Source organism: Sinohyriopsis cumingii, chromosome 12, assembly GCF_028554795.1.
Source record: "Sinohyriopsis cumingii isolate HCF-2022 chromosome 12, ASM2855479v2, whole genome shotgun sequence".
NCBI lineage: Eukaryota > Metazoa > Mollusca > Bivalvia > Unionida > Unionidae > Sinohyriopsis > Sinohyriopsis cumingii.
The window spans coordinates 108445911-108517999 of NC_142972.1; the positions used below are offsets into that span (position 1 = coordinate 108445911).

The 72089-nt window shown below is 40.7% G+C and overlaps 2 protein-coding genes and 1 long non-coding RNA gene across 3 annotated transcripts; 2 read left to right on the plus strand and 1 right to left on the minus strand.

The window, feature by feature from the left end:
* Nucleotides 1-17103: 17103 nt before the first annotated feature.
* LOC149787224 (uncharacterized) lies at nucleotides 17104-21702 on the plus strand. Its single transcript, XR_016425129.1, has 2 exons — nucleotides 17104-17700; nucleotides 17785-21702. It is a non-coding gene; the product is annotated as an uncharacterized LOC149787224 (long non-coding RNA).
* A 1833-nt stretch (nucleotides 21703-23535) lies between these two features.
* LOC149787225 (uncharacterized) lies at nucleotides 23536-31278 on the plus strand. The gene is made up of 3 exons (XM_089978358.1): nucleotides 23536-23691; nucleotides 26942-27332; nucleotides 27587-31278. Exons 2-3 carry the CDS (start codon nucleotides 27020-27022, stop codon nucleotides 28027-28029), a joined length of 756 nt encoding a protein of 251 aa, XP_089834484.1. The 5' UTR covers nucleotides 23536-23691; nucleotides 26942-27019; the 3' UTR covers nucleotides 28030-31278.
* Nucleotides 31279-59350: 28072 nt separating this feature from the next.
* On the minus strand, nucleotides 59351-61954 carry LOC149787226 (uncharacterized). The gene has a single exon (XM_089977723.1). It carries the CDS (start codon nucleotides 61476-61478, stop codon nucleotides 60213-60215), a length of 1266 nt encoding a protein of 421 aa, XP_089833849.1. The 5' UTR covers nucleotides 61479-61954; the 3' UTR covers nucleotides 59351-60212.
* Between the last annotated feature and the right edge of the window lie 10135 nt (nucleotides 61955-72089).

Here is a 72089-nt window from a genome sequence, read left to right on the forward strand (position 1 = left end):
AAGGTCGGGTACACAAGGTCTTGCCATCGCGACTGACTTCGATTTTGGACACGCCAAAGTGTTGAAAGTAGAAAGGATTTTTTTCGGCATCTCCGTTGAAGGCTGTATTCTCGACGATACCAACGATCAAACGTTTGGGTAACTGTCCTTGGAACAGATGATCTTCGATCATGGATCGCTGTCCCTTGGGAATGGTGAAGGTTTTCACTTCCACGCGTCGTATGGGATACTTGGCGGTCGTTCTGCTCAACGTCTGACTGATGTCGTTTCCCACTTTAGGTAACACTTCCACACGGCGTACGTAGAGTCTGGCTTCTTGGATTTTGGTTTTGTAACCGTCACTATCAGCCAATAAATGGAAAGCGGTACTGCTCCGATTCAGTCTCAGGCGGACATCCACCCCGTTCAGCAAATACTTTTCTTGCAACCACATGTCCAAATGCAAACGATCCATCAGTTCTAAACTTGTGTTGACTCCCGTGATTCTCTTTCTTCGTTCTAGAAATCCATCATTGTTGTCTTTCTTTTCATCAGTTTCCAATATTTCAAACTTGGTAGGTTCGTCAGCTTCCCATACCACACAGGCATTGAGATGAGTGTTCTTGGCATCTATTCCGTACGTCAAGAGATTTTCCAGGTAGGCACGATAAGAGTAAGTATCCATGCTGCTACTGACCAGTTTGTTATTCAAGTACAAGTCCACTCCACTGAACAAGGAATGCATGAAATTGTTGACGGGAGCTACTGCTTCATCGTCTATAGCACCTCCAGTCTTATCTAGAATTTTGACTTTCAGGTACAAGTAACTGCTATTCAGATCGATGTAATCTTCGGGCTGTCCTTTGATTTCAAACTCGATGGGAGCGGAATCGGTCAGTGAGGAGACGGGGTGAAATTCCACCCACTGGGATTCTTGCATCGTCATCATCGTGGGGGGCATGGCAAACAGGTCCAGTTCCGTCTTGGAACAAGCGCAAGATTCTCGGTGCATCATTTTTTTTGTGTCTCTTTTCTCAATAATCGAAAACGTCTAAGTCTCGAACGGTTCTTCTTTTCTTGGCCTTTCTCGCTTGAAGTCTGGTGAAAGGGTGTTTTCTTCGTCGTCTCTTTCTGCCTTGTCCTTGCTGAATGCCTGACTCAGTAGCGTGCAGGGCATTTATAGGTGTCTCTCGGTGACCCAAAATGTCTTTGCCCGTTTGCAGCAAGACATTTTTGCCTGCCCTCATGAAGGCTTCTTTAGGGTTTTGTTTGTCGATGATGACATTTTGGAGAAATTCTTTGCCTGGCGTCAGTGCCGCATCTTTCAAGGCGTGCAATCCGCGTGTCACCATCGGTTTCAACACCGGGGCCACCGAACGAAAGGCCGATTCTAACATGTCTCCTAAGCCGTGTCCTCGCTGTCGAGCAACCCCTCGATACACTGGATACATGACTTACTTACGAGTCGTGAGAGAACCGTTTTCGAAAATGGAGTTTCACCGTGACTTTTCCTTTGGTGAATGGAATATTTTGTCCCAGATCTCCTTTTATAGCAATGTTGACCGTGTCCAAATACGACTTACTGACAGGCAAATAGTGAGGATGTACAAATTCGCGGTGGACGTGGTAAGTGTTTCCACCTTCCTCGTCAGTGTTCGTGGCAGAATCCACTTTGAAAGGAATGACACGCAGTAACGGTACGGAGGTGTGTCCCACCACGTTGTACTCCACTACATCGGAATACACGAACATCAAATTCAGTCCTTGGTTCAGTTCTACCGGGGCACGAAATAACTTGCTAAAAGACTCGTTGTCGTAAACGATGGGTAATTCGTTTTTCTTGAGCATGGCCTTTCTCATGTCCATGTCTCCGCCCAACATGTCAAACAATTCAGGACAAAATAAAATGGACATGATTTTACTTCGTTCAAATTTCATCAAGAAGCGACGAGCTGTTTTGTGGTACTTCATGGTGACACTTTTGTTGACATGCTCCAAAGCTTTCAGAAACACGACATTAAACCTGGAGGCTATGGTGCTGACCAAATGTTGACCACTAAAATAATAGCCTGGGGGAATGAACAAGTGATAGGTGGTGTACTTTTGTGTACGGGTTTTCTTGTCATATTTGACATTGCTATCCATCCACTGTTTCATTTGCTCGTCATGAACTTCCACATCAAAAAGATTTTGATTGGGAAGGACATTGAGGACTTGGGTCGGGTGAATGATTTCTACTAAAGCCACTTCCCAATGGGCTTCGTGATCTAACTGGATGTCCTGAGGTAATTTGGCCGTGTAACAGCACAACGTGTTCTTGGGAAACACCTCCATGGAACTGTCACTGGGTAAAGTTAAGCAAAATTGGCTTTGGTGACTCATAATTCCAGAGTTCTGTGGCTGTCCGAGGGGTTAGTGGACGTCAGAGGCGTGTCTCCGTCTAAAATGGGGTTCTGGTTGTGGTTGAAGTGGTGACTGGCACTGGCACTGGACACAAGGTTCCCGGGGTTCCCGTTCGAGGTGAATTTCAGGGAGGGATTAGGAAGCAGGTAACCGATGCAACTGCTCAATAAAATGGTCCACAATTGTTTGTCTCCTTGTTGCAAACTCAAATTGGCGATGGCTGCCCCGATGACACAATACACCACGAAGATTTGGCAGAAAAAGACGATTTGCGTTTTAGGCACACGTTCTCCACACCACACCCACAAGGGTTGTTTTTGTACATCTTGCACAGAAGAACTAGGTGAAGGAGGAGTGGTCGACGTAGCTGCGTCTGTGTGAAAAGGCATGATGGTCACGTCTTTTTATAGTCGATGACTTGCGAAGCGTCGATCCAAGAATCAAAACTGGGTGGATATCCTTTCCAACGTACTTTGACTTCTTTGACACGTCGTTTGCCCACTTTTCGGGTTCTGCGTTCGAGAATGCTTTCGATGTCGTACACGTCGTCTTCTCTTTTGGTGACACGTTGTAACTCGGGCAAATAAAACGTTCCTTTGAGCACTTCTCCGTTCATGTCTTCCAATTTATAGACGGTAGGATGACGGCCATGCACTCGTCCAGTGACGCGAAACAATTCGGTCGTCCAGTTAGGTAAGTAACCTTTGTCGAAAGTGCGTTTGGTTTTGCCAATGCGCACCCAATCTCCTACGGCCAACATTCCACTTTTCTTGGGGACAGCCCTCGTCGGGGACGTACCAAACAGGCGCTCAAACACCAACACTTCGTTGTCGGGAGTCACGTCTTGCGGGACACGTCCGATGCTTCGATGGTAAGATTGGTTGTACGCTTGCACCAGGTGAGGTAAGATGTCGATGTACTTCAGAGTGTGGTGATGCGTAAAATATTTCCACATGCGTTCTTTCAAAGTGCGTTAAAAACGTTCCACGATGCTGGCTTTGGTTTCGGGATTCTCGGTGGTAAAAAAATGAATGTCACGTTTCTTTAATTCTTTTTGGAAAGCTTGGTTCAGAAATTCGGTGCCTTTGTCCGTTTGCCATCGAAGAGGGTGACGACCGCTTTGTTTCAACACTCGTTGCAGGGCTCGCACTAACTCGCTGCTCGATTTGGAAGTCAAGGGCACGACCCAGGCAAATTTGGAAAAGACGTCGATGACACAAAACAAATATTTGTAGCCACGATTGTAGCTGGCCAAATGAGAGACATCGGCTAAATCGGCTTGCCATTGATGATCGATGCCTTCCACTCGGGTGCGACTTCTGGTAAACTTGCGTCGAATGGGTTTGTGTAAAGTGTAGGTAGCTTGTTCTTGTAACCATCGTTGCACTTGAGGTAAACGGAGACTTTTCAGTCGCGTTTTGGCAGCACGATACAATTTTTGAACTCCTGCGTAACCTGCAGGATGGGAGGGATCGTAGTAAATGCTGGCTAAGACTTTTTCCATTTTTTTTGTGTTGGTTGGTGTGTTAATAAGGCACCCACTCTTGGAGGATGCTACTCTTTTTCTCTTGGGGTATTTTCTTGGATTGCAATGCTTTGCGTGTGCGACCGGCAATAGGTGTTGAAGAGGAGGAGGATGTCTGAGCGGGGGATATCGGTTCTTGTTTCACTTCTGTCTTCACTTCTGTCTTCACTTTCTTTTTCTCTTGTGATGAAGAAGGGGTGGCCATCATCTTTTTAATCCATCCAATTCTGGAGGTAGGTGGTGTTGTTAACTTGCGTACTTTTTCTGGTGGAGTTTGAAACCCTTCTTCTTCTTCTTCTTTTCCTTTTTCTGTCTTGGTCACTGGTACTGGTACTGGTACTGGTGATGGTGCTGGACTTTTCATCAAGGTCTTAAAATCTTTCAGAGTGGGTAGAGCTGTTTCGTCTAAAGCTTTCTGGTGAAAGAGTTGCAGTTGTTGCAAGAGTTGACCGTACTTTTGCGATTTTTCTGTTTCGGACAAATCTTGGCGATCCATCAAGGACTGTAATTCGTGTTGTAACTGGGACATCTCGCTCAAATTGGGATTGGGAGGTAAATGCGGGGTGTGTTGTTCTTGCCACCGATGGTATTCCATCCATCGTTTGTAAGGCACTAAAGCTAGTTTTCGTCCTTCCATGGGATTGTCAGGGGTCGATTCTGAGATCTTGGAACTTCCGAGGCCTTTTTATCTTGCTCCCACGAGTCCTCCCAACATGGTTCCCAAGACTCCTTTCAGTATGGGCCTAACAAGAGAGGTAAAATACCTCCACGTTGCACTAACATCTTCTTCTTTTGACGAATGGGAATTTTCTTTTGAACCATTTGGCAAAGAACGTGACGATGTTTGCCTAAGCATTGTTTCTGGTGTTTGGACAAAGGGATCGTGCCTTTCAAAACGTTCAAACAACATTCGCACACGGTATCGATGACCTCTTTGGAGGCTGTTTGAATGAGTTTTTTTCGTAGGGGTGGAGAAGCTTTGGACAGGACAGATAACATGTCCCCATGTTTGGCTAAACGTGGTGGCAGTCCTTTCCTTTTCTTTCCTTGGGGTTTTCTGGAGGGTGACATCTTTGACTCTTCAGGAGCACCAAAAAGCACTGATACCCGACTTGGTCACAGGCCTTTTTTATACTGGAACGCGTTGCCACTGATTGTCTTTACGTCGTATTAGTTTGAGGACAGGCATGACACGTCGTGCAGGGGTACGTAACGGACTAAATCGAGCCAGTTCTTGCTTGGACAAATCCAGTAAACTTTGTAACATGCCCGATCTTTCTTGGACTTTGATTTTGGGAGAAGGTACTTTGTGATCAGCAGCCACTACCACTAAATTGGAAGGTCCTGCCACTGGGGAAGTTCTTTTGGGGGTCATCAACGGAGAAGTTCTTGGTGTGATCAACGTCTCCAAGTACTCTTCAGTTCTGGGTGTCATTAACGGAGAAGTGGACAAACGTGAGGATGCCGGAGACACAGTCACTGCCGTGGTGGCAGATCGTGGTTTGCGAGTGTAAGGTTGCGTCCTGGCCGAAGTGCCTCTCTTGCGACTAGTTTTCTTCTGTGGACTTTTCTTTTTCTGGGGACTTTTTTTCTGTTTCTTTTTTTGGGGGCTTCTTTTCTTTTTCCGGGGTGGTGGTGGTGTCTGGTCAGAGGAGGGTCCTGCCACTGGAGAAGTTCTTCTCTTTGGGGACCTGGTCTTTTTCTTCTTCTTGGGACTTCGTTGGACTTTTGTCTTGGGGATAACTTTGGGGGCATTAGGATCCAATCTTAAAAGTGAGCGAATGATGACCCTCCTAGAGTACCGCTCCCTCCAGGTTTCAAAATGATTTGTTTTTTGGTTTGAGTGTCGATGAGGGGATCTTCCAGTTGGACCAAAGCGACTTTGTTTCGATCGAAAAAGCGTTTGGTTTGATGAGGAATCTGAATGATTCCTTGGAGTAATTGACGTGCCGTCACCGTGAACCATCGTAAGACTTCTTTGAGACTAGCTTCTAAGACACGAGCTCGTGTTTGTGGATTTTTTTCTCGACTGATGCCATACAAGGCACGAATCAATTTGACGGGAAGATGCGACTGAAGGGACGTCATGTTCACACTGTGTGAGACAGACGAAAAAGGGTCTGAGGTTTTTATAGATTTTTTGATGGGGAGTGAAATGAAGTCGAGGACGGAGACGTGTACAGGACAGGCCCTCCGTCTTGGCACCAGTGGTGAAACAAGTGGGTACGAAATCGCAAATCCTCGGGGGTCGTAGGTTTCAAATCGACGAGTAAATAGGCGTGTGGCGTTTGAGTGGCATCGTCGTACGCCTGAGTCAGCCAAGGCGTTCCTAACTGTTTGGCTAAGACTTGCACTTGCGATTTATCTCGAGGGCTTTTAAACAAGACCACGTAATGCGCATTGAGACTGTTGGGGCGATGGGCTTTACTTTGTTGAAACAAATTTTGGGTGATGTAAACGACACTGGCATTACGGTGATGCCCTTTGCGCGTGAACCACAGTTTAATTTCTTCTTCGTCTTCTCCTAACATGTCGTCGAAAATGACCAAATGGGTTTGACGGGAGTCAGAGACGATGCCGTCGTCTTCTTTAGGAATGCCTTCCACAAACACGATGGAATCGCCTTGACTTTCTCGCAAGAGGCTGTACGCCGATTGCTACTCTTTGTAACACCACACGATCCGTTGAGGTGGCCGATCGATCAAATGATGTTTATGTTCGATCAAACGTTTGACGAATTCGGTTTTGCCTGAACCGCTAGGTCCAGCAATGAGCATGTTAAAGGGATGGCGAAGATACAAAGCCTCCCAACTGGCACGATCTAAGTGTTCGTCGATGACTTTGACAGTAGAGCAAGAGGGAGTAGAGACAGCAGAGGTAGCCATTGTGTGAGAAATGTCACTTGTGACACGAAAAACAAACAAGACAAGAGTTTATATACTTTTTCAGAACACGTTTATTGAATGTTTTTTTTCAAACATCAATACGAAAGCAAAAATACATAAAAGCCAAAGGCTTAAGTACAGGAATAAAAGGCACATGATAACCATGAACGTGGAATAAACACAAGTGTCTGTACAACATGTTTTGGGTAAAGTTCTAACCAGTTCTATAGTAGGGGGTAAGGTCACACAAGTGTCCTCCCGAAAGGGTCTTTCAGGCCTGTCCACGACAGTCCCGTCCTGGGTGACGGGTTCTTCTGGCACCGTCACTAACACGGGTTGAAAAGTAACTTTTTTCCTTGAATAACTCTCATGCATACTGGGCCACCTCTTGGGTCCAAGCCAAACAAATCTGGTTTCTTCTTCGTCAACGACATGGTAAGTTACTTCAATGAACAATGAACTATCGATCTTGCCTAGGGTTCCTTTTTATATACAGACCAATACCGACGTGACCGTACGGCAACGTAAAGTGATTGGGAAGTCACACTCGCTTCTGGTATACAATTTGATAGACTTTTTCCAAGGGTCGACTGACGATGTGGTGAGTGGGTAAACGTACAATCTTGTTCGGTTGATAGGTGGTCACTTTAAAGTTTCCATCCTCTCCCGATTGCAAGGCTTCTTTCAATACCCCAAAGTTGACCACTCGACTGGTACGATGATTCAGAGTCAGTCCTTTCACTTTGCACGTCGTGTGCACTTCTCCTTGTTTGTCCCGGTATTCGTAGCCGTAATTTTTGGGGCCGCCACTGACGAAACTTAGAATCTTATCGTCGGGTTGCTCGTCTGTCCAGGCTCCTAAACGGTCTCCTTCGATGTCAGGGTGATGTTGAATCGGGTGATGGATGTAAATGCAACTGTCCGTGTCAAAGTACAGGACGCGTTCCCCTAACAGTTCTAAAGCTTCGTACAATTTTAAGCGACCATGGGCTGTCACGTAAGCCGCAATGATGACATTTCCAAAAGGGTCGTCTCGTACAAAGTCCAGATCTTCTTCGTAATTGACCAAGATCAAATCCTCTCGAACGACGTCCACGTGTTTCATGTATTTGGTTTTGTCGTGAATCATCTGGAAGTAGCGGGAAGGTTCTGTCAAATATTCCGTCTTGGGTAAACACGGTCGTTGTGCCATTTTACCCCACAAGCAATTTAACATCACTTTGGCAAACGATCGCCTGCCTTCGTTTTTCTCGATGTGGTCTAAAGAGATGCCTTCTTGTTCGTAGTATTTCTCTTTGAATTGTATTTGGTCTTCGGAAGTGTGACACCAGGAAGGATAGCCGCTGACTTCTTGCTTCAGTTTCAAAAAGGCATCCACGTAGTCAGCGAAAATGCCTTTCTGAGTAGGGTCACACTTGTGGTACTGTTGAGTCTTGGGAAAGTGGCAAATTTCGTACACTTCTAACAGTTGGTATCCCATGTCCAGAGCTTTGAACAATCCTACGCTGACCCAGGTTCCCGTCAAGGCCCGTTCTTCCTGGTTGTGATGACAAGGCTGATCTTGGTTGCACGTTTCGGCACAAGTACGGCACAAGGGAAACATCAGTTTGCCTTGACAATGGTGAGGTAAGACGGGATGGTATAGGTTCGTGGGAGGCAAAACTTTGCACTTGATCAAGCCTTCGTATTGTCGAATGTTTTTCAGGTCGATGTGTTCCGTCAGCAATTGCGGGTGCCCTACAGGAAAGCGACACTATTTGCACACGTAGGGATACAGCGAACACACGTCCAAGTATTTGATTTCTTCTCCTTTCTCTTCGTCGGCTTGGTACAGCAAACAGGTGGCATTGGTCCTTCCTCCGTACAAACTATCCCTCGGGTTCAGTGGGTTCATGAACTGGTAACTTTCCACGAGGCGTTTAAACTCGGGATCGGTTTTCATACGGTGATCGTACTCGTGTTCCCACATTTCCACCACTTGGTATCCTTGCTGTTCTAACTTTAGGCGCCGCTGACAAGTGTCCTGGTACAAGTCTTCCATGGTCCGTTGTAAAAACTGATTTTTAGTATCACGCTCAGGGTAGCAGACGGGACATCCGTGAAATAAGCAACCGTTAAACTCGTACACGATCTTGGGGTTTTCTAAGTCCCAGCCATCGACCGAATACGTTCCGATGGTCTTTTCGCCTCCTCCGTTGCAGGCATGCTGAATCCACTTGTCTTCCTTGTCGCACAAGTAATGTAACCAACGTAGGGCTTTGACCGAGTATTGACGCTTAACATAGTTGGTCGTTTGAGGACTGATGACAGCCACGGGTTTTCAGGCATGAATCGTTGTCGGTACACTAAGGAACACGCTTTGGCAATGGTGCAAGCTTCTTTCAAAGGATCGACCCCTCCGTGTTCCATGAACAGTTCTCGAAATTTTCCACAGCAACGTCGTAAAATGTCCACGTCGGAACGACAATACTTTAACATTTCTTCCTGAAAGTCGAAAGGGTCAGAGGCGTGAGCCTGGTACCAAGCGTAGAAAGCTTCTCCTTGTTCGGTACGCATGTTGTCGGGGTCGTAATAGTGAGCCTCAGGCAAATGGGGTAGAACGGCGTGTTGATTGGCTTCCGTATTGAAAAAGTGAGGAAAGTACCCTTTAGCCATTTCTGTCATTCCAAACGTTTTAGGCATTCGACTCAAAGGCATGGCGAAGTAACTCATCGAATCTTTAAACTGTACTTGTCCCACTTGCATGAAAATGATTTTGGCTCCGTTCAAAATCACTTTAGGACGTTCGGTGCCATGTTCCGTATAGTACCTCAAAAGAAACTGTCCATCGTATCCGGAGAAATTGTGAGCCATCACCGTGGCATGACGATGACAATCTCCGTAACGTTCGATGTCCTCTTGGCTCCACGACTTGTCGACGGGGTCTAAGACCCATTGGGCAAAATCGGCTAACGTGTTTGGTCCCCGAAAGATTTTTTCACTCCCTCCGGGAATCTTGCTGCAGTGAGGGCAATGACTGAAGATAGGTTCTTGAATTCACTTCTCGCACGCTCGATGAGCCACGCAGAAATTAGGAATGTGAATGCCGGTCTCTTGCATGCATTCGAAATCGAAAAAGATGAAATTGCCTTTCTTCTTGTGACCGTCCTCTTTCTCTGGTGGGGGTTGGTATTTTTGCACGTAGCATTCGTGTTCCAAGTCCACGATGCGATGACAAATGTTACATTTTTTCTTTCCTCGACATACGTGTGCCTTGGCATTATTGGTAAGTATGCCTTGTCCACAGGTAGGGCACAATCTCAGGAGTTGACAAGCACATTTCTTCTGTGAACCTTGCGTCTTCAAATGTTGTTGGTAACAGGTAGGGCTGACAAACGTGCGCAAACAAGTTGAACAAGGCACTGGTTCTTCGCTCAGACAGGGTGGAGAGGCCAAACATCCTGGGCATTTCCATCCATAATGCTTGTGTTGCTCTCGATTGTTATAACCATAATCACATTTCTCACAATAATAACCGTATCGCAGGAATGCAGTGATACTGGTAATGGTATCGAAATGGTCATCGTGATGATAAAGGTGAATGTATTTTCCGTCCTTAAAATCTTGGCCTCGAAACAACAGAGACCCACGCATTTCTTGAGGGTGCACTTTCAAGGTGTAGCGTGGAGCTAGGGCATCTTGCAATTTCTGCATCTCAGGAATGCCACAGGGTGTGTCTTTGGACAGACCAGCTTGTTGCAACAGGAGTTCTGCTTCGTTTCGTTGTTTGGCTCTGTTCGATTTTCGAATGTTCTCCCAGGTTCTTTTCCATTCTGTCGTGTCGTTCTTGTTGGCATAGGTTCGTCCCACCACGATGGCTCGGGCTAAACACATCTGGTCATGAGGGTTGTTAATTCGGACGAGACTTGTTTTGGTGTTGCGAAGGTCGTCCACCAATAACATCTTTTTGCGTCCAGTCCCTTGAGGAAGAGAGACGTGAGCCATTTTCAGTGTGGCTTTACCATCGGTGATGTCAAACTGGTCATTAGATTGTTGTACGTGTTGAATCTTGTCTATGACTTTGGAAGGGGTTAGTTCTGCGGGTCTGCTAAACTCGATCCAAACAGGGGATTTCAAACCGTCGTGATCTATGGATAGTGTCAAGCGATCGTCTTCTTTCGGTTGACATTGTCGCTTGAGTGCGGTGAGCAAAGAATCCCACATCTCGGTGATAAACCCTTCTGCTTTCTCCAAGGGTACGTCGGCCTTGAAATCTTTAAACTTCACCGTGTAGGTGTAAGCCGTGGTTCTAAATTTTCTAGAGGAGCGCTTTTCCGTCTCTCGAATGGAATAGTATTTTTCAGGGTTGACTAAGGGTGACGAACTTGGTTTAGAGGTTTCAAATTCTGGTTCACTCATGTCCTCTTCAAAATCACTGGCATGAATTTGTGCCAAGATTTCAGCTCTGGTACGAGGCGATAGATCACGTTTCTGCCTCTTACTTTCTTCTTCTTTCTTCTCGAATGAATGGGATCGTTTTATCTTGAGTGCAGAACGTCAAATGACTCAAGTTTAAACACCATAGACTAATTCATAGTCATGGCAAACCAGCGTATATAAAAAGGGTGTGTGTCTTGTCCTTTCACTATTCATTTCACTCTCAAGCCGAGCACAACGATGGAGGAGACTACCCAGATGGAACGTTTCGTCAGAGCTTTGCGAGGGGTCATTAGAAAATTCTCTTCAGACCAGCCGACGGACTACTCTCCTTCCTTTCGAGATAAAAGTCAAGATACTTGCTATATCTGTCAGAAGAAAGGGCATTGGTCTTTAGAGTGTCCAGACCGTCAAAAAAGAAAAAAAAACAGGGGCTAAAAAAGACAAAAGTCAAGATACCTGTTATTATTGTAAAGAAAAAGGACATTGGTCTCCAGATTGCCCAAAAAAGAAACAAGAGGAGTCAGAAGAAAAGAAGGATTCTTCAGAAGAAGAGAGGGATTCTTGGAAGAAGAGAGGGATTCTTGGAAAGAAGAGAGGGATTCTTGAGAGGAAGAAAGAAGACAATTCTATTTAAAAGAAGCAAAGAAACAGGAGAAGAAAAGAAGAAGGGAAGAAAATGAGGAAAAAACGGTGAAGAAATTCAAAAAACAGAGAGACTAAACAAGGAGAAAGAAGAAGTCAATGAACTTTTAATTAAAGTGTTCTGTGGTGAATTGTGAATTGGATTGTAAAAAATGGATAAAAGAATACGTGAATGATATAAGGTAAGTGTCTTTGAGTTTTGATTTTAAAATAAGAAGCTAGACTCACGCACTCATACAAAAAAGACACGTACTATAAGGGTAAAATGGTTTGTTTTTTTTTTTGTTGATTTTTGAGTTATTGGCAAATTGAAAGGCTATCTCTTTTCGAGAAATGTGGGTGGCCCTGAAAAGGGCCTTTTTATTTTGGTGTAGGGGTGAGTTTAACCAATCAACTTTAACTGCCTTAAGCCTTTGCCACGGCCGAGGCCTACTTCTGATGATTGGGTTGAAATCACTAAGGGTGGTACGATAGGCTTAGTCACAGGGTTGGCGTGTTTAGCTCGGGAAGGTCGTATTCTCTTCGGTCATGATAAAGAAGTCTGATAATTTGTTTCAGACTTCTTAACTCCGCTAAAATGTCCAACAGTACCGTAGCCGTTTGATTTTCACCCTCTTGTTTCTTTGCTGCTACTTCTTCTTGTTGTTGTTTTTTTCTTACCTCTTCTTGTTGCTGTTGCTGTTGCTGTAGGAGAAAAGCTTGTTCCGCTTCCTTTTGTCGTTGCATAAATTTCTCCAATTCTTCTTTCTGTCTCTGTCTAAAATTCTCCACTTGCGGTAATGAAGAAGGTAACGAAGGTTCCGGAACAAATTCTTGCGAGGTAAGAAAATCCACAAAATCCCAATGTACCTCTTCTGAAAGTAAGTCCGGGTTCCCTTGGGCAGTCTCCCCTGCTGGTGCACCCCAATGGATCGTTTTCTGAGTTTCCGTCATGTTGAATCACTGTCGCATAGATTGACTGCACACAAGCGCTAACGAATCTATATAGACCACGTGACGTCACAGACTGCTCTCTTCGGATTGGATGCGAGCTGACTGAATTTTGTAACGCGTGTTCGGATTGGTGAATGAATTCAATCCGTTTCAATCCTTCCTGTACCTATAAATAAGCGCAGTTCACTGCATTGATTCACCTATTCTCGTCGCTTCAAGATGTGGACCACAGATGAGTCATCCACCCTTGTGTCTTCCATGATGTTTAGGACGGACATGCTCATGTATGTCAGGTCCAAGTGGACTGTTGTTGATAGGACAGATACTAGTCAATGGATGAGGAGAGTTTACATAGAAAGACAAGGATGTCTCAAGAGGGTACTTGTGTATGGACCGGCAATTAGAAGGAGTTTAAGAAGAAGAAGAAGAAGATGTGACAGATGCCATCTATGTTAATATTAATATTAACATAAACCCAAAGGCCCTTTTCAGGGCCAGCCATATTTCTCGAAAAGAGAATGACTTTCAATTGCCTAGCACATTTTTTAAACTTTAAAAAAAAAAAAACACCCATGTTCAATTCCCCTTGTCCCTAGAGTGACCCACGATTTTTCTCCATGTTAAATTCCCATTGTCCCTAGAGTGACCCACGATTTTTCTCTATGTTAAATTCCCATTGTCCCTAGAGTGTCCCAGGGGTCGTTTTAATGCTAAGTCCCATTGTCCCTAGGGTATCCCACTTAACTACTATTAGATAATCTATTCTGCAAGTCAAGAAAAAGTCATAAGTCAACAGGTTATCAAATAAATCACAGTTGATATGCAGTTAGTGTTGTCACACAGAAAAATACCTCTTTTGTATTAGCACTACTGAAAGAAGTATTTTCTCTTATTTTGCACATCGAGAGCACTGGTGTATGTTACATTTAGATAAAGAAATAGAGGATATTTGCTTGAAACGAGTGAATAATGGATATATTTCATCGAGTGGATGAAAATACTTGTTTTTCACCCACGAGATGAAATGTTTATGTTATTCACTCGTTTCAAGCAAATATTATTTTTATTTTATTCTCACATACGTTGGCTACCTAAAGTTTGTGACACGGTTAATTAGCAGATTTCTTACGGTAATGTCAGCTGTTTACCGTACATGTTCTGCTGTGCTAGGTGTACCTGCGCACAAAATTAGTTCCCCATCAGACTGATAAAAAATTAACTGATATTTCCAGAATAACAAACTACAAGTTTCAAGGATAACAGACAGGGATTATTGATAAAACAACAACTACATAAGGGACCGTCCATAAATGACGTCACGCACCTGGGGGGAGGGGGGGTCACACATTTGTGACGAGGGGAAGGAATTGGTTTTTAAAATGTGTGACGAGGGGGTGGGGGTCAAAAATCGGCAAAAATTGCGTGACGTCATTTATGGATGGTCCCTAAGTAAAAAGTAGTCCACTGATAGAAAATCAAAGGGAGATAAGTAGGTTATGTTGTTGTTGTAGGGTTTAACGCCATTTTTTAGCACAATATAGGCTATACATGGCGGCCAGTAGAACTCACGCAGACGGAGGTGAGATTGCAGTGATCCGTAACGGTGAGCGTTTTAGACCACTCGGCCACTTGGGGCTCCTAAAAGTAGGTTCTGATCCAAACATGTAGTTCCTGTAGTGAAAAAATATTGTTACTTTTTCACTACAGTGAAATATCAATATTATTTTAATTAGAAAATCAAGTAATTCACTTCTTAGCATAAAATAAAATTGTTTTATTTTTCTTTTCTGTCTGTTTAGTTCTAATTAAAAAATCTTGCAAATTATTGGGTCTTCTATAAGCGAGAATTGGTTTATTTTTTGTAAAGTGATTATACGCTGGTTTTATCCGATTAATTTAGGAGACTTTACTATTTATTAATTATACGACCTATATTAGATAATGAAGGATTATATTGTATTGTGAAAGGAACTACATCTCTCTCTCTATCTTACATTCTGCTGTGTTTAAAGCCTCATGCTGAGTAACATTACGGACTTTGTTCAGCGCAGAATCAATTATGTGTAGGATAATTTATATTTTGTAAATATGTTTGTAATTTATTCAACGAAATTTGTATTTGACAATCATCTGAAATAATGCGTCGATATCTTTTGGGCTGGCTATATGGTATACCGTTTTTACACGACATGGGACGACATGAAGAATATTCCACATACTGGTGAAATTTAATCTCCATGACATGAATATTTATAGAGATAGTGTTATTAATATTTTTTATTACATTTACATCTAAAAATGGAACATGCGTACTAGATGCAGTATAAGTAAATTTAATCGTCAGGTGGAAGTGATTTAGGCGATCAATACATTTTTTCAGTTCTTCAGTTGAATGGTTGCAGATCATAAATATGCCATCTAAAAATCTGAATCAAACTGATGGATTAAACTTTTCGTTTTGAAGAAAATCTTTTTCTAATTTACCCTTGAAAAGGTAAACGTATGGGGGAACCATATGACTACCCATTGCCGTACCCATTTTTGTATGTAATTCGTATTATTAAATTGAAATTAATTATTTTCCAAGATAAGTTTTATTATTTTACAAATATCTTCACTAGATAATATGCTATTATTAGGATTGTTATCAAGAAAATATTTACACTCTTCAATACCTGCTACATGCGGAATGTTGGTATATAGTGATGTTACATCTAATGATACCAGGACTGAGTTATCATATAGCTGTGGAATAGACTTCAACTTTTTCATGAAAGTAGTAGTAGTATATTTAATGTATGAAGGAAGTGATTTCATTAACGGTTATAAAAAACTATCAATACATTTGGATAGGTTTTCAGTATATGAATTACAACGTGATCTAATGGGTCGTCCTGGAAAATTTAAAGGTAAATTATGGTCAGGATTTGTACGAGTTTTGGTTAATATGTAGAATTGATGTGTACGTATCTTAAGAGGCAAGGTATGAAATTCCTAATATACGGAATTATCTTTTTTAGCGATCTCATTAATGCATGTTGAAATTTTTTATTTAATTTCTGATGACGGGTTATGTTTGTAGCATTTTTCATCATTTAATTGACATTCATCTTCTTTAACATAATCATCTTGATTCACAATAATAATAGTGTTTGACTTATCATCCTTTTTAATCACTATACTGTTGTCATTCATTAGATTATACAAAGACTTAATTTCGTCCTTAGAAATATTACTATGATATTGCTTTTTATGATTACCAGTTAATATCTCTTTTGTGATCGCGTCAATATAAAAATCTAAATATGAATCACGTCCACTAGGTGATGTAAAAGATGATTTAATTCTGTTAAAATAACCAATTGTTTTTAGAATAAATAGAATTCGATTTACTCTCTGAATTGTTGCATGATTTACCATTAAAAAAAATTCACATGAGGCTACATACTGGAGATAAACCATTCAAATGTGGAGTTTGTGATAAATTGTTTAGGTGTGGTAGTCATGTAAAGAAACACATGATGATATATGCTGAAAATAAACCATTCAAATGTGAAGTCTGTGGTTTTAAAAAAAAATTCTTTATTTTAGGCGTCTAGATTTCTTCAGCTAATTTAAAAATTGTGACATTTTGGTTTGGGACAAAATTTTAGCCCTTTGCCTACCATTATATAGTCATTATCAGTTAATCTTCTACGTGAAAGGTTTAACACTTTTTCTTTCCCTCTCTTAATTTGTTATTTTATTTTTATTTTTTATATATTTTGTTTCTTTCCATTACATCTTTGAATTACAATGCAAATGTAAACCAGGATGAAATATATTCTCAACTAGGTAATTGAACAATTCAAATTGCGATCAATAACTTATTTATTTCAAAGAAAAATATTAAATACGTTATCTGGGTGACAAGTTTTGGGGTGACTTTTCCAACTAATTGGGGCGACTTCTCCATATACGTTCCGGCGAGTTCTCCCAGGGCGAGTTCTCCGCATACCCCATTGCATAAGTCCATAGCGAGAGATAGTTTTCGTGTGAAACTTGATTGGTGACAGTTAATGTGTAGAGCATTCAATAATCACGATTGAATAAACTTTGTTGGAAGAAAATTAGTGTTACATTTTAAAAGAACAATTTATATTTAATTTAAAATAAGCAAATGCGCACTCGTGACCCATGTGGCTTACAGTTTTGCACTGTTCGTTTTCAGTTCATTGCATATATATGTATCCATTTCTAGACTGGTACTCATTCTTACATATTATGTGTACCACGAGTCGTAGAAAAACAGGGTCTCGCATTATGTTCATTAGGCCCAGACTACCTAGCTCTTGCACACTAAATACTCTAACTGGTACACGATGAATACCCAAGTTATCAATTCTGATTTTTCTTCTCTTTCTCTACAAATGGAACCCGGTAGCAACATGTTAAGGTGCGATAGTGATTTGAAGAGACACAGGGCGCTCCATACAGGAGATAAGACATTTAAATGTGAAATTTGTAGTCACAGGTTTTGGGACAATTGTCATTTAAAGAGGCACATGATGGTACATACCGGAGAAAAACCGTTCCGATGTGCAATTTGTAATCATATGTCTAGCGACGTTAGTGCTTTGAAGAGTCACATGATGACACATATTGCACATAAACCATTTAAATGTGAAGTTTGTAATAACATGTTTAGGAACATTAATAATTTGAAGATGCATATGAGGCTACATACTGGAGATAAACCATTCAAATGTGGAGTTTGTGATAAATTGTTTAGGTGTGGTAGTCATGTAAAGAAACACATGATGATACATGCTGAAAATAAACCATTCAAATGTGAAGTTTGTGGTAAAATGTTTGCTGAGAGTGGTAATCTGAAGATACACATGAGAATACATACTGGAGATAAACCATTCAGAGGTAAACCATTCAAATGTGAATTTTGTGATAAAATGTTTGCTGAGAGTGGTAATCTGAAGATACACATGAGAATACATACTGGAGATAAACCAGTCAGAGGTAAACCATTCAAATGTGAATTTTGTGATAAAATGCTCAGGGACAGATATGACTTGAAGAGACACATTTTGGTACATACTGGAGAAAAGCCATTCAAATGTGAAGTTTGTGATCACGTGTCTGGCAGCAGCAGTGCTCTGAAGAAACACATGATGGTACATACTGGAGAAAAGCCATTCAGATGTGAAGTTTGTGATCACATGTATTGCTGCAGTAGTGATCTGAAGACACACATGATGGTACATACTGGAGAAAAGCCATTCAAATGTGATATTTGTGATTACATGTCTGCTGACAGCCGTAATCTTAAGAGGCACTTGAGGACACACCCAGGAGATTAGCCGTTCAGATGTGAAATTTCTGATCCAATGTTTATGCTCAAAACAATTTAAAGATGATGCTACATACTGGAAATGAACCATTCATGTCTGAAATTAGTCATGAATTTATTGTTTTGGCAAAAGAGTTATTTGATAAGGCATAAATAGAGATATACTGGAGATAAAATCATTCAAATGTGAAGTTTTTTTATAAAGCTGTTATGGGATAGTATTTGATTACACATGATGATACATACTGGAGATCAAAAATTCAAAAATGAAGTCTGTAATGAAATGTTTAGGTGCTGTAGTTCTTTAAAGAAGCATATATACTGAATGTAAACCATTCAAATGTGAATTTTATGGTAGACTGTTTAATGAGAGGGCCAGTATGAAATACTGTACCTAAAATTTATAATATATAATCCGAGTCCTACATGTAAGACATGATGCTAATATTTATGTTTTGGGTGTAAGGGTCTTACTGCCTAACTAACAGCGCTGTGTATAGTGTTTTGAACTCCACTGAAGAGAATAAGAGGTGAAATTTTCATGATTATCACATACACCACTCCCTCGATAACTCGCGCACATCGGGGTCCAGAAACATCGACCGCACTATAAATGAGACGCGAGTTATCGAGAGACCTATAAAATAAGCCCAAAACCAATGAAGTGATTGACGACATAACGGAGAAATAAGGGGGGGGGGGGTAGGCAGATTATACTGTTGAATACTCACTTTATAATCGTTCTGAGATTAAATTTTAATAAATATCTCTTCATAACGGTGTACTTTATTATTTCCTCATAGGACAACATTAATTTCAGGATAAATTACAGTATATTGAGGTGATCATCGAAAACATTATTCCACGTGGTTTCCGTTCGCTTAACATGTGTACCACTTCACACATTGTGTACTACATCACTAATTTTATGTTGAATTGGATACATTCTAGTTTTATTGTTTGATCCAAATTAGACGTTTTTTTTTTATATGCAAAAGATCGTCTCTTTTCGAGCATCACGGTCTCGATCGAACGATAGATAAATATTTTTGAATGTGATAGAAGTAAAATGGAAAACAAAAAAAAAAAAGGGTTAATTAGTACAGACGTATTTAATTGGTCTACAAATTTAAAACAACGTAAATTAGAACAAGTTACTACTTGCCGTTTGTGCCACGCTTGAGAGATATCAATTCACTTTTTGAAAAAATCAGTTATTTTTTTGTGTGTGTGTTACTCCTTGGTTTCTCTGCCGCCGAGCAAAATCCCTCAGATTTCTCAACTGCATGAGCTTTACGTAGTCAACATTTTGGGTCTCCAGCCACCTTATGGCAATATCAAAATATTTGATTGCTTCCTGTGCAGAGGGGTGGGGGGTGCAACATCTGCGCCTGCATCACTTTCAACACTTGTGTTACTCCGGTTAGAATCGTCTTCTGCTGCAAATTTGTTCGCTATAGAAATAATTATCGTTTCATCTGACATGTATTCGGCTGTGGGGCAGTCATTGTCAGCACAAATCCACTCCTCCATATCATCAAGAGAAACGCCCATCTCAGGACCATGAGTCTGTACGAATTTCTCCCAAACAGCCCCGGCATTAATGACATCAGTTTCACTGAAACATTCGAAGTCACTATTATCGTCGTTGTCTCTGTTACTGTTTTGCTTTACGTCAAAGGCAGCTCCAAGACCCTTAATCCAGCACCCGAGGTATCTTGTAATCAATTTTTTTTTTAATGCAACAAACACTTCCCCAAGTTGTTGATCAAAACAAAGCCGGCATGTACATGTAATTAGGTTCTCACAGAAGTACTCACAGGTTTCGATGTGACGGTCGATTGACTCTTTTCATGTTTTAAATGAACAGAATATGTTGTGATTATAATGTTTACAATGAAACGGAATTAAAGGATTAGAACGTGACTTTCACACAGGAAGACGTTTAATTAGTGTTTATTTCATTCTCTGTTGCCACCTGTTAGCATTTACCAGAAGTTTTCATTGATCGCTATTTCACCAGACTGTTTATTTACATTATACTGATAATTATTTATCATAAAAACTTACATAATATATGATATCTTTAAACAGAGGTCTCGCTAGGATTTTAAAACTGGGTCTTTCTGCCTCTGAAGTCAATCACTAAATATCAGTACATTTTCTCACTCGGCCGCTAGTGAAAGCCTTTGAAGTAGCCGCCTAGCTGTTGCATCATGTTCTTTTTTTATTTTTAATGTACTCTTATAAAATGGCAACAGTACATCAAAGAGTCTTTCAGTCACTGAATTCTGTCATTGTAAATATCAGCACAGTTAACTGATCAACACATTTTCCCACAAAGCAGGTGGCTGAAACAGGACCGGCAAATCTTTGAATTTTCCCGCGCACCTATATCATGCGTACGGAGGGCTCCTGCTTCAGTGATTTTCTGCGTCCCAGATCAAAAACTGGCGTCCAAATACGCGTAATTAAGCGTTTTCGAGATCTCTGAAATTAATTCTTCTTTAGAACTTGCAAATTTCAAAATATGGATTATATTTTTACGGGCATTAATCACCATTTTCGATGATAAAACGAACAATGTACCAAGGTTTAATTTATCAATTCTTATCGTAATTTTTTCATGTTCAGCATATTTTAAAGATATTTTAAATACATTTTCTCTGGAAAAAAAATCGGGAGCCAAGACGGATACCGCGTTATAAGCGGGATCGCGAGTTATCCGAGCGCGAGTTATCGAGGGAGCGGTGTACTTGGCAATAAAATCAACATTCATCCACATGATTAAGAGTTATCGAGATACTTACTTTGCTGTCTTGATGATGATCAATTCAAAACCTGACACTAGCAAATGAACGCATTTTTATGTTGTTTGACATATATTTCACTTGGTTGTAATGCGATGGTGGCTGAGAAATGCCGAAGTAGGTTTCAACAAGGCCGTTTTATTTTAACAAAATCAAAGCATCTAATTGTTTTATCAAACATTTCCATTTTGTTCATCATAGCCATGATATAAATTACATTTCTTTGTTATACTAAAACAATAAATAGTGTATTTGTGCTTTAGCTGACAGAATGAACTACAGTAGACAGTATTGGAACCAGCGTGGAATCAAATGAAATGAATGACATCAAATGGACTCAAACATTCATTACTTGATCACATGACCAGTCGCATGGGGAAAAAACTTCAAGGTGCATGACCACATTGTAACTAGCGATTGTATAAACAAAGTATGTTTTTGCTACTCACCAACAATGATGTTAGGAAATAAATACATTGGGATAAAATCGCCTACGCTTTTGACATGACTTATGATTCAATAACTTAAGTGTGTCATTAATTCATTTTGTTGTTTTACAATTATATATAACAGTTTGTGGATGGCTGTACAAATAAAGTGGATCGATTTAATTTTAAATAGCACAGGGATTAATTTTAGAATGATTAACAACGTCAAGTATCAGTTTATTTGCAACAGTTGTGAAATATGATATAAAAAATAGCTGATTTGTATTAGTTTGCTATATAAACAGTCTATTGTATAAAGCTTGAGATATCAGTTTGTATTTGTGTGTTGTTTATATTAATATGGTGACAAAGTAAGCATAGATGAGTAGATACCAGGCATCATAAAGATCTGTTGTTTTACTGAAATACCAAAATTCGGGGAGGGGGGAGTATTAACAAATACCAGCCGTTAGAATAATGTGAACCAAATACAAGTCTAATTCAATAGTTTATTTCAAGCAGTTTTGAATATAAAGTTGGAAATACAGGTATAGGGTATGATGACAGCTTAAAATAAAACTGCTGAATTTAATTATATGGAAAACTCATTATTCCAGACATATTCACTGGGAATGAAGGTGTCTGGATTAACGAGGTTACACTCCTTTTTAAAGCGTTTCGTACACAAGCATGATAAAGTTATAACTAGCATTGGAGTAGAATTTTAACAATCAGAGAGACTGATACATGTACATTGACACACCTAAATTTGTGTAGGGAAGTTGTTATTATAGTGATTTTATTTTCATGTACGATTCCTCAAATTTTATTAGTTTTGAACAAATTTTTTCAGGATTGTCAAGATCAAGTTTTATATTATTTTATGCTTGGCTTCCCGATTTTGATTTCAAACTATGGATTGCGGATTTTTGGATTAGCGGAACAAATTAACATTCAGGAATTCTGTTCCTGTTGAATTATGTCCGGATAACAAGGTTTCCAGATAAATGGGGTCCAGAAAACTAACTTCCTTGGTATTTGCTTTGCTGAACACAAAGATCAACTGATCAAATCAAAAGCATATACATCTTAAGCAAACATGGTTTAAATAGAAATAAACCTGACCTTTAGGAAAGAAAAAAAGAAATTATAAATGATGTAATTCAGATTTATAGCTAATTCCCTGCCTCTTTCAGTTACATACACAAGGACTTATGGGTTATTGCAACTAATTTGAATATTTGTAGAGTTATGACTCATGAATACGAACACATGCACATTATTTCACAGTGAAAATAATAATAGTTACAAAATTAGTATGCCACTGTTAACAATGTATATTCTGTGAATACTGCATTTCAAGGAAGTATTGCTTTCTTTAGGGTTTCACACATGTGAAAGATATAATTTTTTAAAGTTTATGCTCTACTTGATTGAAGCAACGAGTTTGTTCGGGTTTTAATCCTAACAATGAATCAAGCTGGGTATGCTAGGCTGCAGTAGTGCATCCAGGACACTTTACTCCACTTGCTTTGGCGGTACATAAATTATTCGTACTGCCATGCAGTAAAAATTCATATGGCAACTAAATTAGATTTGTCACTCTCTCTTCTTTATAAGTATTCACGCATATTCCTTACAGAGGCACCACAGAAGTAAATATGGCCTCAAAATGTTCCTTAGAAACAAGAACGCGATGATAAAATACACTTTATGTTAATTATTTATAAGAATTGTCCTGGTTCTATCTAGTTGTTTAGACAGTTTCTTGAGTATGAGAACGAATTTGCCAGGATGTCTTGGATTTATATCATGCTTATAATATGGAAAAGCTCTGTACTGCCTGCCAGGCAAAAAAGAGAAAAGATTCTCCCCACAAGAAAGCGAACCATCTTCTCAACATTGCCATCCCTTGGTGCCTGAAAATCTCATTTTCTACCACCTTATCATCAAAAAACACATCAAGGAATTCTCCCAAAGGACCTGCGATTTGGCTGTACTTACTAATTGTATTTTCAGTGTATTGACCTTTAGCTCCTTGTAATTGATCCTTGAATAGCCTGTTCATGACTTCATTCTTGAGGTCCATAGGAAGGTTTCTACCAAAACACCCTCCATAATTGACTGTCCTGTTCCATGTAATTCAATGCCATAGTTTTTCAGGTAACCAACCATTTGTGGCAGCAATCGGGTGATGTGCAAGAATCAAGTATTTGGGGTGTTGCATGTTGCGTCAATTATGCTGCAGAAAATCTTAACTGTTGAAGGACAGACAGACTAGAGGAGGGAACTTAACTTTCAACATGACCTTTATACCAGTTGAGTATGTTCCTCTTTTCATATATGCAAATTGAAACTATAAGTTAATGTGGATAGTATCACAAACATTTAATATAATATACAGTAGAACGTTCATTATATTGCTCGCGCACAAGTCCTGATAAGCAACGTTGTAATGTATGTAGGTTTTATTAGAGGTACGCAGAATTATATCATTTTACAGATGCATTTGTTTCCTTTGTTAACTATCACGGTACTTATTTAATGTACCAATACATCTGTAAATTTCGTCAATAGGTAATTTACCGAAGCAACCATGTACAGAACTATCTGAACAATCTTTTTTACTACTTTAATGATACACTGGCCAACAGTGAAATCATTACTGACTTGAAAAGGCCCTAATCTGTAGTATTTTGGTGTGCCGAACACGAATATAACCGTGAAAAATTTGTATTGGCTCTCGTTTTGAAGATATTCATATACCTCATTTTCTATGTTTCACTGTGTAAATTTCTCCAGTAGGACTGCAGCAACATCCGGAATAATGATGTAACATTGCATAATACCATCATGCTCACATCATCCACAGTTGATTGCATCATTTTCTGATGCAATGCAATACTAATGCCATGCGGCTGCTGAAGTAAGTTGACGTCAGCAGTGTACTATACATGTGTAGGCCTATTATACTAATGCCAGGCGGCTGCTGAAGCTGACGTAAGCAGTGTACTATATAAAGCCCAATCAGATAGGTTCAGCATTTAAAATATTTTAGACGTTGTGCGAGACAGTTCAAGCTACTGTTACATAAAACTTATTATTTTATCCATTTACGTACAATAAAGAACAGTAATGCCTCGAAAGTGTGTTAATACCGCGGACAATTTTTGCTATATTTGTGGGGAAGTGACATTTGCCAACCAGAAGAAAAGTATCAATTCTCAAGTGAAGAAGGCATATCATCTTTACTTCGGATGCAAGGTTGGTGACCTAGACAAGCCTTGGGCTCCACATATATGCTGTGCTACATGTACAACACAGCTTTCACAGTGGTTGAATTGCAAAAGGTCATCAATGCCGTTTGCAGTCCCAATGGTGTGGAGAGAGCCAAGCAACCACCTAAATGACTGTTACTTCTGCTTGGTTCCTCCTCTTTCCGGCGGAATAACGAAGCGAAAGAAGTCGAGAATAGTCTACCCAAACATTCCGTCTGCATTGAGACCAGTTCCACATGGTGAGGGACTTCCTATTCCAGAACCTCCAGCAGAATATTCTCTTGATTCATCTGACGAAGACAAAGGTGAGTCGACCTGTTCTTCTCCTGGTCCATCAGCATGCAGTGATCCAGATTTTCACTGTGGTGCATCATCAACCCCACACAGAATAACACAGGAAGAACTAAATGACCTGATTCGTGATTTGGACTTATCAAAGAACAAGGCAGAATTGCTAGGATCAAGACTCCAACAATGGAATCTTCTAGAAGAAGATGTCACAATTACTGCATATCAAAAGCGCCACCAGCAATTGGAGCCTTTCTTCAGAAAGGAAAGTAATCTGATATTCTGTTCCGATATTGAGGGCCTCATGAATGCTTTAAAAATCACTCATGACCCACAAGAATGGAGACTATTTGTGGACTCTTCGAAACTGAGTCTCAAGGCTGTGCTTTTGCACAATGGAAACATTCTTCCATCTATTCCAGTAGCGTATGCTGTCCACATGAAAGAGACATACGATAACTTAAGGCAGCTACTGAATTCCATTGAGTATAACAAGTACAGCTGGCACCTCTGTGGTGATTTGAAGGTAGTTGCCCTTTTAATGGGACTGCAGCAAGGATATACAAAATACATGTGTTTCTTATGCGAGTGGGATAGCCGAGCAAGGGAAATGCACTACATGAGGAAGGAATGGACTCACAGGCAGAATGTAGCCATTGGAGAGAAGAATATCCAACACCCAGCTCTGGTTGAGGCTCAGAAAATCTTGCTACCACCCCTTCACATCAAACTAGGTTTGATGAAGAACTTCGTGAAAGCCATTGACCGGACTTTGCCAGCATTCCGATACCTGCATGAAAAATTCCCTCGACTCAGCGAAGCAAAGATTAAAGAGGGAGTTTTTGTGGGTCCTCAGATTCGAGAGCTTTTCAAAGATGACCGGTTCAACAACTTGCTGGAAGGTGACGCGAAACAAGCATGGAATGCTTTTCGCCTAGTTTCTACAAACTTCCTCGGAAATGTTAGGGCAGAAAACTATAAGGAACTAGTAGAAGACATGTTGATGAAGTATAAGAAACTTGGCTGCAATATGTCTCTAAAGATTCACTTCCTTCATTCCCATTTGGATTTCTTTCCTAGCAACTGTGGTATTGTTAGTGATGAACACGGCGAACGTTTTCATCAAGATATCGCAACAATGGAACAAAGATACCAGGGAAAATGGTCCACTACAATGCTGGCTGACTACTGCTGGACACTCCTCAGAGATGCTCCCGAACAGCTGTACAAGAGACAGGCGAAGAAATCTAAGATGTAGTCAATGACTTGATTTTTTATAGGTAGGCTATTACAGTTGACCTTTTACTATTGGAATGCATTTCGTTATGTAAACATTAATTTCTTGCAGATTACAAAAAAACTAGAGCCAATTTTGCAATTTGACTGTCATATTCGTGTTCAGCACATAAAAATTGATAAGAATTGACTAATTTTATTTCAGTAACATGACTTTTGTAAAAATTTGTTGTCCAGTGATATCAATAGCATGTTTTCCATTTTCTTTTAGGAGCAAAAAACACGTATCTGTCGCAAATGAATTGTGAATATTTGAAATACAATTATATTTGTGAACCATGAACTACAATTTTGACAATTGTCACTTATGCCAATATCATAACCGAATGGAATATTCTGTGTATACTTTTACAGGTGTACTGGTATAACACAGTTTCTTTACAACAGACGATCCGCACTGTTCTCTTTTCTTCCCAATATCAGAATATGAATCTGTCCTACCCCAAAATTCCTTTAAAGAAATTTGGTATTTCACATTCTCTTTTGGTGCACTCCAACACTTAGTGCACGAAAAGTTTCCTCTGCGTTTTGATGACACTGGGGTGAATCTGGAGCCAGTTATCTTCACAAGAACCTCACGAGCATTTTCAATTTTGTTTGTAAGGGTGTTCTGCAGCGAAAATCTATAGTATCCTCTGATATCAGGTTTCTTTTCAAAATTATGATTGCAGTTACATCAGGTATCCATGTTCTTTTTTTTTCTTTCATAAGCTACAGACGACACATTACAACTTTTCCAACTGCGGAGTGAATTCAAACGAAGGCCAAATAAAAGAGTGCGCACGTACAATGGATCCACACATGTTGAAGGCAAAGTTTGACGATTTAAAGATCGCTCGGAATATGTATATGGACATTAAAGATGAATCGGTGTTAATTGCAAAGGCCATGTTAAATCACAAGAGCGTTCTTGGACTTCTTCCGACTGGATTTGGAAAAACTCTATTTACAGTAATACCTACTATGAGAAAGGAGAAAGATGGCCCTATCATATTGGGTATTTCGCCACTGACATCGCTAGTAGATGAACAAATTGAATCTCTTCAGCAGTGGACTTTCTCTTGTTGCATAACTGGAAACATGGAAAAATATGTGGTTACAGGTAGGCAAATTAAACTTTACTTTATCTTTTGTGTTTGATATCAGTATACTTTTGTAATCAAATGCATAACTTGTCATTAAATGCATAATGCAAAGAAATGTATTAATATTCATTATGTTGACACTGTTGTAATTTGACATATATACTCACAATACGAATAATAACTAATATAAAGAAACAGGTTCATCGAAAAGGAATTTTATGACATTTCATATATTATTAAATCATGATTTCCATTTTCATTTATTTGTCAGGTATCAGAAACGGAAAATATCAGTTTGTCTTTTACTGTCCAGAAGATTGCTTGAAAACATATTGGAAAGATGTATTTTGTTCAACTGTTTGGCAAGTGAAATGCATTCTGCCTGCTATTGATGAAGCCCAATGTATTTCTGAGTGGGGAGAAGAATTTAGGGTTGAGTACCGGCGATTGGGTGAACTAAGAAGCATACTGAAAGTGCCCATTACGGCACCTACTGCAACAAGTACGACAAAGGTGAAAACAGATATCTTAAGTTTCCTACAACTCCATGAAGAAAATAGAGAAATTGTGTTCGAATCTCCTGATCCTCCCAACATATTCATTGAAATCATTAAGACGGAGAATCATGATTACAAGGAAATGCTGTTGTGGCTTTTGGAACATAGAAAAATGGACTCGATCAAAGAAAGCAATCATTTACTGCAGAAGTATTGACACTGGAGCCGAAGTGTTTGTCACAATGAAAGTCTATCTTGGGCCTAATGCATATATCGATCAAAAGGAAGATTCACAACATCTACTAATTTAAATGTTTCACAGAAGTACCCATTAATTATCCAAGGAAAAAATTCTTCATAATTTTAGACGGAAGGATGGCAGCATTCGTTGCAACGGTTGCATTAGATATGGGTATGGATATGCGAGATGTTGATCTTGTCCTACATTTTGGGTGTCTGAAATCTATTGTGACTTACTGGCAGTAAGCGAGACGTTGTGATGAGGATGGTAGAAATGGCATTCGTGTTATTTTGTATGGATATATTCATTATGTAGTGCTATGACCTGTCATGAGAGACTACCTGCCTTATGAGACCATTATTGTTTGTCAGAAATGGTGGTCTTTCAAGAGCGGTTATACTGTACCAAATTCTAAAGATGATCAAACGGAAATAGCAGCACTTGTAATATACTTTGATTTGAGTAGAAAGAGAACTTTAAGTATTATGAAAAGATAATATGTAAAGCCAGCTTTAAAACAATGCCACATTCTTGTCCAGTATAGACACTGTCTTGAACATTGGTGGTCTTTGATGTTTTTTATAGTACTTTCTGTGTTTGATATATCATTATGGCAAGGTTTGATAAAACATAGTTGTGGATATTCCTGTGGTGCATGCAGATCCATTTAGAGAAAGCCAACCCGAATCTTTCGTCGTCAGGGTAAGGATTTCATCATGAGACTGATTAGCTCTCTACTGACCATTAACATCACTCGATGGGATGTTGAGCAATGTTAACAAATTTTCTCAGACATGCATTAGGTTGTAATGGCCCCCATCCCTGGATATTCAAAGTGAGATTTAACGAACATAGAAGAATAAGTTCAAGCTTGTCTGAAGTATCACAGTACATCCACAATGTTTGCCCTGGCCATACTGTAAATTAGAACTCAGTAAAAATCATAGATCAAGTAAAAAGCCTGCTTTGAACATGAGGTTAAAGAATCGAGCTACATTCATGCAGACTGACGAAGAACAGGGATGGGGGCTGTAACAACCTGCTGCATGTCAGGGACAATCTCTTAACATCGCTTAGCATTATATTGAGTGTTCTTAACAGTCAGTAGAGATTAAATCGGACAGCTGACAAAAATCCTTATCCTGAGAACAAAAGCTTCATGTAAGCTTTTTCTATACTGTTTATGTATGTGATTAAACAGCTTAAACATTATGCATTTAACTGTACATGTAAAATAAGCATCATTTGGGTACTAATTTCGGTTACATTTTTGACTTTTCATAAAAACTTACCCAGTCCGTGTGTTATACTAATATCTTGAGGTTCTATCTAAACTATATGACCCTCTATATATTGTGCCTTGTGTTTCATTCTTTATTGTGTCATTTATCACGTAGAGACTTGGAATCAACATCCACACTTATCTGTCATCTCCATTAGCAAAGTATATTGCTCTCTAATCAGAATTTACTAATTTGAGTCTTGGAAGGTATTGGTGTGGTATGAGATGAGGCTCATGGTGACATTAGTTTTGTCAAGAGTAACTTGAGTCAGATTATGTATTGGAGGAGTGGGAATGAGTTATATGCTGAAATTAAATTTCTCAAGAAATGACTTACCTGAGTAAGGATAGGTATTGGTGGGGTAGGGACGAGTTACATGCTGAGATTGAATTTCTCAATAAATGACTTACCAGAGTAAGGATAAGTATTGGTGGGGTTGGGGATGAGTTCCATGATGACATTACATTTTTAAAGTAATGACCAATTTGAGTATTGATATTGGTGGGGTAGGGACGAGTTACATGCTGAGATTGAATTTGTCAGTAAATGACTTACCTGAGTAAGGATAGGTATTGGTGGGGTAGGGACGAGTTACATGCTGAGGTTGAATTTCTCAATAAATGACTTACCTGAGTAAGGATAGGTATTGGTGGGGTTGGGGATGAGGAACATTCTGACATTACATTTTTGAAGAAATGACTAATTTGAGTATGGGTAGGTATTGGTGGGGTTGGGGATTAGGTGCATGTTGACATTGCTTTTATCAAGAATTGACTAATCTGAGCATGGGCATATACTGGTGGGGTAGGCTATTAGAATATTCTCATATTGCTTTTATCAAGAATGTACTAATTGTAAACTGTGTACATATTGCTGGAATAGGCGCTAAGGTACATGATGACATTGCTCTGCCTGATGCTGACGTTTGCAATTCTGAACTTTCTAGAGTTTTCTTATCTTTTCCTTTACTTGTATATTGTTTCACCAGTCAAACATAAGCAAGTATTTTCTTTCAGGAGAGCCACATTTCTGCAAACTGACACTGGGTATGTGGTACAGTCTCCTGTAATTGTCATGTAATCTCGTTTTATCTACCTGGGGCATATGGTACATTCTCTTATGATGTGATTTTGTCTTTTACATCATATCACATCATTTTCTTTGACACCGAATATAAAATGCACTCTCCTGTGATTTTAACCTTATCAATAATTGTGTCTGCCATTTTATTTCAAATAAATCGGGCTCACAGCAACTACTGGAAACAACATGGCCCTGGCTGTCTCTCTCTTTCTCTCTCTCTCTCTCTCTCTCTCTCTCTCTCTCTCTCTCTCACACACACACACAAACACACACACACATATATACGAGATTTTGATCATAACCTTCTTCTCATTTCATGCCATGAGAAGGAAGTATTCGTCACTTAAAAAAAAAATGTATTTGCACATGATTTGAGAGAGAGAAGATATTATGCTCTCTTTTAAGAGGTGTTGCTCAACGGTGTAGATATGACAACATCTTGGGGAAAATGACGATCTGAGAGGTAACAGACTTCACTAAGGAAAGACAGTCTTCTGATTCTCGATGAATTAACTTTATTTAAATAATTGATATATGCATATACTACATTCTAAAGATACATATATAAAAACGTTATAATTAAAATCCAAGAAATACATATAAAATTAGAACTTTCCTCCCAGCTTACCAACTTCATACATTTATATAATACTTATATCTCGACTAAATTCATAATAGCCAAAAAGTATAAAATTCAATACTTGCAATTAATATGGACATTCGTCTAGGTGCATGTGTTCATTCATTTCGAATCTTTTCTTACTGATTCTGTTTGCGTGCGTGTACGTCATCAGACAGACAATTCTGCTGCGTTGGCATATTCGTTTCAAGAAACGCCTAACTCTTCTACCTTACTCATCCAAAAGAAATTTGCCTCTTCGGCAACTAACAGCCGATTCTAAAAATTGCTGACTTTTGGATGCAAGAGAAACGTATTTTATAGTACAAAGAGGGTTTTGCGCCTGCTCGTAAAAGCGCAATCTTTATTAAAATGGTATTCACTTGAAATACAGAAATAAATAAAATTATTCTCAATATATTTTATTGGAAAATTATTTTCAATATAATTTAATGAAAAATAACTTTTAATACAATTTAGAGAAAATTTCGATTTTAATAATTTAGCTCGAAAATTCTGTAATAAGTTTATATATATATATATATATATATATATATATATATATATATATATATATATATATATATATATATTCCCCCACCGCTCCGGTGGTCTAGTGGTTAGAGCGTCCGCCTCGGAAGCGGGAGGTCGTGGGTTTGAACCCCGGCCGAGTCAAACCAAAGACTTACAAAACTGGTACTAACAGCTGCCTCGCTTGGCGCTCAGCATTAAGAGGTTAGTGTTGGGACTGGTCGGCCTGGTATCAGAATAATGTGACTGGGTGGGACATCATGCTATGTGTCTGCGGCATGATGCCCCAGTGCTAGACATCACTATAAACTGCCATACTGCAGACGTCGTAGCGATATGACTGAAAATTCGTTAAAGCTACGTTAAATATCATGATCACACACACACCAATGTTCGCTCTAAGCGAATGGTAGATGCGCGCGCTGCATTGAGCAGTCATTACGGTGACTTGGACAAAATTTTTAGATCTTCGTTGATTGCGATGTCCGGGGGTCGATTGCGCGGAAAGGTCTGACATCTGCTCGGCCGTGTGCACGCGCAGGTTAAAGGGAACGTTGTCTGTCACTGAACATAAACCAATTTTTTCACATTTTTAAAAATGCGCGTTTCACATTTGTATCTACTGACATTCTTCTTTTTTTTTTCTTGTTCACGAAAGAAAACATAACATCTAAAAATTATTTTTAAAAAGTTAATTTCCTGATAACACCACATTGTGTAAGACGCTGCACTGTAAACACTGGTCAACAGTGAAATCATTACTGACTTGAAAAGGCCCTAATCTGTAGTATTTTGGTGTGCCGAACACGAATATAACCGTGAAAAATTTGTATTGGCTCTCGTTTTGAAGATATTCATATACCTCATTTTCTATGTTTCACTGTGTAAATTTCTCCAGTAGGACTGCAGCAACATCCGGAATAATGATGTAACATTGCATAATACCATCATGCTCACATCATCCACAGTTGATTGCATCATTTTCTGATGCAATGCAATACTAATGCCATGCGGCTGCTGAAGTAAGTTGACGTCAGCAGTGTACTATACATGTGTAGGCCTATTATACTAATGCCAGGCGGCTGCTGAAGCTGACGTAAGCAGTGTACTATATAAAGCCCAATCAGATAGGTTCAGCATTTAAAATATTTTAGACGTTGTGCGAGACAGTTCAAGCTACTGTTACATAAAACTTATTATTTTATCCATTTACGTACAATAAAGAACAGTAATGCCTCGAAAGTGTGTTAATACCGCGGACAATTTTTGCTATATTTGTGGGGAAGTGACATTTGCCAACCAGAAGAAAAGTATCAATTCTCAAGTGAAGAAGGCATATCATCTTTACTTCGGATGCAAGGTTGGTGACCAAGACAAAGCCTTGGGCTCCGCATATATGCTGTGCTACATGTACAACACAGCTTTCACAGTGGTTGAATTGCAAAAGGTCATCAATGCCGTTTGCAGTCCCAATGGTGTGGAGAGAGCCAAGCAACCACCTAAATGACTGTTACTTCTGCTTGGTTCCTCCTCTTTCCGGCGGAATAACGAAGCGAAAGAAGTCGAGAATAGTCTACCCAAACATTCCGTCTGCATTGAGACCAGTTCCACATGGTGAGGGACTTCCTATTCCAGAACCTCCAGCAGAATATTCTCTTGATTCATCTGACGAAGACAAAGGTGAGTCGACCTGTTCTTCTCCTGGTCCATCAACATGCAGTGATCCAGATTTTCACTGTGGTGCATCATCAACCCCACACAGAATAACACAGGAAGAACTAAATGACCTGATTCGTGATTTGGACTTATCAAAGAACAAGGCAGAATTGCTAGGATCAAGACTCCAACAATGGAATCTTCTAAAAGAAGATGTCACAATTACTGCATATCGAAAGCGCCACCAGCAATTGGAGCCTTTCTTCAGAAAGGAAAGTAATCTGATATTCTGTTCCGATATTGAGGGCCTCATGAATGCTTTAAAAATCACTCATGACCCACAAGAATGGAGACTATTTGTGGACTCTTCGAAACTGAGTCTCAAGGCTGTGCTTTTGCACAATGGAAACATTCTTCCATCTATTCCAGTAGCGTATGCTGTCCACATGAAAGAGACATACGATAACTTAAGGCAGCTACTGAATTCCATTGAGTATAACAAGTACAGCTGGCACCTCTGTGGTGATTTGAAGGTAGTTGCCCTTTTAATGGGACTGCAGCAAGGATATACAAAATACATGTGTTTCTTATGCGAGTGGGATAGCCGAGCAAGGGAAATGCACTACATGAGGAAGGAATGGACTCACAGGCAGAATGTAGCCATTGGAGAGAAGAATATCCAACACCCAGCTCTGGTTGAGGCTCAGAAAATCTTGCTACCACCCCTTCACATCAAACTAGGTTTGATGAAGAACTTCGTGAAAGCCATTGACCGGACTTTGCCAGCATTCCGATACCTGCATGAAAAATTCCCTCGACTCAGCGAAGCAAAGATTAAAGAGGGAGTTTTTGTGGGTCCTCAGATTTGAGAGCTTTTCAAAGATGACCGGTTCAACAACTTGCTGGAAGGTGACGCGAAACAAGCATGGAATGCTTTTCGCCTAGTTTCTACAAACTTCCTCGGAAATGTTAGGGCAGAAAACTATAAGGAACTAGTAGAAGACATGTTGATGAAGTATAAGAAACTTGGCTGCAATATGTCTCTAAAGATTCACTTCCTTCATTCCCATTTGGATTTCTTTCCTAGCAACTGTGGTATTGTTAGTGATGAACACGGCGAACGTTTTCATCAAGATATCGCAACAATGGAACAAAGATACCAGGGAAAATGGTCCACTACAATGCTGGCTGACTACTGCTGGACACTCCTCAGAGATGCTCCCGAACAGCTGTACAAGAGACAGGCGAAGAAATCTAAGATGTAGTCAATGACTTGATTTTTTATAGGTAGGCTATTACAGTTGACCTTTTACTATTGGAATGCATTTCGTTATGTAAACATTAATTTCTTGCAGATTACAAAAAAACTAGAGCCAATTTTGCAATTTGACTGTCATATTCGTGTTCAGCACATAAAAATTGATAAGAATTGACTAATTTTATTTCAGTAACATGACTTTTGTAAAAATTTGTTGTCCAGTGAAATCAGCTTGCAATGAGACACAATTTCACTTCTGGATCAGCATCAACACCTTATTATTCACTGTGTACTGGCGACAAAATGCACAAAGAAAACCACACCATAATGGTCATATTCTAAATAATAGTCAATTACCTTAAAATAAAATGATAAGAATGCTAAATGTCGACTGTAATATGGGTTACAGAGTATACAGAAGCTGGCATTGTCAAGTCTGGCAAGATTCATTATCACTATTTGAGAACTCCTAAAGATAGTATACATTTGACTAACTTAGGCAGATCTCTCAAGTTGTAATTTTGGTTAGAATTCCGAGTATATCGTGTACAATTTCCACAAATACAATATCCAAAAATCATTTCAGCCACAGAACGTAACATACTTGTATGGTAACATTATTTCCATTGTGCATCTTTCAAGTGTAAACAACTTCCCTTTACACTGTTAAACTGGCAGATGTTTATAATATCTGTAAAATGCCACCTACTGGACCCAGGTTACAATAATTACTTCCGTTTCAATGCCCACTAACATAGTCTGTCGAATTTTAACATTCCTGGCATGTATATTATTGTTTAGAATATGAGCATTGTGGTTGATTGATTGATTGATTGATTGATTGATTATATTTTTTAGGCGCGATTAGGCTGTTTAGCGGCATACAAAATGTCATATGTAGGGTTATTTAAAATTGGTAAAAGGTTTCGTATCGACGAGCGATATCAAACCAAAGAGTTGAATGTAAAACGACAAGATGGAAAAGATAATAAATAAAGCTTCCCGATCAACGGGGATTGTAAACGGTGTGACTTAATGATGACAGATGAAAAATTGTTGAATGCAAAGGACGGTGTATACATTACTTAAAATTTCTCAAAGTGGTGGCATAAAAGTTATAGTTTAGAATAAATAGTTACTTCTTTTAAAAATACAACTTACATTTATTGTCTCAACAAGTTCCTATATGTCGTGCATATTTTAGTACTGATCGCGCGTAGGTTGCAGGTCGAAACACTCCGTAATAATGTGCTTAACAGTGAATAGTTTATTGCAAGTAATGAGCATTGTGGTGTGGTTTTCTCTGTGTATTTTGTCACCAGTGCACAGTGAATAATGAGATATTGATGTTAATCCAGAAGTGAAATTGTGTCCCATTGCTAGCTAATTCACAGTGAAGCATCTTTAAAAATGTGAGATAACCTGTGCCAGCATCAAGAAATTTACTTTTTTTTTTTTTTTTTTTTAGATATTACAGGTTTTCATTCATGAATAAGAAAAAAGGAATGTCAGTAGATACGAATGTGAAATTTTTGGCTTGTTTATTTTCAGTGACGGAACTGACTATGTGTGTGTGTGTGTGTGTGTGTGCGAGAGAGAGTGAGAGAATCAGTCACGGCCATGTTGTTTCAAGTAGTTGTTGTGGGCCTAATTTATTTTTCAAATAAAACGCCAGGCACAACTAATGATAAGTTTATCGTCACAGGAGAATGTATTGTATATTCAGTGTCAAAGAAAGACAAAATCTCATCATAAGCGAATGCACCATATTCCCCAGGTAGATTAAATGAGATGAAATCACAATGACAGGAGATAGTACCACGTACCCAGTGTCAGTTCACAGAAATGTAGCTTTCCTGAAAGAAAATACTGCATTATGTTTGAGTGAAGAAACAATATACAAGTTAAGGAAAAGATAAAACAACTCTAGAAAGTTCAGAATCACAAAAGTCAACATTAGGCAGAGAATGTCAGCATGTACCTTAGCGCCTATCCCAGAAATATGTACACAGTTTACAATTAATCAATTCTTGATAAAAGCAATATGAGAATATTCTAATATCCTACCCCACCAGTATCTGCCCATACTCAAGTTAGTCATTTCTTGAAAAATGTAATGTCTTAATGTTCCTCATCCCAATTCCCACCAAAACCTACCCATACTCAAATTAGTAATTTCTTCAGAACTGTGAGAATGTGTTATGTATATTTGATTTAATATTTATTTATTTAAATTTAATTGTTTGTCAGTATAAAAAATAAAAAAAATTCATAATATGATATTGTAATGTAAATTTATTCACTAGAGATGATACCTTTTTTTGAAAATAGTTTGAACTTGACTTAGTTTATAAACATCAGGTGTTGATCTAAATCCTGTCCTTGTTTCAGAATTTGTAGCAATCTTCGTAAACAAGTTCTATTTTATTTTAGAATGATTGGTGGTTTCCAAGCTCATGATGGGACCTTGTCCTTAAGATATAAACATTTTTTTAAAATTTATTTCTTAAGAGTAAAAATGATTGATTTTCGTCAGGGTCACATTGGGTAAACGTGAGCTGTAAAAAGTATTTGCTTCTAGAAGATGATCACGTTAGTAGTGAATGGGGTCACTTTGGCGACAATGGGAATTAGCATTAAAAACCACCCTGGGTCACTTTGGCGACAATGGAAATTTAACATTAACCACCCTGGGTCACTTTGGCGACAATGGAAATTTAACATGGGCAAAACACCCTGGGTAAGATTAGCGACAATGGGAATTTAACATGGGGAATAGAGTTTGGGTCTGTCTAGGGACAAGGGGAATTGAACATGGGGAATAGAGTTTGGGTCTGTCTAGGGACAAGGGGAATTGAACATGGGAATAGAGTTTGGGCTTGTCTAGGGACAATGGGAATTGAACATGGGAATAGAGTTTGGGTTAGTCTAGGGACAAGGGGAATTGAACATGTTAGGAAAAAAAACTACTTTAGGGACAAGGGGAATTGAACATGGGATTTTTTTTTTTTAAATTTTAAAAAAAGGGTAGGCAATGGAAAGTCAGTATCTTTTCGAGAAATGTGGGTGGCCCTGAAAAGGGCCTTTGGGTTTCTTCTTCTTCTTTTTCTAACTCCTTAACTTCTTTATCCATCCTCTTATTTTTTCCATCATTCCTTTCTTCTTCTTCTTTTCTGTTTCTGGTATCCAGTCCGGGTGACCCATGGCTCGGAACTTCTGTTGGATTTTTATCCAGTTAGCGTTCAGTTTCTCTAGTTCTTCCTTTTTCTTTCTATTTTCTTCTTCTTTTCTATCTTTTGCCCACCTGTCCTTTATTTTCTCCACTTCTTCATCTATCACCTTTCTCATCTTTTCTTCCCCTTTTTTCAATCTTTCAACACTCCTTTTGACAAAGGGCCACTCTGACCTTTTTTCTATCTCTTCCAAAAACCTTCTTACTTCTTCTACCTTCTCCAGGGCCTCTTTTAATGTTCCTACTCTGACATAAGGGGGATTTATTAGCCCTCTCAGTCTCTTCACTTCTTCTTCAATTAATCCTTCTATCATCTCCCTGGCTAATTTTAGTTCGTTCACATAGTGCACACTGGTTCTTAACCTCCAATCTCTTTCAATCCTTTCAACTCCATATTCACCATCCACCATCCAAAAATAAACATGCCTTAAATCATTGAACAGTTGGGACACTTCCGTCTTCTTTTTTTATTCTTTGTAGAATGGTTTGAACATCAAACCTTGTGGGTTCTTATACGAAAAGCGCGGACGTGATGGAAAACATCCCCTACTTTCTCATTTCATATAATATACTATCCACATAAGTGAAGCAACATTTAACAAACCCATAATCTACTATCCACACAATCGTACGTGAGCGGTTACAAAACCCAAACTATACTCTCCACATACGCTAAGAAATAATAAACAAATCCATAATCTACTATCCACACAATCGTACGTGAGCGGTTACAAAACCCAAACTATACTCTCCACATACGCTAAGAAACAATAAACAAATCCATAATCTACTATCCACACAATCGTACGTGAACGGTTACAAAACCCAAACTATACTTTCCACATACGCTAAGAAACAATAAACAAACCCATAATCTACTATTCACACAAACTTACGTGAGCGCTTACAAACACAAACACACAAACACAAACACATACACTCACATTATGAAAAAAGAGTCAGTGTTTATATTCACACTACTCTACCTACACACATTGGCAAATCGATTGTTATTTCTTTTCTAGAGTATTGGGTAGCCCTGAAAACGGCTGTTGGTTTTTAACTCCAGATGCACCTATCTAATGCTGGCACCTTCCTGGCCTGGCGCCACACACACATCTTCTTCCCCAGTCTCTTTTCACTCTTTTTTGGGGGAGAGCAGAGGCGGGATATGTGGCTTCAGAATCCCAATTTTCTGTCTCTGGGATTCTGAAATTTCTTCTCTCCTTTTCCTCCTCTTCTTTTTTTCTTCTTTCCTCCTCCTCTCTCATCCTTCCCTCTTCGACAATGGCCTCCGCGGCCAGTTCATTCAACAGGCGCCTGGCATATTCCAGGTGCATCTGGAGTTCTAGCAGTTTCACAATTCTGGTATTCATTCTCTTCATCAATCAACAAGGGTACCTAGACTGCCCAGCGAGTTTCAATTTATACTGAAAGCGTGGACGTGAAGGAAAACATCCCCCCAAAACATAAAATTGATCTTACCTAGATCATGAGCAAAACAACGCGCGGACCTAAAAGAAACACTCACTCACTTTTTTATACTACCCATTACTATTCTAAAAACAATTTCATTAATCACTTCAATATACTATCCACATACGCAAAGCAATCCAATCAAACCCCCAAATCTACTCTCCCCACACCTCAAACAGCCAAAAACATGATCTTAATCTACTATCCACACCAGCGTAGGTGAGCACTTACAAACACACAGTCCTATACACAAACACATACCCTCTCACTATAAAAAAGAGTCAGTGTTTATATTCACACTACTCTACCTACACACATTGGCAAATCGATTGTTATTTCTTTTCTAGAGTATTGGGGTAGCCCTGAAAAGGGCTGGGGTTTTTTTTTGGGGGGGGGGGTGTTTCCTATGGCAATCTTTTAGTTTCTAAGAATGCGACGTCCTCTGAGGATAGACTTTCTGACGATAGGTATGCTTCTTCGGAAAGAGAAGAAGAACTCTTTGGTGTCGATACGACAATCGACAAAGCCTCTGTCAGGTTCAGGTTCCTGCTGCTGCTGCTGTTGTTGTTGCTGTAGCTGCTGTCTCTGAAGTCTGTACGTCTCTGTCCATTCTTCTTTCTCCCTGTTCATTTCTTCTCTGAAGAGCTCTTCTATCAGGTCTTCAGTGACTTTTAACATTCTCACATTCTCTATCTCTTCAGCTTTCGGTATCAGACTGTCTGACCCTATGCAAATTCACGTAGGCTTCGTTTAGCTTAGCTAGTTTGGAGCACATCTTCGTAGGAGGATGAGTTGACAATGGATGGTTTGACTGGAAACTGCCCCGGTTCTTAAAGTCAAAGCGTGAAGGAAAACATCCCTCCACGGTTTTCGAGCCGGAACGTTCAATGAGTGTCATGAGAGGGATAGTAAGAATTCAAAGAGCATGAATCAACATTCTTATAGCCAAACAAAAGACAAAGGCATTTTTTTCTTCAAAACACAACATTTTTTATTCAAAATCACTTAACACTAACCAACAACTATAACATTTTTAACAATAATCCAACAATATAACATCAAACATTTTTTTCAAATCTCAAACATTTTTTTTCAATTCACACTCTACTTTAAACAGGGCTGACAACGTTGTGAATGAAATTGTGATTTCCACTGTTGGAAGTCATTAGGCCATTGATGGACACTACGTTTCCTAGCTTGAGACAAAAGATAAGCATAATGGTCACAAAACCATCGATCTACTTTCACATCATTTCTAGAAGAAGAACGAGGATCAAAATGAGTCACTAAATGTTCTAAGGAATAGACCAGGCTGCGATGATGCAGAAAATACACACAGTACTGTCCACACACCAAGGAATCTGTGCCTTGTAATTTCACATTATTGAATCGGGTGGTCTGAGCATTTCTTCTCATAAAGTCAATGATATCGTCTTCCAAAGGGGGCAATCCGTACGAATCGAAATATTCCACACATCCTTCTTGAGGAAAGTAGACGGCTACCCAGTGGGTTCCTGGGAGATGACTGTCGTCCGTGTTGATCACGTAAGCTAGATGGTCTTGAGGTTTGCGATGAGGGAGTTCATCTTTAGCACAGACGACAGGATTCCAAGAAGCCGTATACAAACTGTGGTTCAAAAGGTAATAGAGTTCCCAGTATCCATTTTTATGTGGTTTTTCTTCTTCACAGGTAATAATAAGTGATCAATTCGATCCTGACTTTTTGCTTGAAAATGTCTGACAAATAACCGTTTCTTCGTTTCGTTTCCTCACTCTGATTCAGAAGAGCTTCGATACGATGGATCTCTTGAGTGGTTAATGGTGGACAAGAATGTTCACGCAAGTCTTTATACCACTGGTGCAACACGACTTCGTCCGAGATGAGACTCCAAGCTTCCTCCAGATACTCGTTCAATTTTTCTTCTTGACTCAGCATCAGGCATTTATCGTGTTGAATTTGACTGGGATGATCGTTTTGGCATCCATAGCAATCTTTTTTGATCAATTCCGTCATTTTATCGACCAAGTGTTTGGCAAAACAGGAGACTAAATGGGCTTCTTGTTCTGGCCATCTTGACTTCATCATAACTTCGTCGTCTTGGGATTCTTCTTCCACGGTCTCCTCACATTCCATGTCCAAAGTTTCTCCACTAGGTAAAGAGGGATAACAGTCTTCCATAGCTTCTAATAGTCTAGTTGTTGTTGTTGTGTTGTCTAGAATGACTTCTCTCAAACTGTTGATTTCTATGGTATTATCGAATTCTGCATACAGGATGACGTTCGCTGTCTCTGGCAGAGGATTTGCAAACTGAAGTTCCACACGAATCTGGCCAGATTTTATAGGGTGGAAATGTCCCTCGTCGCTGCCTTGGTCTGGAGTGAAATCGAAAGCCCACAAAGCATAACCTCCTGCATAATCCTCGTACGTAATGCCGCGACTGGTGTTGGTCCCTAACTGTCCGGTGGCTTCGTACAGGGACAAGTACGATCTCAAGTAATTCATCTTTGTGTCACCAAAGTCAGGTTCGAAAGGACGGGTACACAAGGTCTTGCCATCGCGACTGACTTTGATTTTCTTCACGTCGAAGTGTTCAAAGTAGAAAGGATTTTCAGCGAAGGCTCCGTTGAAGGCTGAATTCAAGACCATACCAAAGATTAAACGCTTGGGTAACTGTCCTTGAAACAGATGATCTTCGATCATGGAATGATGGTTACGGGGAATGGTAACGTTTTTACTTCCACGCGTCGGATGGGATACTTGGCGGTCGTTCTGCTCAACGTCTGACTGATGTCGTTTCCCACTTTAGGTAACATTTCCACGCGTCGTACGTAGAGTTTCGCCTCCTCGATTTTGCTTTTGGCAGAACTATCTGCCAACAAATGGAAAGCGGTACTGCTACGATTCAGTTTCAAGCGAACATTTACCCCGTTCAGCAAATATTTCTCTTGCAACCACATGTCCAAATGCAAACGATCCATCAGTTCTAAACTCTTCTTATTTAAAATTTTGCTTCGTCTTTCCACAAAGCCGTCATTGCTTTTATTTAATGTGTTAAACTCCGTCGCTTCGTCAGGTTCCCATAGCACACAGGCATTGAGATGAGTATTCTTGGCATCTATTCCGTACGTCAAGAGATTTTCCAGGTAGGCGCGGTAAGGGTAAGTATCCATGCTGCTGCTGACCAGTTTGTTATTCAAGTACAAGTCCACTGAGCTGAACAAGGAATGCATGAAATTGTTGACGGGAGCTATATTCTCAGTGTCTTCTACTCCACCATCATCCTTATCTAGAACTTTGACTTTCAAGTACAAGTAACTGCTATTCAGATCGATGTAATCTTCGGGCTGTCCCTTGATTTCAAACTCGATGGGAGCGGAATCTGTCAATGAGGAGACGGGGTGAAATTCCACCCATTGGGATTCTTGCATCGTCATCATGGTAGGTGGCATGGCAAATAGATCCAGTTCCGACTTGGAACAGGCGCAAGACTCTCGGTGCATCATTTTTTTTGTTGCTGTGTCTCAATAATCGAAAACGTCTAAGTCTCGAACGGTTCTTCTTTTCTTTGCCTTTCTAGCTTTAGAAGTGTGAAGTCTGGTGAAAGGGTGTTTTCTTCGTCGTCTCTTTCTGCCTTGTCCTTGCTGAATGCCTGACTCGGTAGCGTGCAGGGCATTTATAGGTGTGTCTCGTTGGCCCAAAAGGTCTTTGCCCGTTTGCAGCAAGACATTTTTGCCTGCCCTCATCAAGGCTTCTTTAGGGTTTTGTTTGTCGATGATGACATTTTGGAGAAATTATTTGCCTTGTGTCAGTGCCGCATCTTTCAAGGCGTGCAATCTGCGTGTCACCATCGGTTTCAACACCGGGGCCACCGAACGAAAGGCGGATTTCAACATATCTCCTAAACCGTGTCCTCGCTGTCGTGCAACCCCTCGGTACACTGGATACATGACTTACGAGTCGTGAGAGAACCGTTTTCGAAAATGGAGTTTCACCGTGACTTTTCCTTTGGTGAATGGAATATTTTGTCTCAGATCTCCTTTTATAGCAATGTTGACCGTGTCCAAATACGACTTGCTGACAGGCAATTAGTGAGGATGTACAAATTCGCGGTGAATGTGGTAAGTGTTTCCACCTTCCTCGTCCCTGACCGTGGCAGAATTTACTTTGAAAGGAATGACACGCAGTAACGGCACAGAGGTGTGTCCCACCACGTTGTACTCCACCACATCGGAGTACACAAACATCAAATTTAGTTCCTGGTTCAGTTCTACCAGGAAACGAAAATACCTTGGAAAATGCCCGTTGTTGTCAATCTCTGCTTTCTCAATTTTTTTGGAGTGCTTATCCGTGACCAAATTGAGGTCTCCACCCAAAATGTCATACAATTCAGGGCAAAATTTAATACGTATAATTCTATTCTCACTTTCAAATTTGATGAGTAGACGGTGAGACAGTTTGTGGTACTCAATAGTGACACGTTTTTTTAGTCCGGTCAGAACTTTGTCAAATGCTGCATAGAATTTGTCAGCGATGGCCTCCACCAGATGTTGATCACTAAAATAATGGCGTGAGTTAATTTTAAAGTGATAAACGTAAAAAGGAGAAGTGTCACTGCTGCTGCGGGGTATTGGGGTCTTGGGAAGTGATTTATGTAGAGAAGTGTGCATCATGGTTTGCTGCACTGTTAGGTCCAGAATTTCGACGTCAAAAGTGTTTTGAGTTTCAGTGATGTTTTTGATTTGTGTTGGGTAAATCATTTCTACCAAAGCCACTTCCCAATGGGCTTCGTGATCTAATGGGATGGCCTGAGGTAATTTGGCCGTGTAACAGCACAACGTGTTGTGGGGAAACACCTCCATGGAACTGTCACTGGGTAAGGTTAAGTAAAATTGGTTTTGGTGACTCATAATTCCAGAGTTCTGTGGCTGTCCGAGCGGTTACTGGACGTCAGAGGCGTGTCTCCGCCCAAAATGGGGTCGTTGTTGTTGTTATTGGAGTGGTGACTGGCACTGGCACTGGACACAAGGTTCCCGTGGTTCCCGTTCGAGGAGAATTTCAGGGAGGGATTGGGAAGCAGGTAACCGATGCAACTGCTCAATAAAATGGTCCACAATTGTTTGTCTCCTTGTTGCAAACTCAAATTGGCAATGGCTGCCCCGATGACACAATACACCACGAAGATTTGGCAGAAAAAGACGATTTGCGTTTTAGGCACACGTTCTCCACACCACACCCACAAGGGTTGTTTTTGTAAATCTTGCAGAGAAGAACTAGGTGAAGGAGTGGTCGACGTAGCTGCGTCTGTGTGAAAGGGCATGATGGTCACTTCTTTTTATAGTCGATGACTTGCGAAGCGTCGATCCAAGAATCAAAACTGGGTGGATATCCTTTCCAACGTACTTTGACTTCTTTGACACGTCGTTTGCCCACTTTACGGGTTCTGCGTTCGAGAATGCTTTCGATGTCGTACACGTCGTCTTCTTTTTTGGTGACACGTTGTAACTCGGGCAAATAAAACGTTCCTTTGAGCACTTCTCCGTTCATGTCTTCCAATTTATAGACGGCAGGATGACGGCCATGCACTCGTCCAGTGACACGAAACAATTCGGTCGTCCAGTTAGGTAAGTAACCTTTGTCGAAAGTGCGTTTGGTTTTGCCAATGCGCACCCAATCTCCTACGGTCAACTCTCCACTTTTCTTGCAGACAGCCCTCGTCGGGGACGTACCAAACAGGCGCTCAAACACCAACACTTCGTTCTCGGGAGTCACTTCTTGCGGGGCACGTCCGATGCTTCGATGGTAAGATTGGTTGTACGCTTGCACCAGGTGCGGTAAGATGTCGATGTACTTCAGAGTGTGGTGATGCGTAAAATATTTCCACATGCGTTCTTTCAAAGTGCGTTGAAAACGTTCCACGATGCTGGCTTTGGTTTCGGGATTCTCGGTGGTAAAAAAATGAATGTCACGTTTCTTTAATTCTTTTTGGAAAGCTTGGTTCAGAAATTCGGTACCTTTGTCCGTTTGCCATCGAAGAGGGTGACGACCGCTTTGTTTCAACACTCGTTGCAGGGCTCGCACTAACTCGTTGCTGGATTTGGAAGTCAAGGGCACGACCCAGGCAAATTTGGAAAAGACGTCGATGACACAAAACAAATATTTGTAGCCGCGACTGTAGCTGGCCAAATGAGAGACATCGGCTAAATCGGCTTGCCATTGATGATCGATGCCTTCCACTCGGGTGCGACTTCTGGCAAACTTGCGTCGAATGAGTTTGTGTAACGTGTAGGTAGCTTGATCTTGTAACCATCGTTGCACTTGAGGTAAACGGAGACTTTTCAGTCGCATTTTGGCAGCACGATACAATTTTTGAACTCCTGCGTAACCTGCAGGATGGGAGGGATCGTGGTAAATACTGGCTAACACTTTTTCCATTTTTTTGTGTTTGTGTGTTAATAAGACACCCACTCTTGGAGGATACTACTCTTTTTCTCTTGGGATACTTTCTTGGATTGCAATCCTTTGCATGTGCGACGGGCAATAGGTGTCGAGGAGGAGGATGTGTGAACAGGGGATATCGGTTCTTGTTTCACTTCTGTCTTCACTTCTGTCTTCACTTTCTTTTTCTCTTGTGATGAAGAAGGGGTACCCATCATCTTTTTAATCCATCCAATTCTGGAGGTAGGTGGTGTTGTTAACTTGCGTACTTTTTCTGGTGGAGTTTGAAACCCTTCCTCTTCTTCTTCTTCTTCTTCTCCTTTTTCTGTCTTGGTCACTGGTAGTAGTACTGGTGATGGTGCTGGACTTTTCATCAAGGTCTTAAAATCTTTCAGAGTGGGTACAGCTGTTTCGTCTAAAGCTTTCTGGTGAAAGAGTTGTAGTCGTTGCAAGAGTTGACCGTACTTTTGCGATTTTTCTGTTTCGGACAAATCTTGGCGATCCATCAAGGACTGCAATTCGTGTTGTAACTGGGACATCTCGCTCAAATGGGGATTGGGAGGTAAATGCGGGGTGCGTTGTTCTTGCCAACGATGGTATCCCATCCATCGTTTGTAAGGTACTAAAGCTAGTTTTCGTCCTTCCATGGGGTTGTCAGGGGTCGATTCTGAGATCTTGGGACTTCAGAGGGCCTTTTTATCTTGCTCCCACCAGTCCTCCCAACATGGTTCCAAAGACTCCTTTCAATAAGGGACCTAACAAGAGGGGTAAAATGCCTCCACGTTGGACCAACATCTTCTTCTTTTCACGAATGGGAATTTTCTTTTGAACCATTTGGCGCAGAACGTGACGATGTTTGCCTAAGCATTGTTTCTGGTGTTTGGACAAAGGGATCGTGCCTTTCAAGACGCTCCAACAGCATTCGCACACGGTATCGATGACCTCTTTGGAGGCTGATTGAATGAGATTTTTTCGTAGAGGTGGAGAAGCTTTGGACAGCACAGATAACATGTCCCCATGTTTGACTAAACGAGGAGGCAGTCCTTTCCTTTTCTTTCCTTGGGGTTGTTTAGAAGAGGGATGTTTTCTGGAGGGTGACATCTTCAGGAGCACCAAAACACTGATACCCTACTTGGTCACACACCTTTTTTTATACTGCAACGCGTCGCCACTGATTGTCTTTACGTCGTATCAACTTCAGGACAGGCATGACACGTCGTGCAGGGATACGTAACGGACTAAATCGAGCCAGTTCTTGCTTGGACAAATCCAGTAAACTTTGTAACATGCCCGATCTCTCCTGGACTTTGATTTTGGGAGAAGGTACTTTGTGAGCAGCGGCCACTGCCGCTAAATTGGAGGGACCTGCCACTGGGGAAGTTCTTGGGGTCATCAACGGAGATGTTCTTGGTGTGATCAGCGTCTCCAAGTACTCTTCAGTTCTTGGTGTCATCAACGGAGAAGTGGATGAACGTGAGGCTGCCGGAGACGCAGTCACCCCGTGGCAGGTCGTGGTTTGCGAGTGTAAAGTTGCGTCCTGGCCGAAGTGCCTCACTTGCGACTAGTTTTCTTCTGTGTGCTTTTCTTTTTCTGGGGACTTTTTCTCTGTTTCTTTTTCTGGGGGCTTCTTTTCTTTTTCCGGGGTGGTGTCTGGTAAGAGGGGGGTCCCGCCACTGGAGAACTTCTCCTTGGGGACATGGTCTTTTTCTTTTTCTTCTTCTTGGAGCTTCGTTTGACTTTTTTCTTGGGGAGAAGTTTGGGGGCATTAGGATCCCATCTTAAGAGAGAGCGAATGATGACCCCTCCTAGAGTACCGCTCCCTCCAGGTTTCAAAATGATTTGTTTTTTGGTTTGAGTGTCGATGCGGGGATCGGCCAGTTGGGTCAAAACGACTTTGTTTCGATCAAAAAAGCGTTTGGTTTGATGAGGAATCTGAATGATCCCTTGGAGTAATTGACGTGCCGTCACCGTGAACCATCGTAAGACTTCTTTGAGACTAGCTTCTAAGACACGAGCTCGTATTTGTGGATTTTTTTCTCGACTGATGCCATACAAGGCACGAAACAATTTGACGGGAAGATGCGACTGAAGGGACGTCATGTTCACACTGTGTGAGACAGACGAAAAGGGTCTGAGGTTTTAATAGATTTTTTTGTGGAGTGAAATGAAGTCGAGGACGGAGACGTGTACAGGACAGGCCCTCCGTCTTGGCACCAGTGGTGAAACAAGTGGGTACGAAATCGCAAATCCTCGGGGGTCGTAGGTTTCAAATCGACGAGTAAATAGGCGTGTGGAGTTTGAGTGGCATCGTCGTACGCCTGAGTCAACCAAGGCGTTCCTAACTGTTTGGCTAAGACTTGCACTTGCGATTTATCTCGAGGGCTTTTAAACAAGACCACGTAATGCGCATTGAGACTGATGGTGCGATGGGCTTTACTTTGTTGAAACAAATTTTGGGTGATGTAAACGACACTGGCATTACGGTGATGACCTTTGCGCGCGAACCACAGTTTAATTTCTTCTTCGTCTTCTCCTAACATGTCGTCGAAAATGACCAAATGGGTTTGACGGGAGTCAGAGACGATGCCGTCGTCTTCTTTAGGAATGCCTTCAACAAACACGATGGAATCGCCTTGACTTTCTCGCAAGAGGCTGTACGCCGATTGCCACTCTTTGTAACACCACACGATCCGCGGAGGTGGCCGATCGATCAAATGATGTTTATGTTCGATCAAACGTTTGACGAATTCGGTTTTGCCTGAACCGCTAGGTCAAGCAATGAGCATGTTAAAGGGATGGCGAAGATACAAAGCCTCCCAACTGGCACGATCTAAGTGTTCGTCGATGACTTTGACAGTGGAGGAAGAGGGAGCAGAGACAGCAGAGGTAGCCATAGTGTGAGGAATGTCACTTGTGACACATAAAACAAGCAAGACGAGAGTTTATATACTTTTTTTCAGAACACGTTTATTGAATGTTTTAAACATGAATACGAAAGACAAAAATACATAAAAGCCAAAGGCTTAAGTACACGGATAAAAGGCACATGATAACCATTAACGTGGAATAAAAACAAGTGTCTTTACAACATGTTTTGGGTAAAGTTCTGACCAGTTCTATAGGGGGTAAGGTCACACAAGTGTCCTCCCGAAAGGGTCTTTCAGGCCTGTCCACGACAGTCCCGTCCTGGGTGACGGGTTCTTCTGGTACTGTCACTAACACAGGTTGAAAAAGTCGCAAGGCTCACAATCGCATTCCACTTCAGAAGCCCCACACTTGAATTGTGCCTTTCTAAACTTGTTTTGTGTTTCTCTGAAAGTATTCATCTTGTTCGCTTGGTAGTCACAATGAACTATCGATCTTGCCTACGGTTCCTTTTTATATACAGTCCAATACCGACGTGTCCATACGGTAAGGTGAAATGATTGGAAAGTCGAACTCGCTTCTGGTACACGATTTGATAGACTTTTTCCAAGGGTCGACTGAGGATGTGGTGAGTGGGTAAACGTACAATCTTGTTCGGTTGATAGGTGGTCACTTTAAAGTGTTCATCCTCTCCCGATTGCAAGGCTTCTTTCAATACCCCAAAGTTGACCACACGACTGGTATGATAATTCAGAGTCAATCCTTTCACTTTGCACGTCGTGTGCACTTCTCCTTGTGGGTCCCGGTATTCGTAGCCGTAATTTTTGGGACCGCCACTGATGAAACTTAGAATCTTGTCGTCGGGATGTTCGTCTGTCCAGGCTCCTAAACGGTCTCCTTCGATGTCAGGGTGCTGTTGACTCGGGTGATGGATGTAAATGCAACTGTCCGTGTCAAAGTACAGGACACGTTCCCCTAACAGTTCTAAAGCTTCGTACAATTTTAAGCGAGCATGAGCTGTCACGTAAGCCGCAATGATGACATTTCCAAAAGGGTCGTCTTGTACAAAGTCCAGATCTTCTTCGTAATTGACCAAGATCAAATCCTCTCGAACGACGTCCACGTGTTTCATGTATTTGGTTTTATCGTGAATCATCTGGAAGTAGCGGGAAGGTTCTGTCAAATATTCCGTCTTGGGTAAACACGGTCGTTGTGCCATTTTACCCCACAAGCAATTTAACATCACTTTGGCAAACGATCGCCTGCCTTCGTTTTTCTCGATGTGGTCTATAGAGATGCCTTCTTGTTCATAGTATTTCTCTTTGAATGTCTTTTCGTCTTCGGAAGTGTGACACCAGGAAGGATAGCCGCTGGCTTCTTGCTTCAGTTTCAAAAAGGCATCCACGTAGTCGGCGAAAATGCCTTTCTGACTGGGGTCACCTTTGTGGTATTGTTGTGTCTTGGGAAAGTGGCAAATTTCGTACACTTCTAACAGTTGGTATCCCATGTCCAGAGCTTTGAACAATTCTACGCTGACCCAGGTTCCCGTCAAGGCCCGTTCTTCCTGGGTGTGCTGACAAGGTTGGTCTTGGTTGCACGTTTCGGCACAAGTACGGCACAAAGGAAACATCAGTTTGCCTTGGCAATGGTGAGGTAAGACGGGATGGTATAGGTTCGTGGGAGGCAAAACTTTACACTTAATCAAGCCTTCGTATTGTCGAATGTTTTTGAGGTCGATGTGTTCCGTGAACAATTGTGGGTGCCCTGCAGGAAAGCGACAATATTTGCACACGTAAGGATACAGCGAACACACGTCCAAGTATTTGATTTCTTCTCCTTTCTCTTCGTCGGCTTGGTACAGCAAACAGGTGGCATTGGTCCTTCCTCCGTACAAACTATCCCTCGGGTTCAGGGAGTCCATCAGCTTGTAACTTTCCACGACACGTTTAAACTCGGGATCGGTTTTCATACGGTGATCGTACTCGTGTTCCCACATTTCCACCACCTGGTATCCTTCCTGTTCTAACTTTAGGCGTCGCTGACAAGTGGCCTGGTACAAGTCTTCCATGGTTCGTTGTAAAAACTGATTTTTAGTGCCACGGTCAGGATAACAGACGGGACATCCGTGAAATAAGCAACCGTTAAACTCGTACACGATCTTGGGGTTTTCTAAGTCCCAACCATCGACCGAATGCGTTCCGATGGTCTTTTCACCCCCTCCGTTGCGGGCATGCTGAATCCATTTGTCTTCCTTGTCGCACAAGTAATGTAACCAACGTAGGGCTTTGACCGAGTACTGACGTTTGACATAGTGGGTCGTTTGAGGGCTGATGACAGCCACGGTGTTTTCAGGCATGAATCGTTGTCGATACACTAAGGAACACGCTTTGGCAATGGTGCAAGCTTCTTTCAAAGGATCGACCCCTCCGTGTTCCATGAACAGTTCTCGAAATTTTCCACAGCAACGTCGTAAAATGTCCACGTCGGAACGACAATACTTTAACATTTCTTCCTGAAAGTCGAAAGGGTCGGAGGCGTGAGCCTGGTACCAAGCGTAGAAAGCTTCTCGTTGTTCGGTACGCATGTTGTCAGGGTCGTAATAGTGAGCCTCAGGCAAATGGGGTAGAACGGTGTGTTGATTGGCTTCCGTATTGAAAAAGTGTGGAAAGTACCCTTTAGCCATTTCTGTCATTCCAAACGTTTTAGGCATTCTACTCAAAGGCATGGCCAAGTAGCTCATCGAATCTTTAAACTGCACTTGTCCCACTTGCATGAAAATGATTTTGGCTCCGTTCAAAGTGACTTTAGGACGTTCGATGCCTTGTTCCGTATAATACCTCAAAAGAAACTGTCCATCGTATCCGGAGAAATTGTGAGCCATCACTGTGGCATGACGATGACAATCTCCGTAACGTTCGATGTCCTCTTGGCTCCACGTCTTGTCGATGGGGTCTAAGACCCATTGGGCAAAATCGGCTAACGTGTTCGGTCCTCGAAAGATTTTTTCACGCCCTCCGGGAATCTTGCTGCAGTGAGGGCAATGACTGAAGATAGGTTCTTGAATGCACTTCTCGCACGCTCGATGAGCCACGCAGAAATTAGGAACGTGAATGCCAGTCTCTTGCATGCATTCGAAATCGAAAAAGATGAAATTGCCTTTCTTCTTGTGTCCATCCTCTTTCTTTGGTGGGGGTTGGTATTTTTGCACGTAGCACTGGTGTTCCAAGTCTACGATGTGATGACAAATGTGACATTTTTTTTTCCTGAACATACGTGTGTCTTGGTACTGTTGGTACGTATGCCTTGTCCACACGTAGGGCACAATCTCAGGAGTTGACAAGCACATTTCTGCTGTGAACCTTGCGTCTTCAGATGTTGTTGGTAACAGGCAGGGCTGACAAACGTACGCAGACAAGCAGGACAATGTACTCTTTCTTGTCCTTCGCTCAGACAGGGTGGAGAGGCCAAACATCCTGAGCATTTCCATCCACAATGTTTGTGTTGTTCTCGATTTTTATAGCCATAGTCACATTTCTCACAATAATAAACATATCCCAGCAATCCAGTGATAGTGGTAATGGTATCGAAATGGTCATCGTGATAATAGATATGAATGTATTTTCCATCCTTAAAGTCTTTCCCTCGAAACAACAGAGGCCCACGCACTTCTTGAGGGTGCACTTTCAAGGTTTAGCGTGGAGCTAGGACATCTTGCAATTTTTGCATTTCAGGAATGCCACAGGGTGTGTCTTTGGACAGGCCAGATTGTTGCAACAGGAGTTCTGCTTCGTTTCGTTGTTTGGCTCGGTCATATCGTTGAATAGTTTTCCAGGCTCTTTTCCATTCTGTCGTGTCGTTCTTGTTGGCATAGGTTCGTCCCACCACGATGGCTCGGGCTAAACACATCTGGTCTTGAGGGTTGTTAATTTGGACGAGACTCTTTTTGGTGCTGCGAAGGTCGTTCACCAGTAAGACCTTTTTGCGTCCTGTCCCTTGAGGAAGAGAGACGTGGGCCATTTTCAGTGTGGCTTTACCATCGGTGATGTCAAACTGGTCATTAGATTGTTGTACGTGTTGAATCTTGTCCATGACTTTGGAAGGGGTTAGTTCTGCGGGTCTGCTAAACTCGATCCAAACAGGGGATTTCAAGCTGTCGTGATCTATGGATAGTGTCAAACGATCGTCTTCTTTGGGTTGACATTGTCGCTTGAGTGCGGTGAGCAAAGAATCCCACATCTCGGTGATAAACCCTTCTGCTTTCTCCAATGGTACGTCGGACTTGAAATCTTTAAACTTCACTGTGTAGGTGTAAGCCGTGGTTCTAAATTTTCTAGAGGAGCGCTTTTCCGTCTCTCGAATGAAATAATACTTTTCAGGGTTGACCTAGGGTGGTGAACTTTGTTTAGAGGGTTCAGATTCTGGTTCACTCATGTCCTCTTCAAAATCACTGGCATGAATTTGTGCCAAGACTTCAGCTCTGGTACGAGGCGATAGATCACGTTTCTGCCTCTTACTTTCTTCTTCTTTCTTCTCGAATGAATAGGATCGTTTCATCTTGAGTGCAAAACATCAAATGACTCAAGTTTAAACACCATAGACTAATTTATAGTCATGGCAGACCAGCGTATATAAAAGGGTGTGTGTCTTGTCCTTTCACTATTCATTTCACTCTCAAACCGAGCACAACGATGGAAGAGACTAACCAAATCGAACGTTTCATCAGAGCTTTGCGAGGGGTCATTAGAAAATTCTCTTCAGACCAGCCGACGGACTACTCTCCTTCCTTTCGAGATAAAAGTCAAGATACTTGCTATATCTGTCAGAAGAAAGGGCATTGGTCCTCAGAGTGTCCAGACCGTCAAAAAAGAAGAAAAAACAGGGACTAGAAAAGACAAAAGTCAAGATACCTGTTATTATTGTCAAGAAAAAGGACATTGGTCTCCAGATTGCCCAAAAATGAAACAAGAGGAGTCAGAAGAAAAGAAGGATTCTTCAGAAGAAGAGAGAGATTCTTCAGAGGAAGAAAGCAGCCAGGTGAAGAAAAAGAAACAGGAGAAGAAAAGAAGAAGGGAAGAAAGTGAGGAGGAAGAGGAGGAAAAGACTGTGACGGTGAAGAAATTGAAAAAACAGAGAGAGTAAAAAAAAAGAAACAGAAGAAGTGTATGAACTTTATAAAGTGTTCTGTTGTAAATTGTGAATTGGATTGTAGCTATGGAGAAAAGAATACATTAATTATATAAGGTAAGTGTCTTTGAGTTTTGATTTTAAATAAGAAGATACACTCACGCACTCATACACAGACACGTACTATAAGGGTAAAATGTTTTTGTTTTTTTTTTGTTGATCTTTGAGTTATTGGCAAATTGAAAGGCTATCTCTTTTCGAGAGAAGTGGGTGGCCCTGAAAAGGGCCTTTTTTTGGTGTAGGGGTGAGTTTAAGCAATCAACTTTAACTGCCTTAAGCCTTTGCCACGGCCGAGGTCTACTTCTGATGATGATGATTGGGTTGAAATCACTAAGGGTGGTACGGTAGGCTTAGTCACAGGGTTGGCGTGTTTAGCTCGGGAAGGTCGTATTCTCTTCGGTCGTGATAAAGAAGTCTGATACATTTGTTTCAGACTTCTTAACTCCGCTAAAATGTCCAACAGTACGGTGACCGTTTGATTTTCACCCTCTTGTTTCTTTGCTGCTACTTCTTCTTGATGTTGTTTTTTTCTTACCTCTTCTTGTTGCTGTTGCTGTTGCTGTAGGAGAAAAGCTTGTTCCGCTTCCTTTTGTCGTTGCATAAATTGCTCCAATTCTTCTTTCTGTCTCTGTCTAAAATTCTCCACTTGCGGTAATGAAGAATGAGACGAAGGTTCCGGAACAAATTCTTGCGAGGTAAGAAAATCCACAAAATCCCAATGTACCTCTTCTGAAAGTAAGTCCGGGTTCCCTTGGGCGGTCTCCACTGCTGGTGCACCCCAGTGAATCGTTTTCTGAGTTTCCGTCATGTTGAATCACTGTCGCATAGATTGACTGCACACAGGCGCTAGCGAATCTATATAGACCACGTCACGTCACAGACTGCTCTCTTCGGATTGGATGCAGGCTGACTGAATTTTGTCACGCGTGTTTGGATTGGTCAATGAACTCAATCCGTTTCAATCCTTCCTCTCCCTATAAATAAGCGCAGTTCAGCGCAATCACTCACCTGTTTTCGGAGCCTCAAGATGTGGACCGACGTTCAATCTTCCACCCTTGTGTCAACAATGATGTTCAGGACGGACATACCCATGTATGTCCGGTCCAAGTGGACTGTTATCGATAGGACAGATACTAGTCTATGGATGAGAAGAGTTTACATAGAAAGACAAGGATGCCTCAAGAGGGTACTTGTGTATGGACCTGCAGTTAGAAGGAGTTTAAGAAGAAGAAGATGTGACAGATGCCGTCTATGTTAATATTAACATAAAACCAAAGGCCCTTTTCAGGGCCACCCACATTTCTCGAAAAGAGACTGACTTTCCATTGCCTACCCTTTTTCTAAAAAATTTCTTTTTAAAAAAATCCCATGTTCAATTCCCCTTGTCCCTAAAGTAGTTTTTTTTTTCTAACATGTTCAATTCCCCTTGTCCCTAGACAAACCCAAACTCTATTCCCATGTTCAATTCCCATTGTCCCTAGACAAGCCCAAACTCTATTCCCATGTTCAATTCCCCTTGTCCCTAGACAGACCCAAACTCTATTCCCCATGTTCAATTCCCCTTGTCCCTAGACAGACCCAAACTCTATTCCCCATGTTAAATTCCCATTGTCGCTAATCTTACCCAGGGTTTTTTGCCCATGTTAAATTTCCATTGTCGCCAAAGTGACCCAGGGTGGTTAATGTTAAATTTCCATTGTCGCCAAAGTGACCCATGGTGGTTTTTAATGCTAATTCCCATTGTCGCTAAAGTGACCCCATTCACTACTCACGTTACCCTTGTTTACGTTTTAGAAAGCCCATATAACCCATAATTTGGAGAATTAATCAGTAGAAGTTGGGCTGTTAAATTGTTGTATGTTGTGCTGTTTGGAGCTAATTCAAATTACTTGGTTTGGAGTTATTTCAAATTACTTGGATTCAAAAAGGATTAATTGTTATTTTTCTGGAAAATACGTGTGCTCATGTAATATTGTGGAACAAGGACAGCTTTTTATTAAAATAATGTATTCAGCAATCAGAAACCAGAGTGATAATTTTTATTTCTACAAGGAACTGTAGACTTCAGCACTAGATATTGCAGCATACGTCACCGTCTTCCATCTTGAATTCTTCGTCGGGATTCGAATGTGAAATCTGTAGAACATTTTGTTATTAGGACTACTAAAATTTTATTCTCGGATTATTTTTGGATTTGATTCTATACAACCGTAAGTTCATTTTTTTCTTCTTCATTTTTCCAGGGAAATTTCAATGTGTATAAACGAAACGGATTTTCTGCAATTCGATTGGCTGCAAACTGTCACGTGATACTGATCTCTAATTTTTTACACATCGATAAATTCTGGGACTACTTTCGGTTATTGTACTGTTTGCAATATAAATAAACATTGCAACATTGAGAGGGGCCCCGCGCTTCAGGCCTAAGGTCGTCCTTATGAGTTTGTCAAGCTATATTCTCCGGTAAAGTCGACGTTCAGAGTACACTTGCAATTAAATAAATTATTGTTCTTAATTCGTGTCTTCATGTTATTTGAAAAATGACAATAATAATCAGTTTATTAGGCCAAAGGCACTTTCGTCATGTTATTATTTCGATTTTAAAAAACCGTTGTCCACAAACACGATTTTTAAAAATTATTAATGAAAAAACTAAATTCGTGCGCCAAATCGCGAAAGCTGATCTAGTCTAGACATAATCAGTGTTTGCAGTAGCATGCCAATCGAGATACCGATACTCTGGCCCCGCGCGGTCATGGTCGGCCCTAGGCCCCGCGTACTCCTAACGCTGCATCTGCATTGTCGACACGACATTGTGAAAAGATTGTTTTATCTCTTACATTTTTCATTAAGCAAATAAATATAAATTTTATCCCTTTTTATTCTTTTACAAATATTCTTTGACTGAAATGCATACTTTTCAATTTGGCGTTCGTCTGCTACATAGTAGCGCAAAATGGGTGACTACGGTAATTTTTCACTGCAATTTTCTGCTGAATGTTTTTAACAATTAAATTACAAGGAGTGTAATGAAATAATAGTAGGGATTGAAGCAGATGAAGATGGATTTGACGATAATGCGATGGATGTTACAAAAATGAAAATGAAACAACAGAGATTGACAAATTCCTTCACAGAGCACCCCATGACCTCAGTCACCCTAACCGTACACAACAACAATAATAGCGTGGGAAATTGACCAGTCAATTTTGAGGCCACTGAGGGATATAAACTAAGATTTTTGAAATTATGTAAGCAGGACGTAAAAGCTATTGAAACAAATCAGTGCTCGGAGGCCACTAAAAGAAATACAAAATGGGGCATTGGCGTTTTCAATGGTAATTTTTTATTTTATTTTAATTTTGTTTGCTTATTTAAAAAACGTGGGTGGGTGTTGTTGGCATGGTGTGAATATGACCACTTACACAAAAATAAAAACAAATATTTGAGACCATTATTCAAAGACTGTATAAAGTTTTAAATGGTAAAACTACCATCTCCACCAATGTGACTTAACACCATTGAAAAATGTATATTATAATCCATAAAGGTGATTGTTTTGCTAATTTAAATTATTTTGGATGTGTATTCATTAATTCCTTCCAGCACTCAACTATGCAACCAAACAAAACATATGGCTGCCTGGGTTTTTTTGCAAGCAACTCTACATTTACCAACTGCACATTTAATTTTACATTAGATAACTGAAAGAGTCTTGTTAAGTAATAATGCTGATGAAAAAGATATAAAATGTTATTCCTGTATAGGACATACTAAAATTAAAAAAGAAAGTTATTTTTTTTTATGAAAAGAAATATGCTGACACCACAAGTAGCTATGGCCTAAGATGTAAAGCATGAAGTTGCGAAATAAATGTAACTGTGCATTTCATTTGACATTAGATCACTGAAAGGGTCTTCACAAGAATTAACGTTGTTGAGAATGATATAAAATGTTATTCCTGTATACAATTTATTTAATTGTTACCTTTATGCTAGCAAGGGATAGCATCATCTTGGTCATATTTCCATGTTGTTCATTGATAAAATCTATTATGATTTAAGGTTTGATTGGAAATTTAATCTAGCACACTTGTTCATTCCGTATCAGCTGTTATCATGTAAGGTCATGGTCATCTGACGTAGCAGATGGGACTGACTAAAACTGAACAAGACTGTTGTAAATAAGCTAAATGTGTTGAAACCACCGGTAACCATTGCCTAATATGTGAAGTATGAAGTTTATGAATAAACATAACTGTCACAGTAGTCAACATGTTCATGCAATTCTGTACAGGTTATGTATTATGGGGCAATGTGAAGTGGCAAATGAAAGTTAAGTATGTGCTACTTAAATTGGAATGGATAATTGATGGACTCAGTTGATTTGAAGAAAGAAAGGATGAAATTGGAATTATAAGGATTAAAGGATCATGGTTGGATATTTATCGATGTATAAATTTTTCCTAATCACTCACAAAGTTAACATAAAGTCCTTCAGAATTTATTTGCTTTATGATTGATTAGGTAAAATTTACACATCGATAAATACCCAACCTTGATCATTTAATCCTATAATAAATTACTGTATTTTTAAAAGCTTGTGGTTATCACTCTTTCTCGTGTTACTGTTTATTCTTTCCTAAACAAGTGACATAAAATACTGTTCCTCATCTCCAACTGCACCAAAACCTACCCATACTAGAATGAGTCATTTCTTGAAAAATGTACGAATGTTCGTCATCTCAAACCCTGGGGGCAGTTACAACCTGATGCATGCTTGAGACAATTTGTAAATATCGCTCATAGTTCCTTCGAGTGATGTTAACAGTCAGTAGAATTTAATTCAGTCTCCTGATAAAATCCTTAGCGTGAGGACGAACGATTCAGGTTGGCTTTCTCTATGCTGTATGTATATGTGATTGATTAGTTAAAACACTGTCAAATATGATGATCATGTAATTGAATTCTTCATATAATGTTCAAGATCACACACACACACACACATATATATATATATATATATATATATATATATATATATATAACCTCTAAATCTCCCCATGTTTTAAGTTCACTGTCAGACACAAACTGACATTTAAAATCAAACCAGTTCTTGCAATGTGTACATTGGACATGGTGGCACAAATGGATATGCATGTACCACAGGAAAATCCATAACTATGCTTTTATCAAACCTTGCCATAATGATACATCAAACACAGAAAGTACTATAAAACACATCAAAGACCACCAATGTTCAAGACAGTGTCTATACTGAACAAGAATGTGGCATTGTTTTAAAGCAGGCTTTAAATATTATTTTTCCGTAATACGTAAAGTTCTCTTTCTACTAGCATATTTGAAGCGCTGCTATTTCCGTTTGATCAGCTTTAGAATTTGGTACAGTAGAACCGGTCTTGAAAGACCACCTCTTCTGACAAACAATGATGGTCTCATAAGGCAGGTGGTCTCTCGTGGCAGATCATAACACTACATAATGAATATATCCATGCATCAAGAATGTGGTCTTTCAAGACAGGTGGTGTCTCATAGCAGTTGTCTTTCAAGACATATTTTACTGTATTACTTGTTTGTAGTGAAGACATTGGTTTGAAATGTTTGATCTCTGTATTGATGACTTTAATTTGTTTGCATTAATTAAAAGACTTAAATGTTTATTAATGTTTTATTATCTGGATATTAAATCCTTGTTTGGCATATGGCTTTGATAGCCACAATTAAACTGGCAAAGGTGTTAAGTTTCATAATAACTATATTGCATTGTTATTTTTTTCATCAAGTGACGGGTATATGGTTGAAGTTCTTTCTGCAGTCATACAGTCATAAGACTAGTAATTGAGAAGGCTTGCCAACAGCATAAAGAAGGTAAGTGGTTCTACTCAAGTACCCCTTTGTGCCAGAACAAAATACTAGATACCGTCAAACTACTATCTATCATTAATGAAGATGTCTCTGATTATATCTAGCCACACACATTACAATTATGCAAGTTTCACTGCACAAATATAGCGTTCTTGCTTCATATAAACAATCTATTAATAGTAGCGTTTACATATAAAAAAGTATTTGGTTCAGATATCTATATCTGGACAACGTCACAGTAGGATGTGATGTGATTCACAGTAGTCAGGGTTACGTATTATAAATTTTAGGTATTTCGTACATTCAACAAAAAGCTTCACATTTGAATGGTTTATATTCAGAATGCGCTTCCATAAAGAACTACAGCACCCAAACATTTCATTTTTGAATTATTATTTTTTTCTACAGCATGTATCATCATGCATAATCAAATACTATCTCTTAAACATCTTTTATCACAAACATCACATTTAAGTGATTTTATCTCCTGTACATATCCATTGGTGTCTGATCAAAATAACTTCTCGGCCCAAACAATCAATCCATCACTATTTCAGATATGAATGGTTTATCTCCAGAACGTAACAGCATGTGCATCTTCAAATAATTTTTGTGCACAAACATCCAATCTGAAATTTCACACCTGAATGGCTAATCACCTGTGTGTGTCCTCATGTGCCTCTTCAAATTACGGTTGCAGGTAGACATGTAATCACAAACTTCACATTTGAATGGCTTTTCTCCAGTATGTACCATCATGTGCTTCTTAAGATTACAGCTTCTGGCAGACATGTAATTGCAAACTCCACATTTGAATGGCTTTTCTCCAGTATGTATCATCATGTGCCTCTTCAGATCACTTCTGAGGCAATACATGTAATCACAAAATTCACATTTGAATGGCTTTTCTCCAGTATGTACCATCAAGTGCCTCTTCAGATTACCGCTTCTGGCAGATATGTAATCACAAACTTCACATTTGAATAGCTTTTCTCCAGTATGTACCATCATGTGCTTTTTCAGATTACCACTTCTGGCAGACATGTAATCACAGACTTCATATTTGAATGGCTTTTCTCCAGTATGTACCATCATGTGTCTCTTCAGATCACTGCTACGGCAATAAATTTTATCACAAACTTCACATTTGAATGGGTTTTCTTCAGTAAGTGCCATCATGTGCCTCTTGAGATTACTGCTTCTGGAAGACATGTAATCACAAACTTCACATTTGAATAGCTTTTCACCAGTATGTACCAACATGTGTCTCTTCAGATCACTGCTACGGCAATAAATGTTATCACAAACTTCACATTTGAATGGCTTTTCTCCAGTATGTGCCATCATGTGCCTCTTCAAATTACCTCTTCTGGCAGACATGTAATCACAAACTTCACAAATGAATAGCTTTGCTCCTGTATGTACCAAAATGTGTCTCTTCAAGTCGCGTCTGTCCCTGAATATTTTACCACAAAGTTCACATTTGAATGGTATAACTTGGAATGGTTTATCTCCAGTATGTATTCTCGTATGTACCTTCATATTACCACTGTGGGCAAACAGTTTACCGCAAACTTCACATTTGAATGGTTTATATTCCGCATGTATCTTCATGTGTTTCTTTACATGACTAACGCACCTAAACTTTTTATCACAAACTCCACATTTGAATGGTTTATCTCCAGTATGTAGCCTCATGTGCATCTTCAAATTATGTATCTTCCCAAACATGTTACCACAAACTTCACACTTAAATGGCTTGTGTCCAATATGTGTCATCATGTGACTCTTCAAAGCACTAATGTCCCTAAACATTAAACTACAAATTTCACATTTAAATGGCTTATCTCCACTATGTAGCCTGCTGTGTCTCTTCAAATCACTATCGCACCTAAACATGTTGCTACCGGGTTCCATCTGTAGAGAAAATGAAGAAAAGTCAGAAATGCTAAATTGTGTAGCGGTCAGTGTATTTATTGTCCAAAGCACTCGGTAGTCTAATACGTATGATGCGGGAACCTGTTTTTATAGGACGCATGGTACTAATAGTATGTAAGAATGCGGACCAGTCTAGAAATGGAGTTTGTTTTCATTCAGTCTGCTTGTTGTGAACACTAGGACATAGAACACAATTAATTTTACTATGTTATCTACAACTGTTTCTCAACACTGACCTTTCCACTGTGTGACAATCAATACAAATCACATGTTAATCTAAAATACCTTCAAATATGAATTCACGGTGAACTTCGTATCAAAGGTTGACCTGCATTTTTTTGAGAGGCAGAACTGTCAACAGAGCAGCATGTAAACAAAACACAGATTTCACTTCCGGATTATCACCAAGGCCTTATTACTCACTGTGCACTGTCGCCGAAATACACAAGGAAAACCACACCCTGAGCTCATATTCTCGAGAATAAACAATTACCTTTAAATCTATACCAAAAATGCATAAATATAACTCTTCTATCACCACCACAATGAGAGAGGAAAAATGTTCTCATAATAGACTAGAACTACATTCGTGGGTACTGAACTAGAATTATTAATTGTTACCCGATTCCAGGAGAACGTGGTTTGAGTTGGAGATTTCTGCCGTGAATGTGAAAGTAGTGAAAGGGGTCACCCTACGGACAATGGGAATTAGCATTACAGGGACCCCTGGGTCACTCTACGGACAATGGAAATTTAACATGGCGAAAAATCGTGGGTCACTCTACGGACAAGGGGAATTAACATGGAGAAAATCGTGGGTCACTCTACGGACAAGGGGAATTTAACATGGCAATAAATCGTGGGTCACTCTACGGACAAGGGGAATTTAACATGGGATTTTTTTTTTAAAAATTTTTTTAAAAAAGGGGTAGGCAATTCAAAGACTATCTCTTTTCGAGAAATATGGCTGGCCCTGAAAAGGGCCTTTGATTTTTATGTTAATGTATTCATTAACATAAATGGCACCGCATTGGTCTTCTTCTTGTCCTTAGGCTGCGTCTTACTGTTGGTCCGTACATCAGCACTCTTTTCAGGCATCCTTGTCTTTCGACGTAGATCCTACGTATCCACAGGCTGGTGTTGGTCCTGTGGACAACGGTCCACTTCGATCGGACATACATGAGCAAGTCTGTCCGAAACATCATGGAAGACACAAGGGTGGATGACTCAACTGTAGTCCACATCTTGAAGCGACGAGAACAGGTGAATCAATGCATTGAACGGCGCTTATTTATAGGCGGAGGAAGGATTGAAACGGATTGAGTTCATTTACCAATCCGAACACGCGTTACAGAATTCAGTCAGCTCGCATCCAATCCGAAGAGACCAGTCTGTGACGTCACGTAGTCTATTTAGATTCGCTAGCGCTTGTGTGCAGTCAATCTATGCGACAGTGATTCAACATGACGGAAACTCAGAAAACGATCCATTGGGGTGCACCAGCAGGGGAGACTGCCCAAGGGAACTCGGACTTACTTTCAGAAGAGGTGAATTGGGATTTTGTGGATTTTCTCTCCTCGCAAGAATTTGTTCCGGAACCTTCGTTACCTTCTTCATTACCGCAAGTGGAGAATTTTAGACAGAGACAGAAAGAAGAATTGGAGAAATTTATACAACGACAAAAGGAAGCGGAACAGGCTTTTCTCCTACAGCAACAGCAACAAGAAGAAGAGGTAAGAAAAAAACAACAGCAAGAAGAAGTAGCAGCAAAGAAACAAGAGGGTGAAAATCAAACGGTCACGGTACTGTTGGACATTTTAGCGGAGTTAAGAAGTCTGAAACAAATGTATCAGACTTCTTTATCACGACCGAAGAGAATACGACCTTCCCGAGCTAAACACGTCAACCCTGTGACTAACCCTACCGTACCACCCTTAGTGATTTCAACCCAATCATTATCATCATCATCAACATTACGCAGTCCAGAAGTAGGCCTTGGCCGTGGCAAAGGCATAAGGCAGTTAAAGTTGATTGCTTAAACTCACCCTTTCACCATGAAGAAAAAGGCCCTTTTCAGGGCCACCCACATTTCTCGAAAAGAAATACAATTTCAATTTGCCAATAACTCAAAAAAAAAAAAAAAATAAATAAACCCCACCCATTTTACCCTTATTGTACGTGTCTGTCTATGAGTGCGTGAGTGTAGCTTCTTATTTTAAAATCACAACTCAAAGACACTTACCTTATATCATTCATTTATTCTTTTCTCCATTTTTTACAATCCAATTCACAATTCACAACACAACACTTTAATGAAAAGTTCATTGATTTCTTCTTTTCTCCTTGTTTAGTCTCTCTGTTTTTTGAATTTCTTCACCGTCACACTCTTTTCCTCTTCTTCCTCCTCACTTTCTTCCCTTCTTCTTTTTTTCTCCTGTTTCTTTTTCTTCACCTGTCTTCTTTCTTCGTCAGAAGAATCCCTCTCTTCCTCTGAACAATCCCTCTCTTCTTCTGAAGAATTCCTCTTTTCTTCTGACTCCTCTTGTTTCTTTTTTGGGCAATCTGGAGACCAATGTCCTTTTTCTTTACAATAATAACAGGTATCTTGACTTTTGTCTTTTTTATCCCCTGTTTTTTTTCTTTTTTGACGGTCTGGACACTCTGAAGACCAATGCCCTTTGTTCTGACAGATATAGCAAGTATCTTGACTTTTATCTCTAAAGGAAGGAGAGTAGTCCGTAGGCTGGTCTGAAGAGAATTTTCTAATGACCCCTCGCAAAGCTCTTACGAAACGTTCCATCTGGTCAGTCTCTTCCATCGTTGTGCTCGGCTTGAGAGTGAAATGAATAGTGAAAGGACAAGACACACACCCTTTTATATACGCTGGTCTGCTATGACTATAAAGTAGTTTATGGTGTTTGAACTTGAGTCATTTGACTTTTTGCTTTCAAGATGAAACGATCCCATTCATTCGAGAAGAAAGAAGAAGAAAGTAAGAGGCAGAAACGTGATCTATCGCCTCGTACCAGGGCTGAAATCTTGGCACAAATTCATGCCAGTGATTTTGAAGAGGACATGAGTGAACCAGAATTTGAAACCTCTAAACCAAGTTCACCACCCTTTGTCAACCCTGAAAAGTACTATTCCATTCGAGAGACGGAAAAGCGCTCCTCTAGAAAATTTAGAACCACGGCTTACAAATACACGGTGAAGTTTAAAGATTTCAAGGCTGAAGTGCCGTTAGAGAAAGCAGAAGTGTTCATCACCGAGGTGTGGGATTCTTTGCTCACTTCACTCAAGCAGCAATGTCAACCCAAAGAAGACGATCGCTTGAGACTTTCCATACAACACGACGGTTTGAAATCCCCTGTTTGGATCGAGTTTAGCACCCCTGCAGAATTGACTGCTTCCAAAGTCATGGACAAGATTCAACACGTACAACAATCTAATGATCAGTTTGACATCACCGATGGTAAAGCCACACTGGACATGACCCACGTCTCTCCTCCTCAAGGGACAGGACGCAAAAAGATGTTATTGGTGGACGACCTTCGCAACACCAAAACGAGTCTCGTCCGAATTAACAACCCTCATGACCAGATGTGTTTAGCCCGTGCCATCGTGGTGGGACGAACCTATGCCAACAAGAACGACACGGTAGAATGGAAAAGAACCTGGGACACTATTCAACGTTCCGACCGAGCCAAACAACGAAATGAAGCAGAACTCCTGTTACAACAAGCCGGATTGCCCAAAGACACACCCTGTGGCATTCCAGAGATGCAAAAATTGCAAGATGCCCTAGCTCCACGATACACCTTGAAAGTGCACCCTCAAGAAGTGCGCGGACCTCTGTTGTTTCGAGGCCAAGACTTTAAGGACGGAAAATACATTCACCTTTATCATCACGATGACCATTTCGATACCATTACCAGTATCACTGGATTCCTGAGATATGTTTATTATTGTGAGAAATGTGACTATGGTTATAATAATCGAGAGCAACACAAACATTGTGGATGGAAATGCTCAGGATGTTTGGCCTCTCCACCCTGTCTGAGCGAAGAACCAGTGCCTTGTTCCACTTGTCTGCGCACGTTTGTCAGCCCTAAATGTTACCAACAACATTTGAAGACGCAAGGTTCACAGAAGAAATGTGCTTGTCAACTGCTGAGATTGTGCTCTACGTGTGAACAAGTCATACGTACCAATAATACCAAGGCACACGTATGTTCAGGAAAGAAAAAATGTCACATTTGTCACCACATCGTGGACTTGGAACACCAATGTTACGTGCAAAAATACCAACCCCCACCAGAGAAAGAGGACGGTCACAAGAAGAAAGGCAATTTCATCTTTTTCGATTTCGAATGCATGCAAGAGACTGGCATTCACATCCCTAATTTCTGCGTGGCTCATCGAGCGTGCGAGAAGTGCATTCAAGAACCTATCTTCAGTCATTGCCCTCACTGCAGCAAGATTCCTGGAGGGCGTGAAAAAATCTTTCGGGGACCAAATACGTTAGCCGATTTTGCCCAATGGGTCTTAGACCCCGTCGACAAGACGTGGAGCCAAGAGGACATCGAACGTTACGGAGATTGTCATCGTCATGCCACGGTGATGGCTCACAATTTTTCCGGATACGATGGACAGTTTCTTTTGAGGTACTATACGGAACAAGGCACCGAGCGTCCTAAAGTGACTTTGAACGGGGCCAAAATCATTTTCATGCAAGTGGGACAAGTACAGTTTAAAGATTCGATGAGCTATTTGGCCATGCCTTTGAGTCGAATGCCTAAAACGTTTGGAATGACAGAAATGGCTAAAGGGTACTTTCCACACTTTTTCAATACGGAAGCCAATCAACATGCCGTTCTACCCCATTTACCTGAAGCTCACTATTACGACCCCGACAACATGCGTACCGAACAACGAGAAGCTTTCTACGCTTGGTACCAGGCTCACGCCTCGGACCCTTTCGACTTTCAGGAAGAAATGCTAAAGTATTGTCGTTCCGACGTGGACATTTTACGGCGTTGCTGTGGAAAATTTCGAGAACTGTTCATGGAACACGGAGGGGTCGATCCTTTGAAAGAAGCTTGCACCATTGCCAAAGCGTGTTCCTTAGTGTATCGACAACGATTCATGCCTGAAAACACCGTGGCTGTCATCAATCCTCAAACGACCCACTTTGTCAAACGTCAATACTCGGTCAAAGCCCTACGTTGGTTACATTACTTGTGCGACAAGGAAGACAAGTGGATTCAGCATGCCCGCAACGGAGGGGGCGAAAAGACCATCTGAACGTATTCGGTCGATGGCTGGGACTTAGAAAAGCCCAAGATCGTGTACGAGTTTAACGGTTGCTTATTTCACGGATGTCCCGTCTGTTACCCTGACCGTGGTACTAAAAATCAGTTTTTGCAACGAACCATGGAAGACTTGTACCAGGACACTTGTCAGCGACGCCTAAAGTTAGAACAGGAAGGATACCAAGTGGTGGAAATGTGGGAACACGAGTACGATCACCGTATGAAAACCGATCCCGAGTTTAAACGTCTCGTGGAAAGTTACAAGCTGATGGACCCGCTGAACCCGAGGGATAGTTTGTACGGAGGAAGGACCAATGCCACCTGTTTGCTGTACCAAGCCGACGAAGAGAAAGGAGAAGAAATCAAATACTTGGACGTGTGTTCGCTGTATCCCTACGTGTGCAAATATTCTCGCTTTCCTGTAGGGCACCCGCAATTGTTGACGGAACACATCGACCTGGTCAACATTCGACAATACGAAGGCTTGATCAAGTGTAAAGTTTTGCCTCCCACGAACCTATACCATCCCGTCTTACCTCACCATTGTCAAGGCAAACTGATGTTTCCCTTGTGCCGTACTTGTGCCGAAACGTGCAACCAAGACCAGCCTTGTCAGCACAGCCAGGAAGAACGGGCCTTGACGGGAACCTGGGTCAGCGTAGAATTGTTCAAAGCTCTGGACATGGGATACCAACTGTTAGAAGTGTACGAAATTTGCCACTTTCCCAAGACACAACAGTATCGCAAGGGTGACCCCACGCAGAAAGGCATTTTCGCAGACTACGTGGATGCCTTTTTGAAACTGAAGCAAGAAGCTAGCGGCTATCCTTCCTGGTGTCACACTCCCGAAGACCAAATACAATTCAAAGAGAAATATTACGAACAAGAAGGTATCACTTTAGACCACATCGAGAAAAACGAAGGCAGGCGATCGTTTGCCAAAGTGATGTTAAATTGCTTGTGGGGTAAAATGGCACAACGACCGTGTTTACCCAAGACGGAATATTTGACAGAACCTTCCCGCTACTTCCAGATGATTCACGACAAAACCAAATACATGAAACACGTGGACGTCGTTCGAGAGAATTTGATCTTGGTCAATTACGAAGAAGATCTGGACTTTGTACAAGACGACCCTTTTGGAAATGTCATCATTGCGGCTTACGTGACAGCCCATGCTCGCTTAAAATTGTACGAAGCTTTAGAACTGTTAGAAGAACGCGTCCTGTACTTTGACACGGACAGTTGCATCTACATCCATCACCCGATTCAACATCACCCTAGCATCGAAGGAGACCGTTTAGGAGCCTGGACAGACGAACATCCCGACGACAAGATTCTAAGTTTTGTCAGTGGCGGTCCCAAAAATTACGGCTACCAATACCGGGACAAACAAGGAGAAGTGCACACGACGTGCAAAGTGAAAGGACTGACTCTGAATTATCGTACCAGTCGAGTGGTCAACTTTGGGGTAATGAAAGAAGCCTTGCAATCGGGAGAGGATGGAAACTTTAAAGTGACCACTCACCAACCGAACAAGATTGTACGTTTACCCACTCATCACATCGTCAGTCGGCCCTTGGAAAAAGTCTATCAAATCGTGTACCAGAAGCGAGTTCGACTTCCCAATCATTTCACCTTACCGTACGGTCACGTCGGTATTGGTCTGTATATAAAAAAGGAACCCTAGGCAAGATCGATAGTTCATTGTGACTACCAAGACCGAGCGAACAAGATGAATACTTTGAAAAAGACATCGTTCCAGTTTGGGGATTGTAAAAAAGTTGTATCTTCCTCTAGTGTGACTAATACTGGATGGATAAGACCCATGCATTGCGACGGAAAATGTCCGGAAGGAAACTGCGATTGTCCATGTGGTTACCATTGTAATTGCGTAACGGAGTTTGCAGACGAGTGCGATTGTGAGCCTTGCGATGGGACCGATGCTGCACGTTGTGACCTGAGTGATGCCGTAAAGCATCATGGGAACTTTGTTTTCACTGCCCCTGTCATGGAAAGTGATGCTGTGCGTGTCAAACCTGAGGGATGCGAAAGCGATGCCGCTCGTCCTCTTAGACATTTTACCGGGTTTAAAGGGGAATGTTCACCTTCACGTCTACCCCCCTACGGATGTCATCCAGCCCTGAGCAAACTCCTGTTCATGTCACCCAACCCTTATCGAAACGAACCTGTGAAAGACGAATATTCGTTTCCTGTGCGTTTGTCGGAATACTGCGACTTTGAAAATCGTCTTCAATCGTTCAAAGGAAAATGGCCAAAGTATCTGGGAGGACCGACCCCCGAAGAATTAGCCAGAGCCGGATTTTTCTACTTGGGCGAAGGAGATAAAGTCAAGTGCTTCAGTTGCGGTGTGTCACTTCACCACTGGGAACCGCAAGATTCGGCCTACGTAGAACATGCTCGATGGTCACCGAATTGTCATTACTTACCCTTAGTGGGACCGAGACATTGAAGAAACTTTTTACCATAATCATCTGTTCATGGATACTTTACAAGAGAACATTCGTGCTTTGCCTGTGGAGTTGAGAGAACGCATTTATCGAGAGCTGGTCAAAATACAAGTGAAACGTAAAGAACAATTGCATCCGTTACGTCACCGGTGTTTGAACCACTGGTACCTGAAGGCTATACAAGGACTGATTCAATTGAAAGTGTTCCATTGGACAGACATTGATCAACGACCTCCTGGTTATAAAAAGGAATGGTTTGGTATTGACGATTCTATCTACTACATTGTAAACGTACTGCATCGAATTCCAGAGGAAGAGTTAACAAAGTACCAACATCTTAAACACAATGTCAACTTGGTGAAAGAGGAAACTTCTGAACGAATTGTAATGTGTAGATTAGTGACTCAACGATTTAAATTCGACACTGAAGTGAAACCATGTTTGTGCAAAGAGTACATTTCTTGTGTCAGACCAAAGAGGATTTAGTATGACCTATTCATGGATACTTTACAAGAGAACATTCGTGCTTTGCCTGTGGAGTTGAGAGAAAGGATTTACCGAGAGCTGGTCAAAATACAAGTGAAACGTAAAGAACAATTGCATCCGATACGTCACCAGATCTTTAACCACTGGTACCTGAAGGGTATAAGAGAACTGATTCGTCAGAAATTCTTTCAATGGTCAGACATTGTTCAAAACTTTGAGGTCGCTAATGATCGACATGTTCATGATTATGGTTACTTCGAGATTCACCTAGTGCAATGCATTGAGGAAGACAAGTTAAAGGATTACCAACATATTTTACGTGGAATCTACTTAGAGGAAGAGGAAACACCTAAACGAACTCTGACGTTTCGGTTACAGTATGCAAGATTTAGATTCCCTACTGGAGAACGAAGATCTCTGGCTAGAAAGTACGTCTATTGCATCCGAAAAAAAGAGAATATAAAAAGAGGCTGCCATGCCACGGTTTATATCACATGTCATCCAACAGATTCCGTGGAAGGAACTCAATGACCTATTCATGGATACTTTACAAGAGTACATTCGTGCTTTGCCTGTGGAGTTGAGAGAAAGGATTTACCGAGAGCTGGTGAAAATACAAGTGAAACGTAAAGAACAATTGCATCCGTTACGTCACCAGATCTTTAACCACTGGTACCTGAAGGGTATAAGAGGACTGATTCGTCAGAAATTTTTTCACTGGTCAGACCTTGTTGAATACTTTCAGTATATGAATGATGATGGGCTAGACGTTCGTAATTTTGGTTACTTGGAGATTCACTTACTGCAACGTATTGAGGAAGACGAGTTAAAGGATTACCAACATTTGTTACATGGAATCTGCTTAGAAAAAGACGAAACATCTAGACAAACTCTGACGTTTCAGTTACAGTATGTAACATTTAAATTCCCTACTGGAGAACGAACGTGTTTGGTTAGAAATTACCTTTATTGCTTCCGAAACAAAGACACTATAAAATCAAGTTGTCATGCCACGGATTATGTCACATATCATTCAACAGATTCCGTGGAAGGAACTCAATGACCATATTCAAACCGTGGATCATTACCATCAATTATTACAAGAACTATATCCATTCAATTTGGGACGACAAGTGGTGTGTGTCTTAGTGACTTGTTTTCTGGGATTTCGTTTACCAGCCGATTCCTTGTGGACTCTTTACGATCAGTACTTACCACCTCCATGGCCTTAAATGGTCACGAAAAACTCCTTTTGCTCAAAGCCTTGCGTTTTCATCTGGATACTTCTCGACCTCAACAGGAAAAAAAGATTCGTCAACTTTTAGCGACCCAAGACGTGTATGACGATGTGTGTGTAGCTTGTGACTTACACCCTCATTGGACAGATGTTCGTGATTGGAAAAAGGGGGGTTTTGAGGCTTGGACCCAAGAAGTGGCCCAGTATGCACAAGAGTTGTTCAAGGAAAAAAGTTACTTTTCAACCCGTGTTAGTGACGGTGCCAGAAGAACCCGTCACCGAGAACAACCACTCGCTTCAGGACAGGACTGTCATGGACATGCCTGAAAGGTCATTCCGGGAGGACACTTGTGTGACAATACCTCATGTAGAGACTGTAAGAACATTACACACTGTCCCTAGGACATCTTGGTTACCCAAAACATGTTGTACAGACACTTGTTTATATTCCACTTTGATCGCTTTGCTGTGTTTTATATTCTTGTACATCACTATTTGGGTTGTATGTATTTTTGTCTTTCGTGTTCATATTTGAAACATTCAATAAACGTGTTCTGAAAAAGTATATAAACTCTTGTCTTGTTTGTTTTTCGTGTCACAAGTGACATTTCTCACACCATGGCTACCTCTGCTGTCTCTGCTCCCTCTTCCTCTACTGTCAAAGTCATCGACGAACACTTAGATCGTGCCAGTTGGGAGGCTTTGTATCTTCGCCATCCCTTTAACATGCTCATTGCTGGACCTAGCGGTTCTGGCAAAACCGAATTCGTCAAACGTTTGATCGAACATAAACATCATTTGATCGATCGGCCCCCTCAACGGATCGTGTGGTGTTACAAAGAGTGGCAATCGGCGTACAACCTCTTGCGAGAAAGTCAAGGCGATTCCATCGTGTTTGTGGAAGGCATTCCTAAAGAAGACGATGGCATCGTCTCTGACTCCCGTCTAACCCATTTGGTCATTTTCGACGACATGTTAGGAGAAGACGAAGAAGAAATTAAATTGTGGTTCACGCGCAAAGGGCATCACCGTAATGCCAGTGTCGTTTACATCACCCAAAATTTGTTTCAACAAAGTAAAGCCC

Excerpts from the sequence above, each read along its gene's own strand:
- LOC149787225 (XM_089978358.1), top strand. The coding sequence starts at position 27,020 with ATGGATCCACACATGTTGAAGGCAAAGTTTGACGATTTAAAGATCGCT. Across the intron at positions 27,333-27,586 it reads GGAAAAATATGTGGTTACAG|GTATCAGAAACGGAAAATAT; the intron begins GTAGGCAAATTA and ends TTTATTTGTCAG.
- LOC149787226 (XM_089977723.1), bottom strand. The coding sequence starts at position 61,478 with ATGGAACCCGGTAGCAACATGTTTAGGTGCGATAGTGATTTGAAGAGA.